Raw genomic sequence first — 72,089 nt, 5'->3', positions numbered from 1 at the left:
TGTTTTATGATTTTGTCTTGTATGTTTTATGAAAATCTGAATAAAAATTATTGAAAAAAAAAAAAAAAAGAATGCTATTGTAATCCAGATCTTTAAATGTCCTGAAACACAAATAGAAATAGGTTTGCTTTAAAACTATGCCAAACATGTGTACTGAGACTACAGATTATGGGAAAAAAACTCACAGAAGATTTTCAGGGATATTAATGCACCCAGTCTCCTTTTATTTCCCTATTGAGCTCAAAGGGAAAAGACCACATACAGGCTGAATCCCTCCATCTGCAAGGCCTGACACTTTTATTCATTGTTTGGCTTGCATAACTTGCAAAGGGGTTTTAGCACCCAGATGTTTAACATCATACAATCAAAGGGAATCATTTCATTATATAAAAACAACATTGAAAGCATAACACCCCAGCATTAGAAGTCGTCAGAGTGTATGGCCTGATCAAACTTTGGTTGCTACCATACCCATCTCACCATTTCATGGGAACACATTAACATGTATCAAGGTTAATGTGTCTTTAATGGGACATATCCTTTGAAATATTTGCCATGCAGGTGTCTTTGAACTCAAATGTTTATATTCAGGTAGAGTGTAAAGTATCCAAATAGAAATCATGTGACATTGCTAATTCAGTTTATGAAATTTGCATGGTTTACTTTTTTAAAGTGATTAGACATTGTAACATGTACCAGAATCAACTATGGTGTCATTTTCCTACACATACACTAAAATGAATGGGATGGAACCACATCCAGCTGGCCCCAACCTGACAGTGCCATCCCATAATTGGCTTCACCCTACATGCATTGAGCAGAATGTTTGAGACCTCCAACTGCATGGAGTGCATGCACATGCACACCTGTACATGGTATGTGGTGCCCTTTCCATTCAGTGTGTGGACTTTGAAGACATGGCCAGTGTATCATAATGATGTCAGGGATGGAGCCAAGAGGACATGATCTAGTCCCCTCCATGTCTGTTGTACTTGTGGTGAAATGTCCAAAGAAGGCTAGCATGTACTGTAAAATCAAAGTTTGAATTTGGTGCTATGTAAACTGTAGTTGGTCAGTGATGTGGTATAGACTCGATGGCCATATGTAGGCCCCTTCCAACTCTACTATTCTATGATTCTATAATGTTATTTGATTAAGTGGTCCTGCATTTTAAGGAATACTGGCATTGTTTGCTAACACATTTGGAAAGGTGTTACACTCCCAAGCCTGCTTTATGTGAGAGAGGGCTGTTTTTGCCATCATTTTTTAGAGCAGGGGTGGGGAACCTTTGGACCTCCAGATGTTGCTGAACTACAACTCCCACAAGCTCCAGCAAGGATGGTCAATGGCCAGGGATGATGGGACTTGTAGTTCAGCAACATCTGGAGGGCCAAAGGCTCCCCACACCTGTCTTAGAGCAAGAGTGGGGAAACGTTTTCTGCCTGAGGGCCACATGCCTTTCTCAGCAACCTTGCAGGGGCCACATGCCAATGATGAATGGGGCCAGAAGCAAGAGTGAGCAGAAGAATGAATGTGAATTTAACTTTGTACAGTGGATTAGTGTCTACACACTCTCACACATCTCTCTCCTTCATCCAGGCAAGCAAGACCCGTTGTCTGTGTTCGACACATTCCAGCAAGGCAAAAACAGTCAAGGAAGGTGTGACTCTAGGCTGTTGAGGGGTATAGCCTGGGGAGAGCAGGTGAATGACATGGGGAAGAGCCCCAAGGGTCTGATAGAGAAGCCTGGAGGGTTCTCCACCCCATCTTAGAGGGATGCAGTACAAGGAACAGGTTAATCTAGATGCATTGGCTCATGCAGCATGCTCACTCATGTACCTAGTTTCTGAGAATGCAGTATTAGCTGGTTGCCAGTGGAACAGTCTAAGAATTATTTGAGCTCCATTCCTAAACTGGCCATGGAAGGACATTTTTTGCCTACTCCACCGGGTTCATAATAATTGGTTTTATTTGACATTAAGCCACAACTGGCCGGTTTAGTGTAGATTTGAGGGAAAGAGAGACAATCGAGTGAGCATGAGGCATTGAAATGATAAAGGGAGGATTACCCAAACCAACCACTTGTGGATTATCACAATACCTCAGTTAACAAAGTAGATGTGTTCCTGGACATTACTTCTTTAACAGAACCTTTGGCACCAGAGATAAGAATAACATAAAATGAGTAGAGAGAGGTTCTTACACCACAAAAAAGAAGAGCAGTTCACGTTTCAGCCAATTTTTTATTCAAAACTAACAATACACATGTCTGAAATAAAATAAGCAAGTCAAGTAAGCCTTGCATAAGTAAACCAAAACTTTTGAATCTTCTAGAGGCTCCTTGAATGTTTCTTTGAAAATGCATCCAGGGATGCCCGCCTTGCCTTTTTTCTTTTATCGTGTGGCATCTCACTGTAGCAGTCTAAAGCTCCGAGCACAGTTAAATCAATCTATTTACTCTTATCTCTTCTGGGGAAGTGAAAGGGGAGGATTGTAGCAAATCAAAGTAATGGCATTATGGACAAGAATGGTAGAATCTAGGGACATAAAAACAAGGAACTGGAATTTGCCAATCAGAAATGCCCCATTTATGTGCCAGAATGGTGATGTAATTCTTTTTTTATACAATCAAAGGATGTATTTAAATATCTAGAATGGTAATACCTTGAACAGGGGTGACTAACCAGCACCCCCCTTCCAGATATTGTTGGAGTATTACTCATTCTGAATATTGGCCATGCTGATGGGGCTGATAGCAGGAGGACCAAACGTTAGTCTCCCCTGATCTAGAAATGGAGAGAGAGCTTGAATTGCTATCCAAATTGCAGTATTTCAGAAATGGATTGTTCTCTTTATATGTGGTTTATGGATAACAGGATGATAAGGAATTAGCAAACTGGTTGGCTGGGATTGAGGAGGAAGGACAAAGGGGGGCTGAGATTTTAATCTTGTTGGGGTATGGGGAGTATTGCTCCTACCTGTTAATTTTACTGCTTTCTCAGTAACCTATGAAGTTGACTTACAGGAAACAGACGATTCAGGTGAACCTGACCCGTAACTGATATTGGATCATCATGATCTGCCATACACAGTTGCCATAGATCAGCTCTGCACGTGACTGATAATGAAATAGGGGGTTGGGCTATTTTGCTTCTAGTGCTATCGAAAACCAACCCCCTTTTTTCTGCATATATTTATATTTTCCAGCATGCTGGCTTTGCATATTCAGGGCATATTGACAAAAATGGATCAAGAGTTTCACTATGCAGATAAAAAAAAATGGTTGCCCATCGAATGCAGTTTATTATTCACAGTTGTGCATCATGCCTTATTTGTGCATCTTGTTCCCCTTTTGAAAAAATGCACATTGAAATCACTAGTGCACATCACATGCTGTATTGCCATAACTACACATCAACTTGGGCATTCAGCCTCTGCTCCCCCTCCATCTGCTGCCTATCCGTGACATCCATTAGCAACAGCAAATATTCACACTGTAGAAAGGCAACCTCAGATATAAACATCATTAGCTTTTAAAATGATACAGCACAGAAAAAAATTAGCACAGATAATGTTAGTACTTAAAGGACATGATTTGATTAATCTGGTACATGGGTTTCTTTCTTCTTTTTTTTGCCAACCCTTCCATTACAGGTTTAGAGGACATGTGAGGTCCCCCTCCCAAGTCTTTAAGGTGTCGGATCCAGCCCAGGGATTTTGGCATCTGAACCCAAATGTAGACCGATGGCTGTGATCTTCAGGATCTCTGAGGTCAGTGGCTGGACCTGAAAGAAAAGGCAGTTGTCATCCAGTTAATCCAGGCCTGGTTAAACCAGAGATTTCATGGTGCCTTTTAATCACAGAGGCAGATGTTGCAATACTCTGATCCCTTTCTGTCTCTGAAGACAAATAGGAGGGCTCTGATGGCTTGAGCATCCCATGGTAGATAAAAGGTTAGGTGCCAGCCTCAAACCTTGGCTCAAGCCCTAGAGTCCTTGCCATGAACGTGGAACTCTGCATCACTCCAACCTGATCACACAGGTTTAGATCTCCTGATTTCTCTATTTCGGGTGCCTTCTGTCCTGTACCTCAGCCAGGCTTATAGTCTTGTAGGAAAGGTAGACAGCTTCAGTTTTTTCTTCTACTTGGTTTCCACCTCTTGATCCTCCCCTTCTGCCTCTGCTTGCAGCATTCAAGCACCCATCTGTTGAAAAACCTAACCCAGTATGATGTTTTGCATGGCACAGGTGTTTTATGAAAGGTGTGGGCTGGATGGCTGTGGGCAGGTTCAATAGCCAGCATGCTCCTTCTGTACTTCGGAGATTATTAAAATGCAGTCAACAAGTTGATGACTAGGAAAAAAAGTGAATTGACACACAAGCACCTTTTTGGTTTCATCCCTTTGATGAAACTCGGTTGCATAATGTAGCCAATTATGAATGCAATTTACAACCCAGTTTCATAAGCACTATCATATTTAGTAGTTCCTCATTTCCTTGACAAGCTAATTCTCCTTGAATGTACGCAGTACTTTTATTTCCCCCCCCCCCTACTGGCTTCAATTAGACACCTGCCCTGTGTATTAAACTCAACATGCACCTGTCTGTGCTATTAATCACCTGCCTATCTGTCAGAAGTGTCATCTCAGTAAAAACACCTGTAGAAACAGAAGCCACATATCTTCTCTTAGCTGACACCAAGCACTCAAATTTCACAGTAGCTCAATGAATAAAATCAGTGGGCCTTTGAAAGCTCAGACTTTGGTTCGTTGCAATAGAGACTTCATTGCCATCACATGGCTCCTTCACACATTATTTTTAAGCACATCATCTGGCCTGTTCTCATACTTGCCATCCAACAGCCTTTGCGTTTAATAGGACATGGATCTCTACATAAACCTTTTACTCAGAATACAACATAACATTTCTTTGGGGGCATGTGCTTAAGTTGGTATATGTGTACAATCAAATCCTACAATTTTCAACCTCCAAAAATGGGGTGAAAGGATTGTAGAAGCCAGGAGGATATACGTTTACTTCAATATGTTTGTACTGTTCATCCAGGAATGACATTACACATCATAATGATAGCAAATGTGTTCAAAGGTGCACATCCCACCTGAAATATAATAGTTTGGGATTAGTGAGTGCATGGAGTGGCCTTTAAGGTTGCTGGATAAAATGTTTAAAAAACAGGACAATAACATTTTTATTTTAAAGGAAACTTTGGAGCCAGGACATTTATTCTATGGAATGCAGTTATAAAGTTTTATATAAGTAAAAAATGAGGCTACTGTAAGGACAGAATATGGAGAAACCAATTTGTTCCCCATCAGAAAGGGTGTGAGACAGGAGTGTATTTTATCACCCTGTTTGTTTAATCTATATGCAGAACATACCATATGGAAAGCAGAACTGGACCAAGATGAAGGAGGTGTGAAAACTGGAGGGAGAAATATCAACAATTTAAGATATGCAGACAATACCATACTACTAGCAGAAACCAGTAATGATTTGAAATGAATGCTGATGAAAGTTAAAGAGGAAAGCACAAAAGCAGATCTGCAGCTGAATGTCAGGAAGACTAAAGTAATGACAACAGAAGATTTATGTAACTTTAAAGTTGACAATGACGTTGAACTTGTCAAGGATTATTAATACCTTGGCACAGTTATTAACCAAAATGGAGACAATAGTCAAGAAATTAGAAGGCTAGGATGGGAGGGAAGCTGTGAGAGAGCTGGAAAATGTCCTCAAATGCAAAGATGTATCACTGAACACTAAAGTCAGGATCATTCAGATGATGGTATTTCCGATCTCTATGCACGGATGTGAAAGTTGGACAGTGAAAAAAGCGGATAAGAGAAAAATAAACTCATTTGAAATGTGGTGTTGAAGGAAAGCTTTGTGCATACCATGGACTGTGAAAAAAACAGATAATTGGGTGTTAGAACAAATTAAACCAGAACTATCACTAGAAGTTAAAATGATGAAACTGAGGTTATCATACTTCGGACACATAATGAGAAGATATGATTCACTAGAGCAAAATGCGTTCTATGTTTTTAATTGACCGTGCCCACCTTGCCTTAAAATGAAGTGGTTTAAACATAGGAGGCTGAAAACATGCATCCTCTTTTTTCCAACAGCTAGAGTCATTGCTGAGGTAGCAACATATTGGAATCAGTCTGATTTTACATCAAACTGCAGTTTCAGATTCCACTGTTAATGCACCCAAAATAGAAATAGAACATAACCTCCAATTTGAAACACAAAAGGCTGTCTTCACCATCATATGACACTGACCTATAAGAAGACTTTGAAATTAATAAAAATAAATTTGACACATTTCTAGGATGACTAATGAGGGAAATAAACTTTTCTAGTTTAGATTCTCTGTAGAAACATTAGTAAGACAGGAAAGAAGCAAAATAAGAACACCAACAAACATACAAAAATATAATTCTCTATCTTTGGAGATGGCAGGTGTTGCCACCACTCCCCATATGCTCAGAGGTACATGTTACCAAATTCTTCCAAGCTACGCAGCAAGTGGATTGGACTGTGAAAGACCAACCCAAATGGTGTTTGCATTTTGACCAATTTGTAGGGAAGTCCAATATCTCAGAGAGGAGTTTATGTCTCCTGCTCCCCTGGTGCATTCACTATAGCTGCCCAATTTCCCTGCTTTTTAAAGTTGGATAGAAATAGATGTGAGCTATAGGTACGTTCTTAATCTGCAAGTTTTTTTGCCTATTAGTGAATTATACTTACGTTTAGGGCAGTCATGGTTGAAGCAGAAGTGGGACCATGCTACTGGCTTTGCTCCTGCCATGTGCCTGGCCTAGTCCCACCTTCTGATATCCACACATTGAGCACAGACATCTCAGAACCCCTAGATATGAATAGCTGCTTGTATATAGGGGCTTTACAACAGGAGTGTGGAACATTTTTCAGCCCAAGGGCCACATTCCTTTCTGAGCAACCTTCCAGGAATCACATGCCAGTGCTATGCAGGGCCAAAGCTAAAAGTGGGTGGAGGAACAAATGTAATTTGTACCTTTGTACAGTAGGCTAGTTTCTGTACATCACAGGAGGGAGGGCACCTTGGCCCTCCAGATGTTGATGCACTATGTCTCCTGTCAGCCTTGACTGTTGGCCATGCTGTCTGGGGCTGATCAGAGATGTAGTTCAGCATCATCTGGAAGGCGAAAGGTTTTCCATCCCTGCTATACACACTCCTCTCCTTCCTCCATCCAGGCAAACAAGAAGCTTTGAAGGACACATTCCAGCCAGGCAAAAACAGTCAAGGAGGGTTCAAAGCAGGGCAAGTAAGTAGTGTGGCCTGGGGAGAGGGGAGGGGGCTCAGGAGGGTGTGTGGCATTTGGCCTTAAGACCTAAGTCTCCCCAACGCTGGCATAGGGGAACTCATTTCTTATGATGCCAAGAGGTCCACATATGCCCCATAGCACCTCAAGGTTCGGAACAAGCTGCATCTTGGTCTTTCCTACTGTGCCTTTCACAGCAGCCAACTTTGCAGTAGTAATGGTGAAGCATTTCAGAAACCAAATTTTGCCCCCTATTTGTGATGCGGATATGGTTAACCTATTAACCAAACAATAGCCATGTCAGTTCTTAATAGCCATATGAATAAATTGTAGTCAAAGTAAAACTTAATACATGTTGATCATTTGGACACTTGGCATTCACCATAATTTTTCACCCTGATCCATCAAAGGGAGATCAGTATACAGAAACAGGCTTCCATGCAGTTAGTCAATGCTTAGCATGGATAGACAGCCAGATGCATGTGCAAATCAGGATGTGAATCCAGACATCACTGAACTAGCTGAATGTAGCTTTTGATGTGGATAAAGGAATTCTTTTCCATCTGGGTTACTAGGTATATTATTATTATTATTATTATTGTTATTGTTGTTGTTATTATTATTGATGGCATTTATATACCGCCACATAGCCAAAGCTCTCTGGGCGGTTTACAACAATTAAAAACAAATATACAGATTTGTGGCTTCACAAAAAGCTTAGAGATGACCTGAAAACAAAAAAGGACACAGACAGGAAGTGGAAAGAAGGCCAGGCCACAAAGGAAGAGTACAGGCAGGTATCACAGAATTGCAGGGATGGTGTCAGGAAGGCTAAAGCTGAGAATGAGCTGAGGTTAGCGAGGGATGCTAAAAGCAACAAAAAAGCTTTCTTCAGGTACATCCATAGTAAAAGACAAAGAAATGAAATGGTGGCACAGCTACTCAGTGAGGATGGCAAAATGATAACAGATGACAAAGAAAAGGCAGAAGTCCTCAATTCCTACTTTTGCTCAGTGTTCTCCCAAAAAAGGATCTGTGACCCTCCCGGGAAACATGAAGTAGAAGGGGCAGAATTGGAGCTTGAAATTGATAGACAAATGGTCAAGAAATACCTAATCACTTTGAACAAGTTCAAATCGGTAGGGCCCGATAAACTGCATCCTAGGTATTGAAGGAACTGGCTGAAGAACTCTCAGAACCGCTGTCTATCATATTTGCGAAATTGTGGAGGACTGGTGAAGTGCCAGATGACTGAAGGAGAGCTAATGTTGTCCCTATCTTCAAAAAGGGCAAGAAGGAGGAACCAGGGAACTACAGCCCAGTCAGCCTAACATCAATCCCTGGAAAAATTCTGGAGCAGATGATAAAGCAGTCAATCTGTAAGCACCTTGAAAGCAATGCAGTGATTACTAGGACCCAACATGGATTTATGAAGAACAAATCCTGCCAACTAATCTCATCTCATTTTTTGATCGGGTAACCTCCCTTGTAGACTGTGGGAATGCTGTGGACATAATATATCTCAACTTCAGCAAAGCTTCACCAAAGTGCCCCATGATATTCTAATTAGCAAGCTAGCTAAATGGCTGGATGGAACAACTATCAGGTGGATTCACAGTTGGTTCCAGAAGTGTACTCAAAGAGCGCATATCAACGGTTCCTTCTCAAACTTGGCCGCAGTAATAAGTGGGGTACCACAGGGCTTGGTCCTGGGCTCCGTGCTCTTCAACATTTTTATTAATGACTTGGATGAGGAGGTATCAAATTGGCAGATGATACAAAATTGGGGGGCATAGCTAATATCGTGGAAGACAGAAAGAAAATTCAAAGGGACCTTGATAGGCTGGAGCATTGGGCTGAAAAGAACAGAATGAAATTCAACAGGGATAAATGCAAAGTTCTACACTTAGGAAAGAGAAACCAAATGCACAGTTGTAAGATGGGGGATACTTGGCTCAGCAGTATGACATGTGAGAAGGATCTTGGAATTGTCATTGATCACAAGCTGAATATGAGCCAACAGTGTGATGTAGCTGCAAAAAAGGCAAATACTATATTAGGCTGCATTAACAGAAGTATAGTTTCCAAATCACGTGAAATATTAGTTCTCCTCTATTCAGCAGTGGTTAGGCCTCATCTTGAATACTGCATCCAGTTCTGGTCTCCGCATTTCAAGAAGGATGCAGACAAACTGGAACAGGTTCAGAGGAAGGCAACAAGGATGATCAGGGAACTGGAAACAAAGCCCTATGAGGAGAGACTGAAAGAACTGGGCATGTTTAGCCTGGGGAAGAGAAGACTGAGGGGAGATATGATAGCACTCTCCAAGTACATGAAAGGTTGTCACATATAGGAGTGCCGGGATCTCTTCTCAGTCGTCCCAGAGTGCAGGACATGGAATAATGGGCTCAAGTTGCAGAAAGCCAGATTTCTACTGGAGATCAGAAAAACTACCTAAATGTTAGAGCCATGCAACAATGGAATCAATTACCTAGAGAGGTGGTGGGCTTTCCGACTCTGGACAGCCATCTGTCAGGAATGCTTTGATTTGGATTCCTGCATTGCTCAGGGGGTTGGACTCGATGGCCTTATAGCCCCTTTCCAACTCTACTATTCTATGATTCTATGAAAAAAACACTTTTCAACAGCAATTTAAAACACATGCTAATATGCCTGGGATCTGGCACCGAAAAGATAACAGTGTTGGCGCCAGGCGCACCTCGTCAAGAGGATCATTCCATAATTTGGGGGCCACCACCGAGAAGGCCCTCTCCCTTGTTGCCACCCTCCCAGCTTCCCTCCAAATAGGCACCTGGAGGAGGGCCTTGGATGTTGAGCTGAGTGTACAGGTGGATTCGTGTTGGTAGAGGTGTTCCATTAGGTATTGTGGTCCTAAGCTGTTTAAGGCTTTATAGGTTAAAACCAGCACCTTGAATCGAGCTCGGAAACATACAGGCAGCCAATGCAAGCAGGCCAGAATTGGTTTTATATGTTCAAACCATCTGGTCCCTGTTACCAATCTGGCCGCTGCATTTTGCACAAGTTGCAGTTTCCGAACAATCTTCAAAGGCAGCCCCACATAGAGCACATTGCAGTAATCTAACTTGGAGGTTACCAGAGCATGGACAACTGAAGCCAGGTTATCCCTGTCCAGATAGGGGTATAGCTGGGCCACCAACCGAAGTTAGTAGAAGGCACTCTGTGCCACCAAGGCTACCTGAGCCTCAAGTGACAGAGATGGTTCTAGGAGAACCCCCAAGCTATGAACCTTCCCCTTCAGGGGGAATGCAACCCCATCCAGGACAGGTTGCATGCAATTAGAGGTGGAGCAGGGCCCTCTGTATTCATGCACCCAAGACATGAGAAGGCATAGGGCAGTCAATTAAAATAGCCATACCTTTTGTTAAAACTAAACACCTTAAAGATAGGATCTAACCTGTCTTAACTCTTTAGCCCAAATATATATATATATAAAATCAACATTCACCCTTACCTACACCTTCAGTCCTGCCCATTAAAAACAATTCTAAAACCACAGTCTCAACTCAGACAGAGCACCCTACCCAGCCCTAAGGACTGGGGCCACCTTAGATGAGTCAGGAATTCAATTTAATGTAAGCAGGAAGCAAAAGGTGTTCTTATAATTGTTTTTTTTTAAAAAAAACACAGAGAACAGCTAACAGAACAAAGAAATTAATTATAGCGGCATACGAGACTGTGAAATCACCTACTGCACTCTCCCTCGGGGCTTTATAGCTGAGAAGCCATTATCAACAATATGCCATAGGCCCAGTGGTGTGCTGGTAAATGTTTAACAATCGGCTCTCACCTACCTTGGCATAGATGCATGCTGGAAGTGTGAGGAAGTGTTCTCCGCTTGATAACCCCTGTCTCCATACCAAGAACAGAAAATCTCTCATGAAGTCTTAAGGGTGATCCCCTCCCCTTCTCTTTGAGTCAGACAGAGATTGTGAATATTTGAGTGCAAGAAAGAGACTGCATGAGTGAAGAGTGTGTGTGGTATATGCTGCGCAATTGCAGTGCGTGCACATGAGAGCAAATGCTCAGTGGAAACTTTGGCCATGACCACCACAGGCAGGCAGCCCTCAGAAGGCTGGCCAACCTAGAACACTGCCCTCAGACTGAAAATGTTAGGCCACTATTGCTTTAAATGAGCATAAGAAAAGACCTGTTGGATGTCACCACAGGCAAATTTAGTCCAGCAATCTAGTCCAGTAGGGCAACCAGGCGCCCTGGGAAGCCCACAAACAGAACATGAGCACATGTATCAGAATATGCATATGCATACAACACCACACACAACTTCAGTTCCACCACATCTTTCATTTGTATTTCAGATTCGATTACATAAGTGCTGCTCTTTAACTCAGTACATGCACACCCAATTTGACGTTATGGCCTTTCTATCTGTTTTAGTCTGCTTAAGTAAAAACAGCAAAGAGCCTTGTGGCACCTTGAAGATGGACAAATATATCATGGCATAAGCTTTCATAAACTGCAGCCCATTTGATGACATGCATCAGAGGAAGTGGACTGTAGTCCACAAACGCTTGCTCAACATGGCGCATATGGTTCCCCCCCCCTTTCCATTTTATCTTGACACCAACCTTGTGAGAAAGGTCAGGCTGGGAGACTATGTCTGGTCCAAGGTCACCCAGTGGGCTTCATGGCTGGGTGGGGATTTGAACCTGGATCTTAGCCCAACACTGTCACCCACTGGTGTTGGGAGACAGGACTGTACATCTTCAGACTGTGGGGGGGATGATACCAATTTTATGACCCTTTGCATTGAGAAAAGAAAGCAACACCTCCCTGTCTGCAGGGAGCTTTTTATGGAAAGGTTTATTTGGAGATGTGATTTTGCCATGCACCATTTTTTCAATTAAGAGAGACTAAAATTGCAATTAGCATTTGGGGGGGGTCACAAATTTTTTTGAGCTTACAAAGGGGGTCCTGTAATCATAAAGGTTGAGAACTACTGGTTTACATGATGCAGAGGTTAAAGCAAAAGTCTTAACTAAATTTCCATGACTTTCAGTGCACAAGTAAATTTGCAAGGGCCTTAAATTTTCTGTTAAACTGGTGGGGGTTTTTTAATCTGAGAATTTCCTAGAAGAAAATATACTGAATCTTATGTCCTGTAGCAGTGCCATCTTTCATACATTTCTAAATACTAAATAAGATCATTTTGTCGTATATAGCTAGTGATTCGGACAGCTGTACTTGTTGAATTTTTGCCTGGCCATTTATTATTGCACTCTGACCCACTCAAGCAGTTCCATAGTCATCCACAGTCATGGTTATTTGCAGACAATCATCATACAGTTTTATTTATTTATTTAATTAATTTATTGTATTTGTATACTGCCCCATAGCCGAAGCTCTCTGGGCGGTTTACAGTAACTAAAAACATTAAAAACAAATATACAGATTTAAAACACATCTTTTAAAAACAATTTAAAACACAATTAAATTTTTTTTAAAACAATTTAAAAACACATGCTAAAATGCATGGGAGAAGAGGAAAGTCTTGACCTGGCACTGAAAAGATAACAGTGATGGCGCCAGGAGCACCTCGTCAGGGAGTTCATTCCATAATTTGGGGGCCACCACTGAGAAGGCCCTCTCCCTTGTTGCCACCCTCCCAGCTTCCCTCCAAGTAGGCACCCAGAGGAGGGCCTTAGATGTTGAGCGTAGTGTACGGGTGGGTTCGTATCGGGAGAGGCATTCCATCAGGTATTATGGTCCCAAGCCGTGTAAGGCTTTATAGGTTAAAACCAGCACCTTGAATCAAGCTCAGAAACATACAGGCAGCCAATGCAAGCGAGCCAGAATTGGTTTTATATGTTTGGACCGTCTGGTCCCTGTTACCAATCTGTCTGCTGCATTTTGCACAAGCTGCAGTTTCCTAACCATCTTCAAAGGCAGCCCCACGTAGAGTGCAGTGCAGTAATCTAACTTGGAGGTTACCAGAGCATGGACAACTGAAGCCAGGTTATCCCTGTCCAGATAGGGGCGCAGCTGGGCCACAAACCGAAGTTGGTAGAAGGCACTCCGTGACACTGGGGCTACCTGAGCCTCAAGTGACAGAGATGGTTCTAGGAGAACCCCCAAGCTACGAACCTGCTCCTTCAGAGGGAGTGCAACCCCATCCAGGAATGGTTGGACATCCACCATCTGGTCAGGAGAACCATCCACTAGCAGCATCTCAGTCTATTAGCCCTCATCCAGTCCATTGTCGCAGCCAGGCACCGGTTCAGCACATTGACAACCTCACCTGAAGAAGATGAAAAGGAGAAATAGAGCTGCGTGTCATCAGCATACTGATGGCAACGCACTCCAAAGCTCCGGATGACCGCACCCAACGGTTTCATGTAGATGTTGAACAGCGTGGGGGACAGAACTAATCCCTGTGGAACCCCATACTGGAGAATCCAGGGTGCCGAGTAATGTTCCCCAAGCACCACCTTCTGGAGCCGACCTGCCAAGTAAGAGCAGAACCACCGCCATGCAGTCCCTCCCACTCCCAACTCAGCCAGTCTCCCCAGAAGGATACCATGGTCGATGGTATCGAAAGCTGCTGAGAGATCAAGGAGAATCAATAGAGTCACACTCCCCCTGTCTCTCTCCCGACAAAGGTCATCATACAGGGTGACCAAGGCTGCTTCTGTGCCAAAACCAGGCCTGAAACCCGACTGAAATGGATCCAGATAATCGGTCTCATCCAAGAGTGTCTGGAGCTGGCCCGCAACCACTCTTTCAAGGACCTTGCCCAGGAATGGAACATTTGCTACCAGCCTATAGTTATTAAGATTTTCTGGGTCCAAGGAGGGTCTCTTCAGGAGTGGTCTTACTACTGCCTCTTTCAGGCAGCCAGGGACCACCCCCTCTCACAGAGAGGCATTAATCACTTCCCTGGCCCAGCTGGCCGTTCCATCCCTGCTAGCTTTTATTAGCCAAGAAGGGCAAGGATCCAGCACAGAAGTGGTTGCACAAACCTGTCCAAGCACCTTGTCAACATCCTCAAGCTGTACCAACTGAAACTCATCCAAGAAATTGGGACAAGGCTGTGCTCTGGATACCTCACTTGTTTCACCTGCTATAACACTGGAGTCTAAGTCCTGTGGATGCTAAAGATTTTATCCTGGAAGTGCCTAGCAAATTCATTACAGCGGGCCTCAGATGGTTCTACCATGTCCCTGGGGCCAGACTGTAATAGCCCCCAGACAATTCTGAAGAGCTCCGCTGGGCAGCAGAGTGATGGTTTGATAGTGGCAGCAAAATATTGTTTTTTTGCTGCCCTCACTGCCCCTAAATGCAGCTTACCATAGGCACTTACCAGTGTATGATTGCATCCACTAGGAGTTCATATGAATTTTGGGAAGCTTTTTACTTTACTGGATACTCCAAGACCTTCAGGAAAAGCGAAAAAGAAAAAGAAGAGAAAACTTAAACAGTTAAAAACACAAAATATGAGCGACAATCTTTCAGCGGATACGACCATCATCTCCCCTATTAATGATGTATGCTGCGAAACTCTCCTGAAGCCTATACGAGAGGAAATTCCAGATCAATTGGATTCCTCCCAATATACTCAACAATCTGTTAGTGGAGATATAAAATCGTCAGTAGAGGCAACCCATGATCAATTTGACTTCGCCCAATATCTACAACACCCTGTTAATGGAGACACAACAATAAAATCAAATATAGACCAATGGAAACTTGTTTTAAATAAAGAAAAACTGGTTATATTGAACCTTTCAAAACCTACTAATTGGCTTAACCATAGAGGGCGAAGGCAACATCTTTGGGAATTCTTTGAATCTTTACTGCCGGGCATGATTGAATTTAATATAATTAAATCGGTAAACTATCTTTCTTCTAGCTATACGGCGATTAAAGCATTAGTAACTTTTCATACTCCCACTGCAGTAAACCTTTTATATGAAGAAAGACTCTTTTTAGCATTTCATCATATTGAATTAATAAGAGTCTTTGAAAATCAGGCACCACCTCAAAGCCTTTGTCTACTTCATTCAAAGACATCTATTCGACAAATTTTGACAAAGGAAGTTGGAAAACTAGAGAACACCCCTCAAACAAACTTACAGAAAATAAAGACGTGCTCTCGTTTGTCAGAGAATTTAATTTATATACCAACTAACAATGCTGCCAACCAAAGGAAATATGACAATTTACCTGAGGAACAAACAAATGTACAGAAAGTAAAGACTTATTCGCTTTTGCCGGAGAATTTAGTTCACACACCAATCAACAACATCGTTAATCAAAGGAAATATGATAATTTACCTGAGGAGCTCTTTCTCCTCGATTCCTACAAAGATTTTACTGTAGAGGAGCAGACTGAACTAATCACCAGATTAAAGCAACTATTGATCGCTCTGGGAAAGATTTCAGAACCTTGACTAGAAACAGCCCCTGAGAATGATGGAAGCCGATTGTTTATATGTGTGAATGAGGGAATAGTGGAAGAGACCCATGGGACGGCCATCGAAGTTTTGAAGGATTGAGGGAGATATGCTCTTGGGAGACACTTATCTAATCGAACTAGGGAAGAATCCAACAGAATGTTGGTAACCTCCAAGTTGCTCTCTCATTTAGATACCCTGGATAGCCGTGGTGAGTATTCCCCCGGGTTGAAAATGCTGCTCGTGAACGCCAGGTCAGTGAATGGTAAATCTAGTGCTATCCAGGAGCTGATTCTGGATGAGCGCGCTGACCTGGCGTGTATTACAGAGACCTGGTTGGATGAGGCTGGGGGAGTTAATCTCTCTCAGCTTTGTCCCCCTGGTTTCTCTGTACACCAGCAGGCTAGACCTGGGGGACGGGGAGGTGGAGTCGCAGTGATCTTTCGAAATACCATCTACCTGACCAGGTACCCTCTTCCACAGTCCTCAGGGTTCGAATGCATTTTTTTGAAGCTGGGTGCTCGGGACAAAATAGGGATTCTGTTGGTGTACCGCCCACCCCGCTGCCCAACTGTCTCCCTTCCTGAGCTAACTGAGGTAATCTCGGGGTTGATACTGGAGTCTACCAGGCTTGTGGTACTGGGTGACTTCAATGTTCACGCCGATGTTGCCCTTTCTGGAGTGGCTCAGGAGTTCATGGCCTCCATGACAACCATGGGTTTGTCCCAAATAATATCTGGCCCCACTCACGCTGCTGGTCATACTTTGGACCTTGTCTTCTGTGCTAGACGAGATGTTTGTGATCTTGGTGTGGAGGAACTTTTATTAGTTCCGTTGTCATGGACAGATCACTACCTGGTTAGTTTTCGACTCACTGCGACTCAGAACCTCCGCAGGGGTGGGGGACCAATTAGAATGGTCCACCCCAGGAGACTGATGGATCCAGATGGTTTTCTGATGGCTCTTGGGGATTTTCCGGTCACCTCGGCAGGTGATTCTGTCGAAGCCTTGGTCGACCTTTGGAATGAGGAAATGACCAGGGCGGTGGACACAATCGCCCCTAAGCGCCTCCTTTCGCGGATTGGAACCAAATCTGCTCCCTGGTTTACTGGAGAATTGGCGATGATGAAATGCGAAAGATGGAGACTAGAGCGATGTTGGCGGAAAACTCTGAACGAACCTGATCGAACACGGGCTAGAACCTATCTAAAAACCTATTCCATAGCAGTGAGGACCCAGAAGAAATTCTTCTTCTCCGCCTCTATTGCATCCGCTGAATCTCGTCCGGCAGAATTGTTTCGAGTTGTTAAGGGTCTTTTAAATTCTGACCCTCATGAATATGTTGACCACTCTATAGCCCGCTGTCATGAGTTTGCATTTTTTTTGCAAACAAAGTTGCCCAGATTCGTTCTGACTTAGACGCCAAGATTAACACAGTCTCTATGGATGTAACTTTGGCTCCTGCTTGTTTAATTAGAATGGATTCTTTTCAGCTTGTTCAACCCAAGGATGTGGACAGAATCCTTGGAGAAGTACGTCCTGCCACGTGCATGTTAGATCCTTGCCCTTCCTGGCTTATAAAAACTGCTAGAGAGGGACTGGTTAAGTGGGTCATGGAAGTGATTAATGCCTCTTTGGGACAGGACAGAATACCGTCCTGTCTAAAGGAGGCAGTAATAAGACCTTTACTGAAAAAACCTTCCTTGGACCCCCTATTATTAGGTAATTACCGCCCAGTATCTAATATTCCTTTTCTTGTCAAGATAATAGAGCGGGTGGTGACTGTTCAGCTCCAGGGATTTTTGGATGAGATGGACTATCTAGATCCAGCTCAATCTGGTTTCAGGCCAGGTTGTGGAACTGAGATGGCCTTGGTCGCCTTGGTGGATGACCTTCGCAGAAAGCTGGACAGGGGGAGTGTGTCCCTGTTGGTTTTACTGGATCTCTCAGCTGCTTTCGATACCATCGACCATGGTATCCTTCTGGGCCGCCTCGCTGGGATGGGACTTGGAGGCATGGTAATACAGTGGCTCCAGTCCTTCCTGGAGGAACAAACCCAGAAGGTGGTTATGGGGGACTCCTGTTCGACCACCCGGCCATTGACCTATGGGGTCCCACAGGGTTCAGTTTTGTCCCCCATGTTATTTAATATCTACATGAAACCACTGGGAGACGTTATCCAGAGTTTTGGGGTTCGGTGCCACCAATATGCCGATGACACCCAACTCTATCTCTCCTTTCCACCTGATGAAACCAAGGAAGCCATCCAGGTTCTCAACCAATGCCTGGTATCAGTGATGGACTGGATGGGAGTGAACAAGCTGAAATTAAATCCTGACAAGACAGAGGTGCTCCTCGTCAGTCGGAAGGCGGAGCAGGGAATAGGGATTCAACTTGTGCTGGATGGGGTTACACTCCCCCTGAAATCACAGGTTCGCAGTTTGGGAGTGCTCCTGGACTCGGCTCTGACCTTGGAGGCACAGGTCTCAGCTGTGGCTAAGAGTGCTTTCGCTCAATTAAGATTGGTGTGCCAACTGCGTCCGTTCCTTGACCAGTCAGACTTGACCATGGTGACACATGCCTTAGTTACATCCCGATTAGACTACTGTAACATGCTCTACATGGGGCTGCCCCTGAAGACTGCTCGGAAACTGAAATTGGTACAAAGAGCTGCAGCCAGGATGCTAACTGGGGCGGGATATAGAGAACATACAACCCCTCTGTTGTATCAGCTCCACTGGTTGCCCATTTGTTTCCGGGCACAATTCAAGGTGCTGGTTTTGACCTGTAAAGCCTTATACAGCTTAGGTCCAGGCTATCTGTCAGAGCGCCTCTCCCTCTATGAACCTGCTCGGACTCTAAGATCCTTCAGCGAGACCCTACTCATTACCCCTTCCTTCCTGCAAGTTCATCTTGCAGAGACACAGAATAGGGCTTTTTCGGTGGCCGCCCCTAGACTGTGGAATTCTCTCCCTATTGAGGTCCAGTTGGCTTCCTCATTATCGAATTTTCGTGCACAGGTGAAGACTGTTCTATTTAGACGGGCTTTTAACCAATGTAGCTAGTTTTAACCTATGTTTATTTAATTTCATTTTAAATTGTTTAAACTGAATATCATGTTTATTAATTATTTCTGTTTTAATGTAAGCCGCCCTGAGTTCCTTGGAAAAAGGGCGGGGTATAAATATTTTAAATAAATAAATAAATAAATCTCCATCTGCACTCAAGCCGTCTCCTATATTGTTTCATCGCTCTCAGCTCTGGGGTATACCATGGAGCCGTACGACCTCTACACAGGAGAGGGCGCTCAGGAGCAATCATGTCAACTGCCTGGATCATTTCTGTATTCCACATTTCAAACAGGGTTTCAATGGGAGCATCAGCCCTATCAGCCAGAAAACTCCCCAGAGCCCTTTGGAAACCATCCGGATCCATTAGTCTCTGGGGGCAGACCAACTTAATAGGTCCCCCACCCTTGCAGAGGGGAAAAGCCGCTGTAAGTCTAAACTTCAGCAAGCAGTGATCTGTCCATGACAGAGGGACTGATGCAAGGCCCCCCACATTCAGATCACCAACTCCATGTCCAGTTGCAAAAGTCAAATCTAGAGTATGCCCTGCTACCTGTGTTGGGCCAATGACATACTGGGACAGTCCCATGGTTGTCATGGAGACCCTGAAACCTGTGGGTGTGGGGAGGACCAGAACAAGGCACAGTTGTTAAGTGCTTGGCCCGCGTTCCCCTTACCTGGAAAGTCCTCCTCACAATGCCATATCTCCCTCGACCTGTCACTACACTAATTGGGCCCACCTCAGGTCTCCCCAATTGGCTCTGAGTCCTCTCTCCCAGGCACATGACTCAAGACCCACAAAAAGGCAGGCAAAGCAGGAGGCACCTCAGCCAGCCAGCTTATGTATCCCCTCCAGAGAAGGGACAGGTGGAAGAAATCAGCAACAGCTGGCTGAGTACCTGGGGCCTGGTCCTGCAAGGTGTGACACCTGCCGAGCAGAAGTCCAACAAGGACAGGGTGGTGGTGGTGGTAGCTGAGCAGCAGGAGCAGCAGGAGCAGCAGGAGCAGCAGCAAACGGCTCTCCTTCCCTGGACAGCAATGGTCCCCTTCCTCCTGCAGGCTCTGGGTCTCCCCCAGCTCTCTTCATATGTTGTAATGTTCAAATGGAAACTAGAATAAATTAGGGATGTAATTCCTCCCTCTCCTCCATCTTGTAACTCTATAGTATGTGAAAGAAAACGTATCCAATTTTCAAATTTTATATCTCAGGCATTTCTTCATGTCACCTGGGAGATTCTCCACGTAGGGGGAAACTCTACATAAGTCACCTATAGTACCACAATTGTGGTGAAGATAACTTTACCATGTCTGTTGATTCCCAGTAAAAAAAGAAAAAATTCTGTGGAGGCAATTGTTATAGATTACCAACTCCCTGAATGGTAGTATGATCCCTGGAGTAAAGTTACCCTTTGATAAATAGTAATCTGTAACAAGCTTCTCTAATCTTCCCCCCCCCCAGGAAATACAGTAGGAAGGACGAGATTGAGAGAGAAAGTGCAACTGGGAGGGGTAACAAAGCACAGGGGCATCAGTACTGGGGTGCGGAGGGTGCAGACCGCACCCGGGTGACACCCTGAGGGGGGTGACACCCAGAGCCACCCCGCCCCACGCCGTTGCCTGGCAAAGGAGCCAAGAAGCGCTCCGGATCGGCGCAGCCAACTCCTCCTCAGAGGCGGGTGGGCGAGACTGAAAGCAGGCGCCTGCTCGCTGGCGGTGAAGCCTGGTCGGGCCTTCCACCGCCAGCCTGGAGTGCGTGGTGAGTGCGTGCATGTGCACACGCATGCGTACACACAAAAACAGCCGCCCCCATCCATGTACCTGGGAGGGCGCGCACTGGAGGTCCACACACACCCCGCACTCCCGCTAGTGATGCCGCTGTCAAAGCATCCCACAATGAACCAGGTTTTGATCAGAAACAGCTGTTGTCATTCTTTAATACAGGAATTATTTCCTTGCTTTAGGGAGGATCACAAAGCAAGTTAGAGAATGCCTGCATTTAGAGTTAATTTCTAAAAGTACTTAGGTTCAACGGAAAGACTATTGTAATGAAGAGAAGATCTGTTGACTTCACAGGGCTTTCACTGAAGCACTAAGTAGCATTTTCAAATCCCTTTGGATGATTTAAAATAAATTCAACAGCAGTAAATAGTTTTATTTTTTTTTGAAACTTTGTTTCATGTGCTGTCATTTTTCTGGATGATAGGGTGGAGTGCGGGAGTTTTATCATGTCGGAAGAGGAGAAGATCAGCTGTAGTGGGCTACAGCTGATCTTCCCCTCCTCCGGCATGAACAGGTGTAATTTAATTTTTAATAATGGCTGTGTTTAACAACCGGCTCGCAAAATTCCTGAAAATTTAACAATCGGCTCGCTCAAGCCAGTGCAAGCCGGCTCCAGCACACCACCGTATAGGCCTATACATCTGCTGTTGTCACATTCCTAGAGTTGATTACTTATACTTGAAGGGCTACTTGGGAACATCTTTTGGAATCATGCACTATTACCAGTAATATGGCATTTCCTCAAGGTGATCCATAGTTCCAACTAGAGATTGGCAAATATGTCAGTTTCCATTTCTTTCAGTTTCTCATTTTTCCACAACATTTGGTGATTTATTTATTTAAAAGTCCTCATGAAAATTCATCACCATTTTCGTGCAAATTTCTCCTAATATACCCATTTTGTATGCGGTTTTTCCTAATATAATGCATTTTTGTATGTTATTTTCATGAATATATGGATATATATGAATATATGCACAGTTACCCTAGCGTAGGCATTTTTGTACATGTTACTTAGCTGGAGAACTATACTGCAAAATTCAGGGAAGTGCAAATCTCAAAATATGGCTCTGCTTTGGTTCGCATGTGGTTTGAGAAAGTGTGAATTAGGTAAGTTCACCTTTAAATGCAAACTGAATTGAAATCCTTCCTCATCCCTAGTCCCAACTACATGTTACATGCCAACTTGTATCTCCCCAGTAATTTTGCTTGCTTGCTTGTTTGTTTTTAAAGTAATGTGATGTCACTATGGTAGTGTTTCCTCGGCTCAAGAGATGCTGCTTGGGGAGCTGAGGAAAGAGCAGGGAAATCCTAACACAAGGGAGGAGAACCTCAGGCCCGGGGACCAAATGTGGCTTTTCAGCCCTCTGTAACTGGCCCTTGGGTCTCTCCCCACATTACATCCCCCTACTTTGCACCCTCCTGGGGTGGCCCCCAGAAGTTTGCCCAGAAGTGAATGTGGCCCTTGGTCTGAAAAAGAAATTCAATAGGCAGTTTCTAAATAACAGGGTTCAGGCCTTCTCTACCAACCTCTCCAATCTAGAATGGATGTCTTGACATAGCAATTCCACTTCCCATCGTGCCAGAAGGCCTGGAGGTTCTTGAAGTTCAGTCACCAGTCAGTCATAACACTTTACTGCATATAGCCAAAGGCCATTACAATGTATTAAAAGAAGAATTCAATACAGTAAAATTATTTGAAACATAAAATTGTACAGCTCAACAAGTCGGCTTTTAGGCATTCTATCTTAGGCCAACCTCTAGGAAAATCAAATCCTAGGAAAAAATCAAGAATTATGATTTTTAATGCTGTGGGAACGCAGCTTCTTGGCTGCCTGTGTGAATTGGGCTACCATATGCATAATATATAATTGGTTGTCAGCTAGTAGTCCTACTGCAACCTCCTGTGCCATTTGATCTGAGTACACCTGAAGAATGAATGACAAAAGAAATTATCTGGGATCCATATACAAAACATAGAACAGCAAACAGTGAATAATATCTTCAGTCTGGTTACTGAAGTTCCATTCTGTAACTGGAATTCCAAGAGATCTCCCTTCAAGGTATGTGGAGGGCATCTGCTGAAATATAAGTTCCGTGAAAGCCCTACGAAGCTGCAATAGAGTCAGTGACTCGAGGTAACGTGCTTGAGTGATAAACCTTGAGCCGAGGATACCAAATGGAGAAACGTGCCAGCCGAGACTGCTGTATCTTCACTGACATTGTGATCGAAGATCCAATTCCTGAGAGTGTGAGGACTAAGACGCAGATATTTTTCCATGGTAAGGTTGTAGCCCTTTAGCTTGTCTTGGCATTGCTGTGCCCATCCTCCAAACCTTAATTGCTCCAGCCAATGTAACTTGGTAAAAGAATGGTCCTCCAAGCCATTTAATCTACACCAGTATCTGAGTTATGACAAGTCAGTTCTGGCTACAATGGATAGGAGCCCCAGTTCAGCCCTAAGATGGACAGATGAAGATCCTGAGGAGAGCCAATGTCTGCCTCATGAATTTATTTTCCAGAACCTCCATCAGAGACTTGGTTCCATCCCCCAAATTTCTGCCCCATATATCATTTGGGCTATAATTTTAGCATTAAAAAGAGCAGGGTTTACCAGCTGACCCTGTCTGGTATGTTCATTGAGGATCTAGTTATAATTTGGTGCCCTTTTCCCAAACAGACTTCAATAGGCTTGGTGATCTGTAGGGGGAGAGTTGGAGGCTTGGTGACCTGTAGAAGGGGGAGGCTTGGCCAGGTCTAAGGGGAGACCTTGAGGCAGTGGGGGGTTTGGCAAAGGCAGTAGTGGTAGGTGGTGGTTGGATGAACTCTGCGTGGAATGTGTGGTTTGGATTAGGTGGTGGGGTGGGTGAATGAAATAAGCAGTGGCGGGAGCCCCTAATATATAACAATATGCTAAAGTGCCATGGCTGACTGGCATGCAGAAGTTTTTGGAGTGGAATGATACACTATCATTGTCCATGAAATATTTGGGGGACTGTGCATGGTAAATTGATCATGGCAATTTCACAGTGTATCCATACTCATCCCACATTCTGTGAATTTACATTTTGACATCAGTGTCATTTGAAATGGCTCTGAATTTGGAACAGGCATCCCTTTTAACATGCTTTGTGGCCATATGATTACCAGAAAGATAATTCCCAGAATTGCTACTCAATGTATTTTTGTTACTGCTCTTGAACATGTTCATTGTGGAGGGCAAGAAATATGTGGACACCAGTCTCAGAGTATAATACACCCACTACAACTTTTATCCAAGATTTACAATCAAGTAATTCATCTAAGTAATTCATCTGAGTATAACACATCCACAACTGGATGTGGACACCAGCCTTGGAGTATAACACACCCACTACAACTGTTATTCAAGATGGATAATAAATAAGTAATTCATCTGTGTTCAGGGAGTATCAAGGGACAGAAGCCCCCTTTCTCTTGATACCATTCTTTGCCCAAGGAACTGGTCTGGTTCCATGCTGCTATTGTCCTTTGGGTGGCCTTCTCCATATGGTGGAGCCCTGTTACCTGGTTAGGCTATGAGCAGATCCCTTCTTCAACAGTTACCCAACCTCTCACAAGTGGTCCCTGCCCTTCCCACTGTATCAATGGTCACTGGTGCTTCTACAGTCCCAGGGGAAACACTCTGGCTCAGTGCTGAAACAGTTGTGATAGGTGCGTAATTTCACTTTCTATGGGCCTTACTCCCCATCTTTACTGCTTGGCTTGCCATGGTAATTAATTCATATCAAACATAGTTACAATCAAACTCCTAAGGTGATACCCCAGAGAATGTGAAAAGCATGTCTGTTCCTGGCTAATTAGGACAGCATGAAAAAAATCCTTCCTGGCCCCCAATAGTAACCCTGGTAAAGAGTGAGTTATGTTGCCTGGCCAAAAAGATACTGTCACATGTGATGTAGCCTTATATAGGCATCAATACACCACATCATGTTCTTCAAATCTTGTGAAACTGGGAGATCCCTTGTCTTGTGAAATTTCCCTTGCACATCTCGTGAAGGCTGGAAACTTACAGCCATCACAAAATTGCCTTCAAGGTCTGCAACATCCAGGAAGCTTCCCAGCTACTGTATGTCCTGCTTGTCTTCAATAGAAGGTGGGTGGATGGGAGACAGTAACACCTTCTCTGATGCCGCATCTTTCCTCCCCCCTTTATTTTTTTGAAGAAAGTACATAAAATTTTATTTTGATCACAGACCAGTACATACACATCATAAATAAATCAAAATAATATAAAATAATAAAATCAGGACTGAATAATAGATTACAATCAGTATGCAGGCTTCCTATATAAAATAATGTGTCATCGATTTACGACATACAATGGCAGAAGCACAGAAATTAGCCACTTTTGCTGTAATCTGTGGATTCATATCTGCCGATAAATGTGTTAATTAAAACTCATTGGATTTACCCGGAATGCACTGTAAAATTGGAGTAATTTTTGAATAAAGTGGATTTCTCGCTTTGGCGTGCATTATGAGGATGACATGGACCTTTGTTACCTTTGTCAGTGGATAAGATCAATGTAATCAGAAGACCATCCCTAAATGGCTTCCCCCTGAGTCCTAAGACACAGAGTAGGCCCAGTGAGTTGTTCATATTCATGCAAGGGCATGCAATGATGTCATTGCCATTGATGAACTCCATTTACCTCTCAGATTGATCAAGACATAGTTTCATCTATGTCAGTAATATTCAAATTATATTTGAATTAGTTATGAGCTCAGAAAGCAAAGGAGATTGAGAAACATTGGCTTATGATTAATGGATTGTGATTAATCTACTAACTAGGAACCATTTCTCTTTTAGAACTATTTCCATTGGAACTGACCTTTTTGGTGCTTCTTGTACAAAATGGTATTTTAGTAGCTAGATTTTAGGATTAAAATAAGAGTCTTAAAATATTTTCAATTTTATTGAAGTTCAGCACCAGAGATACAGAAGTAGCTTTCATGCCATTTCATTAGTGCTTATATAGTTGATTGAGTCATTTAAAACTGATGTCATCTATTTAAATTGGAAAATCAGAATTTAATCAGGGAGATAACAAGTTTGCAATCTGAAACCGAGAGTTCCTGTAATCAGGGAATGATAAGTTGCTATAGTTTCTCCTAACTGGCATGCTTTTTAGCAAGGAACAGTGCCAATTTTAATTTCAAAGGGTGAAATTGTAACTGCAAACCACAGAGCTCTATGTTGCATGAAATTTTTCTTCAAGGTAGGCAGATTTTAGCGGCTTAAAGGCAGATTCTATTTTACAGTGCTACATAGCTAGGGAATTAGAACATTTCCTAAAAGATGTGAGATGGATTTTTATGTTTTATATTCAGAATAACTAAGTATTAACAGCTCTTTCCTAGGTACCAGGGTTATTTGTTCCTTGGAGCACAAAAGCAAAACAAAGCATCAAAACTCTTCCAAGTTTTCATAAGAAAAACTGTACAAGTTTAAGCATTCTGTATTGTATGAATGGTTCAACAGCCATTCATCCATTCTCTTAGCACAGCATATTTTGAATCCTACCAGGCCATCAATAGAATCATGCCATTCTTCTATCACAGTGGTTCCTACCATGCTATTATTGCTATTGATTAGGGATGTATGCCCTAATAATAGGGATATATGCAAGATATATCAATGAGATTAAACGGAAAACCTATTAACATAACCATCATCCAAGTCTACGCTCCAACAGCAAACACAGAAGAAAAGGAATTGGAGAGATTTTACACAGAAGTACAGGAAGAAATTGATCACACAGCAAAACAAGATGTGCTGATAATCATGGGGGACTGGAATGCAAAGGTAGGGAACAGAGAAGAACTAGGAATTGTGGAAAAATGGGGCTTAGGAGATAGGAATGAAGCAGGAGACTTATTGAATTATGAGAATTATATTCTCTCCTTACAGTAGCCTCTTGTGCAGAGTATAGGTTGTGCATCAGGACAATCAGATGCTGTGGCACCTCCATTTCTTTTAAAGCATTCCTTAGTTTTTCGTGATCTACACAATCAAAGGCTTTGCAGTAATCTATAAAGCACAGGGTAATTTTCTTCTGAAATTCTTTGGTCCGTCTCATTCAGTTCGAGGACGTGGACAAGGTGCTTGGACAGGTACGTGCAACCACTTCGGTACTAGATCCTTGCCCCTCTTGGCTAATAAAAACTGGCAAGGAGGGAACAGTTGGCTGGGCCAGGGAAGTGATAAATGCCTCCTTGCGAGAGGGAGTGATCCCTGGCTGTCTGAAGGAGGCAGCAGTGAGACCACTCCTGAAAAAGCCTTCCCTGGACCCAGAGGATTTCAGCAGCTACAGACCAGTGGCAAATGTTCCATATCTCGGCAAGATCTTGGAACGAGTGGTTGCTGACCAGCTCCAGGCGCTATTGGATGAAACCGATTATCTAGATCCATTTCAATCGGGTTTCAGGCCCGGTTTTGGCACTGAGACGCCCTTGGTCGCCCTGTTTGATGATCTATGTCGGGAGAGAGACAGAGGGAGTGTAACTCTGTTGATTCTCCTTGATCTCTCAGCGGCTTTTGATACCATCGGCCATGGTATCCTTCTGGAGAGGCTTGCGGAGTTGGGAGTTGGAGGCACTGCGTGGCAGTGGTTCCGCTCCTACTTGGCAGGCCGTCTCCAGAAGATAGTGCTTGGGGAACATTGCTCGACACCGTGGGTACTCCAATGTGGGGTCCCGCAGGGTTCGGTTTTGTCTCCCATGCTTTTTAACATCTATATGAAGCCGTTGGGTGCGGTCATCAGGAGTTTTGGAGTGCGTTGTCACCAGTACGCTGATGACACGCAGCTCTACTTCTCCTTTTCATCTTCCTCAGGTGAGGCGGTCAATGTGCTGAACCGTTGCCTGGACGTGACAATGGACTGGATGAGAACTAACAAACTGAGACTCAATCCTGATAAGACTGAGATGCTGTTGGTGGATGGTTTTTCCAATCAGATGGTGGATACATATCCTGTCCTGGATGGGGTTACACTCCCCCTAAAGGAACAGGTTCATAGTCTGGAAGTCGTTCGAGACTCTTCCCTGTCACTTGAGGCTCATGTAGCCTCGGTGGCACGGAATGCGTTCTACCAACTTCGATTGGTAGCCCAGCTACGTCCCTACCTGAGTAAGGAGGATCTTACATCAGTAGTACATGCTCTGGTAACCTCACGTTTGGATTACTGTAATGCGCTCTACGTAGGGCTACCTCTGAAGACGGTTCGGAAGCTACAGCTGGTGCAAAATGCGGCGGCCAGACTGCTAACAAGAACGAAGCGGTCTGACCATATAACACCTGTTTTGGCCCGCTTGCACTGGCTTCCAATACGCTTCCGGGCCAAATTCAAAGTGTTGGTATTAACCTATAAAGCCTTATACGGTGCGGGACCTCAATATCTGTCGGAACGCCTCTCCCGCTATGAACCAGCTCGTACACTACGGTCTGCTACGAAGGCCCTCCTCTGGGTCCCGACTCATAGGGAGGCCTGGAGGGCAGTGACAAGATCAAGGGCCTTCTCAGTGGTGGCCCCCGAACTATGGAATAGTCTCCCCGAGGAGGTTCGCCTGGCGCCGACACTATCATCCTTTCGGCGCCAGGTTAAAACCTTTCTCTATTCCGAGGCATTTTAATTTTTTGTAATGATTGTAATGTTTGTAATTTGATTTTAGCCTTTGCTGTTTTTAGATTGTGAAATTTGATTTTAGACTGATGTTTTTGTATTATATTGTATTTTATTGTATCTATGTTCACCGCCCGGAGAGCTATTGCTAGTCGGGTGGTATATAAGTCTTAAAAATAAATAAATAAATAAATTATCCAATGTATATGATCTCTGGTGCCTCTTCCCTTTCTAAATCCTGCTTGGACATTTGGCATTTCACAGTAGGAAACAAGTTAAGGCTGCAACCCTAACCCTTTTTACCTGGGTGTTAGACCCATTGAATTCAGTGGGACTTACTTCTGAGTAGACATGATTAGGATTCCAGCCTTAGTGCGCATCGACTGCCTCTAGCAACAGAATAGCTTACACAAAGTTAGCAAACCAGAGAAAAAAGAAAAACAATGAGGCATCTGTTGGGATACCTGCAATTATACATACACAGGGCTGGCTCCAGGAATGTGGGGGCCCTTGGGCATTAGCCTGCCCCGGGCCCCTCTGCTTCCCTTCCGCGATTCCACGGATCGCAAGACGAGCTTCCGAACCACCCACCATCCCCAGCCATCCCCAGCCATCCCCAGTGTTTCACCTACCTTTCTCTGCTGTTCACGCAGGGTTGCCATCAATAAAGATGGCGGCCGAGGTTTCCGTAAGGGACTGAAGCCTTTGCCACCATCTTGGTTGATGGCATGCAGCGCGTGCATTGCTGCCATCAACCAAGATGGCGGCAGAGGCTTCAGTCCCTTACGGAAACCTCGGCCACCATCTTTATTGATGGCAACCCTGCGCGAACAGCAGAGAAAGGTAGGTGAAGCGCAGGGGATGGTGAGCGGCTCGGAAGGTCGTCTTGCGATCCGCGGGATTGCAGAAGGGGAGCGGAGGGCCAGTGCCCAACCTGGCCGCCCTTTGGAACCGGCCCTGTACATACATCACTATGTAAATAATGTTCATTGCAAATCAATTTATGTACCTATTTACGTATAACATGTTTTAAAATCCTTTTTGTTATAAAGAACTAAGGAAAACAGCATTCATAACAAGAATCCATGCTGCAGTGGGGGTTGAATATCTCCTTGATATTTCCAACGGATTCCTCCAACATCCCCACTTCAGACCAGAGTCAAATCAAATCGAATAAAATCATCCTGGATGGAATTGTCAAGTATAAAGCGGATGCATTCACTGGAAACCCTGTATTGAAATGGCAACATTTGAAAATTGAAAATGTATTTCTACTGGTATGATGTGATGAAATGGTTAGGGTGTTGGACTAGGGCTGCCTTTCCCAACCAGTGTGCCTCCAGATGTTGTTGGACCACAACTCCCATCAGCCTCCGCCAGCATTGCCAATGGTCAGGAAAGATGGGAATTGTGGTCCAACAACATCTGGAGGCACACTGGTTGGGAAAGGCTGGACTAGGGCATGGAAGACCCAAGTTCAAATTCCCATTCAGCCATGAAGCTCACAGGGTGTTCTCACAGCCTATCCAACCTATCAGAATTGTGGTGAGGATAGGATGGCAGGGGGAAGTAACATGTACCATGCCCTGGGCTGATAAACTACATATTTAAATATATATTTTATGCAGATCTTGTTCATTCACAGATTAATATGGAAGCAGGATGGAATAGATTTATTACTGAACACATGCAAAATTGATGTGGACTCCAAACGACTGCTCCATCCATCCCAATATATGCCTAAAAGCCCCATCTGAAGCTCATTGGGTGAGCAGCTGGATAGTGGGTTGAAACCAATGCAGTAATAAATTCTCTAGCACAAGTCTTTTAAGGATGTTTTTAAGGATGTTTTAATACATTTTAAAGTCTGCTTTTATGTTTGTAAGTGTTTTTAGGGCTTTTGTTTGCCTCCCTGGGCTCCTACTGGGAGGAAGGGTGGGATATAAATCTAATAAATAATAAGTCCCGCTGAAATGAATTGGGGCAGTGCAAGATGGTTATTCAGGAGAATTTCATAATGTATTGGGAAGTTCCTAAATTAGGGCACAATCCAAGTGCTTTTTACACCAGGCTGAGGGGAGCTGGATAGCGGCCCTCTGGCTAGGTTCCAGATCAGCTGGGCTATGCTGGTGTAAGTCCCTCATCACGGCTCAGTCAGAGGTGTGGATGTGGCAGCCCCTTCTGCCAGCTCCAGCTCCGCCAGCTTTGTTCCTACTGGCCTCCAACCAACTGGATTGCTTTAGCCATTATCTAATTTGACTTGAGCCTTTAAAATGGGGTAGATTAGGAATTCACACACATTTTTCTGTGTATAGATAATTGGGACGGAATAATGATCAACCTCAACTTTTCCATTTAGGCATACTGATGATTGCATTGAGAGCATGTGATGGAATCTATGACTAAATAAATTTGTGACTTGAAGGAAAACCTGAGGTCAGAGAAGCACTATGTCCCAAAATGACCAAATGCTACAGCTTTTTAAACATTGTAGCAGAATACACTGCAGAAACCTTTTATAAGGTGTGGTCCCTTCTTTTGATTTGTAAAGATGTGCTTGAGAATCCATCTTTCTTAGCTGGAGTGTAAGCTGGAAGTTTGGGAGAATGAAACTACAAGGAATAAATACCACAGGAGGCAACATATTTGAGGGAATGGAATGTCCCCTTCTGTTAAACTACTAATTCTGTAGTTTAACACTCACCTGTGCTGCCTCCTTCCCCTCCCTTTCCACACAGAGTGTGCAGAGCTTGCGTGCAAGGCGCTGAGGAGTAAACAGATGTTGGCAACGTCACTTGCAAGGGTTTCCCTTACTCGGCTATTTGTCTCCATAGTAACTGCCAATCACAACCTGCAAACAGTTACCTAAACTCTATGATGCATTCCAGCAGAACTCCCACAGAGGGAATCCTTGTTTATATTTCTGTTGCTAGGCAATCCCATTGGGTTGTAATCTGGAGGGCTGTGCGTGTGTATGTGTGTTTTATGCTCAGAAAGAGCAAAGGCATGTTCTGAATAATCAAGGATTTAACAAACTTTTCATTTTATGTTACATTTTGTATTAACAGAAGAAAATTATTCCACAAATAACCTATAGTTGCAAAGTAGATATAAAAAGGGGGAAAGTGCAATAGATTCTCTTGTTAAAGTGATTCACTTGAATGACGGAGGAAATAGTTTTCATAACACTTCTGTTTTATCTTGTTCAAATAAAGAATAAATAGATTGACGTGCATGAATATAATACATGCATTCAAAGTTTTTAGTACCTTTAGCACCAGGAACCCATTCACACATGCAATCATGCATGGAAGTCATCACATGTACTGACTGCTAATGGCCTCATATGTGGATGCACACTGCTATTTATTCATATCCAAAAAATGTATAAAGCCAATTCAACTGGGCTTCATTTGCATTGCAATGCAGAAGGAGCAATGTATCAATTGTCAATAAGAGTGGAAGACTGTGTGTGAATTTGTTTTGCTGGTTGGGGGCTTGATTCTCTTCCAGAGACACTTTGTAGAATGAAGGGGTGAAAGCAGAGCTTGGAAAAGTTACTTTTTTGAACTACAACTCCCATCACCCCAATCCAGTGGCCATGCTGGCTGGGACTGATGGGAGTTGTAGTTTAAAAAAGTAACTTTTCCAAGCTCTGGGTGAAAGTATGTATTTTGAGCTATTACTATTTTTGCTGCTAACCATAAGGGTATTTAAAAAGTGTAAAATGTTTCTTCATGGCCTTTGCTGCTCATATTCCTGTTGTTGTTGTTTAAATTTATATCTTGCCCTTCTTCCCAAAGGAGCCCAAGGCAGCAAACAAGTGATAAAACAATAAAAATCTTTAAAACAAAACATCTTAAAAAAACAATACCAGTACAGATGCAGACTGGGATAAAGGTCTCCTACAGTACACATAGATCATTCTGAATCAGTAAAGATGTAGGTCATTCTATAGTGTTTTAATCCTCCTTTGTGTATTTTTTTAAATGCAGGTTTTATTAAACTTGCATTGAGGTAACTTAGACCCTAGTTAAAATGAATGGTGGGTGGGGGAATGAAATGCTGCATGTAAATACTTTAATTATGGCATTCTTCTAATTGATCCCGATATGTGGAAAATTCTCATGTAACAAAACTGTTAAGAGATTGGGAGTTGGACAGAAATGGGTCAATGATCTTGAGATTTTGTGGAACATATCTGGTTCAGTACAGCCTTTTTAGGAAAAATATTGGTGATTTGTTGCCATGGAAACTATGATTAGCCAGGTAGAGGTGACAAGAAGTCATGGGAGATAATATGGTCCCCAAAGTCTAAGTGATAGTTAGATGGGATTAATTATCTGGATTCTCCCTTCCTTTTGGCCAGTGGAAGATTTCTATGTGTGAAATGAACAGCATTGTGAGTCACACTGAAAAAACCAAGAGACACATGGATTTGAGTTTTGGACTTGGTAATATTTTTGCAGTGCTAGGTGTCTCTCTGGAGATCTGATGTGGAAGCAGTGGGCTTTGGCTGTGTGATGGAGTGTTTATGCAGTGTGCTTCCACCTATTCTCAACCTGTAAATGAACTCAAATATTACAAAACACTTATCAGCTTTCATCCAAATGGAACAAAATTTGAGTAAGGACAACATCCTTGGAAGTTCTCGTTACTTGTAACCTCACAAGAGCTACATTATATTGATACAACAATTAAGATGAGATGCTAAACTTGCAGGTTATTTATTTATTTCAGTTCATGCCACTAGGAGATTTTGAGCTGAAGAATAAAGTGCATATCAGGGATATGTTAGACCCTCATAGGAGTTAATAGCAGTGGTTTAGGACAGCCGTTTCCAAACTGGTGCTCTCCAGATGTTTTGGACTATAACTCTCAGCACCATCCAGAAAAGGCTGCCTTAGACACTGTTCCTCTTTATATGTGCTGCCAGGTTATAAACAGTAATCATTAAATATATTCATATGTTTTACATTAGATTGGAGTCATTGTCAAATACATCTCATTGATCTTAAAATTACCCCTTCCCAAAAAGACATTGTGCCAGTTGTGACAAAATTATTTGTACTTCCTCTGACATTCATATGTTTTGTAACATATCCTCCAACATTTCACAGATGAAAATGTGGATATTTTTAGGTCTGTGGCTCAGGGACAAGGGCTGTGGCTCAATAGTAGTGCACATGCTTTGCATGCAGTAGGTTCAATCTCCAGCATTTCCAGGTGCAGCTGGGAAGCACCACTGTCTGAAACCCTGGAGAGAGAGCTATTGCCAGTTGGTGTAGACGATAGTGAGCTAGATGGACCAATGGTCAGTATAAGGCAGCTTCTTGTGTTCCTAACTGAAAACAGAATAGTTATTGACCAGATTTTCTGATATAGCCCCAGGAAAGATAAATCAATACAATTTTTCCCATTTTTGTCAGTAATACATTGTATGGTTTTTCTTCACATTAATATTCCTGGTCAAAGCAATGACGTTTAATTTGGAAAGATGAATTTTATTCCCACAGTGCCCAGCTCTGACATAACTTAAGAAGTCATATGATCTCTCCTGTGTGCTGTGCTGAAATCTATCAAGTTACCCTTGTGTTGCATGTGATCTTCTGAGTGTATCCTTCGCGAAGTGCAGCCTCTGCTATTATTATTATTTATAGGTATATATTTCCATCATGTTCCCATACTGCATTATCTCAGCACATTCTGAGGAGAGATGGATTGACCCTCAAATGCTTGGCTCAATATGATGGGCTTTCATTTGCAGTGATATATGGCCTTGAACACTTCATTTTGTTCTAGGGTCTTTGGTTCTCTGTAAATCAGGAATCAAAATAGTTACCAGTGATTATGATATTATAACATTAAGGCTGCAGTTCTACACCCACTTTCCTGGAAGCATACCCCACTAAACTCGGTGACACTTACTAGATTATATAGGCTTGTGCTATAATACTCAAACTACTGTTAACAGGGAGATGAAGATGGCTCAGCGTTTCTCAGAGCTTCTCAGAGCTCCTCCAGATGACCTGTTTATTGAACATTCATCCTGATTTATTTGCTCAAAGCTTATGTGGAGGTAGAGTATATGTGGCCTTTATTGAGCATTTGTTCTGACTTGTTTGCGGGATGGTTATTCTGTTTTGCTTCATGGATGAAAACATGTATCCTCCTCACCAAGGTTAGAGCACATACCTCATCACTGACCAGGAGTCCTGTCAGGATGCAGGATTGGGGCCCTGAAGTTTCAGACGATGAGGAGAGGGAGGGGGTCATTTGGACAGAGTCGTGTGAAGGAGAAGCAGAAGAGGGGGAGGGAATCTCAGAGATAGAACTGTTTGGGAGCGAGGACCTTGAATGTCCAACAGACATAGATTCTTACCGTGAGTTTCCCATGCCTCCTCCCCCTCCGAGCTTGGAGGAGTTGGAGAAGGAGGGAGGGCAAGGAGGAATCCAACCCCCTTCTGATCCAGGAAAAAGCAAGGAGAAACAGCCAGATGGTTTAAGCATTGCCCCCCCTGCTTTCCCTCATACCTGAGTCAGATTTCTCAGGAGGGGAGGGGCGGTGGCACCCCCTTCACCATGTACAAGGTGACAGCAAAAGAGGCAGCAAAAGAAGGGGGAGAGGCGGGGTGTGGATGAGGGCACTTTGAGGCAGAGTGAGAGAATTCACGCTCGTTTGCCCCCTTCTTAAGGGACAGGGGGAGTAGTGGTTCCTTGTTCTGTCAACTCTCTTCTGTGTCGCAGGTTATGTTTAGTAGTTAAAGTTCATGAGACGACGTAGTCTTTGTCTGGATATCACTTTAATAAAAACTGATTTGCTTTCACCAACTGGTCTGGTTCCTGAGCCTCAACCGGGACACGACAAGTCCTTTTATGTATGTAATAAATTAATTCACAGTGTAAGGATTTGCTACAGAATGTGTTGTCATTTCGAGAAATACATTGTGAAGCCAAAAGAAATGCCATCCATTCATAACTGACATTTGAGGAAGGAATGTTTCTGCATTAATACCGAACAACCTAATTTCTGCAGCTCAGTTTTGTGGAGATACATGTTGTAGCAAATATCCTTGAACTGCAGCAACTAATTGTCATCAGCAGCCTTCTACATTCCACTCTATAATATGAGGAAGGATGTAAAAAAAATACATTAGTAGGCACTGATGTCAAACCAGGAATATGAAATGAACAAGTAAATGACATCAGCTAAAAAAAAAATCTATTAGATTGGATGTACATGCCAAGGAGTTCAAGAATCATGCAAGACATAGCTTGTATTTGTTGAGTCTGATGTGGTTTATTCAGAAGAATAGAGAACTCAAGTGGCAACATGAATCCAAACAAAGATGTACCTGAAAGAACTGGAGAGAACAAGTTGTTGTAAGCTGCATTAACTGTGTGTGCATTATTCACTAGTACATGCTCATCATTGTGATGGGAATGCTTGTATATTATAAAAACCAGTGAAGTATGCAGTGCATCTACATGTGCTGTATACATACATTATGCACACATTCTCTTGTAGGACCACTGATAGTGAGGATCAAACCACCCAGTGTCAGAGAATTGTAGACAAGTTTGGTTCTCCCTATCATAGCATCCCCAAGATGACCAGTTTACTTCTCTTCCTAGGATTCAGAAGCAGTCATGCAAACTACCCCTATTTCCCAGGCACAAACCCTACTTTATTGAAAAAAAATCCCTTGTAATGCTTTTTGAAGACACCTTGTTATGTTTAGTTAGTGTGACTTGCTTGCTATCGCCATCCTTTGGGATGAATCACATGCCAGATCTCTAGAAGATACACTTCTGAGTGAGGGGTGAATAGATATTACATTAATTAGATTGGAATGGGTGTTCGATTAGTTAGTTGCACTGAGTTCCCATTGAAACCAACAGGACAACTTAGTTAAGGCGAACGTTTCACATTCATTTCAGTTAGACCTCTGATTAACTTAGACTGCAACCCTATCTATATATTTGCCTGAGAATAAGGCCCATTAAACTCAGTGAGGCTTACGTCTAAGTAGGTGTGCACAATATCACACTGTTAGTCTGGATCCAAACCATTGTCCCCAGTGCACACAAGGTGCAGTATGTGATCACTCACATGGCAGCTGCTGAGGTACATTTTGAACCATTGATAACATATCAGAGAGCAATTATGGTGTCTAATCAAGAGAACACCCACCCTCCTTCAGAATACATAATAGTGTTTATTGGATAAGTGGAGAGGAGTAGACTCAGGTAGTCATCCATGTTTATAAGAAAAGGAATAGAAATACAGGAACATAGAAAGCTACCTTATACAGAGTCAGATTGTTGGTCACCCAGCTCTAGTGACTGACTGTTAGCAGCTCTCCAGGGTTTCAGACAGGGGTTTCTTCCAGCCCTGTCTGGAGATGCAATGCCTGGATTGAACCCCATGCCTGTTGCATACAAAGCATATGCTCTGTCACTAAGCCGCGGCCCTTTCCCTGAGCCACAGCCCCAAATATATCCATATTTTCATATGTGAAATAGTGGAGGATATGTTATATGGGAGGAAGTACAGTGATGCACTTGGAGAAAGCATTAGGATAGGGGCTAAATATATTTCCTGATCCTGATGATCTCGGCCAATGAGAATTGAGCCTGATTCTACTGCATATTTCATCATGCCAGAGTGTAATGGAGTTTATGAAAATGGATAGTCATAATTTATTTTAAAATCCACATTTTCCATAAATATATCTGTGTTCAAAGTGATTCACACAAAATACAACAATAGTACAATGGCCATAATATACTGCAAACATTTTGATATCACTATACCATAGGATTGGGTGGATTTGTCAGTTTTAGGCTATGGGTTCACTAGTTACTTGAAAAGCAGCAAAAATTATTTTTCTGGCCGTGTTTTGAGGTGACTCTGTCCTCTGCTGGCCACACCTCCCTTCTCCACAGCTGACTTCAGACCTTTAAGGAACATCCAAAGCATGGGGCTGGTCACTCTTTTTGCCTGAGCCTGCAGCAAAGTGTTTCCAATGACGGCACCTAGAAGACACATGGATTGATCTACCAATCAGTTGCAAAATCTGCCTGAAGTGGATTTTTTTAAAAAAATGCACTCAAGCTGATCCAACCAGAATTTTAGAGTAGAAAGGGATGGAATTTGACTAGCATTGTGTGCCCCTATTTTCAGAAAAGAGAGATGGAGATGCACTGGAACCGGCAGAACAGTAGGTGTGTCTCTATCCTCAGTTTCTCTCAGTTTTTCATTTTTCTAATTTAAGTTCAGTTCTTCACATTCCACAGCAATTTGTATTTTAAAAAATTGTCTTGAAAATTCATCAGCATTTTAGCGGGAATTTCTCCTAAAACACATTTTGGGATGCTGTTTTGATTAATATACACATCTTTACAAGCAGTTTTCACTAATATAATGCATTTTTGTATGCTGTTTTCACTGATGTGCATTGTCATGAGAGGTTTCCCATAATATGGAGATTTTTGTAGATTTTGTTTGGAGAACTTCATCACAACATTCAGAGAAGTCAAATGTCAAAGGATAAGAACATAAGAACATAAGAAGAGCCTGCTGGATCAGGCCAGTGACCCATCTAGTCCAGCATCCTGTTCTCACAGTGGCCAACCAGGTGCCTGGGGGAAGCCCACAAGCAGGACCCGAGTGCAAGAACACTCTCCCCTCCTGAGGCTTCCAGCAACTGGTTTTCAGAAGCATGCTGCCTCTGACTAGGGTGGCAGAGCACAGCCATCATGGCTAGTAGCCATTGATAGCCCTGTCCTCCATGAATTTGTCTAATCTTCTTTTAAAGCCATCCAAGCTGGTGGCCATTACTGCATCTTGTGGGAGCAAATTCCATAGTTTAACTATGCGCTGAGTAAAGAAGTACTTCCTTTTGTCTGTCCTGAATCTTCCAACATTCAGCTTCTTTGAATGTCCACGAGTTCTAGTATTATGAGAGAGGGAGAAGAACTTTTCTCTATCCACTTTCTCAATGCCATGCATAATTTTATACACTTCTATCATGTCTCCTCTGACCCGCCTTTTCTCTAAACTAAAAAGCCCCAAATGCTGCAACCTTTCCTCGTAAGGGAGTCGCTCCATCCCCTTGATCATTCTGGTTGCCCTCTTCTGAACCTTTTCCAACTCTATAATATCCTTTTTGAGATGAGGCGACCAGAACTGTACACAGTATTCCAAATGCGGCCGCACCATAGATTTATACAACGGCATGATGATATCGGCTGTTTTATTTTCAATACCTTTCCTAATTATCGCTAGCATGGAATTTGCCTTTTTCACAGCTGCCGCACACTGGGTCGACATTTTCATCGTGCTGTCCACTACAACCCCGAGGTCTCTTTCCTGGTCGGTCACCGCCAGTTCAGACCCCATGAGCGTATATGTGAAATTAAGATTTTTTGCTCCAATATGCATAATTTTACACTTGTTTATATTGAATTGCATTTGCCATTTTTCTGCCCATTCACTCAGTTTGGAGAGGTCTTTTTGGAGCTCTTCGCAATCCCTTTTTGTTTTAACAACCCTGAACAATTTAGTGTCGTCAGCAAACTTGGCCACTTCACTGCTCACTCCTAATTCTAGGTCATTAATGAACAAGTTGAAAAGTACAGGTCCCAATACCGATCCTTGAGGAACTCCACTTTCTACATCCCTCCATTGGGAGAACTGTCCGTTTATTCCTATTCTCTGCTTTCTGCTTCTTAACCAATTCCTTATCCACAAGAGGACCTCTCCTCTTATTCCATGACTGCTAAGCTTCCTCAGAAGCCTTTGGTGAGGTACCTTGTCAAACGCTTTTTGAAAGTCTAAGTACACTATGTCCACTGGATCACCTCTATCTATATGCTCGTTGACACTCTCAAAGAATTCTAATAGGTTACTGAGACAGGACTTTCCTTTGCAGAAGCCATGCTGGCTCTGCTTCAGCAAGGCTTGTTCTTCTATGTGCTTAGTTAATCTAGCTTTAATAATACTTTCTACCAGTTTTCCAGGGACAGAAGTTAAGCTAACTGGCCTGTAATTTCCGGGATCCCCTCTGGATCCCTTTTTGAAGATTGAAGATGGCCTCCTGCTTTGAATGTATTTATAGAATTTTTTGTTGTTGGTTTTTATGTTCTTAGCAATGAGCTCCTCAAATTCTTTTTTAGCATCCCTTATTGTCTTCTTGCATTTCTTTTGCCAGAGTTTGTGTTCTTTTTTATTTTCTTCATTTGGACAAGACTTCCATATTTGATAATTGTGTTTCTGTTTGCATATTGGTTTGAGAAGTTCAAACTATGAGAAGTTCTCATTAAAAAGCAAACAAAATTGAATTTCCCCCCATCCCTGCTATAGCATAACATTAATAATTAAGGCTTAAGACTGAACCCCACTTACTTGGGAGTAAGCCCCACTGAATTCATTGGGACTTATTTCTCAGTAGATGTGGTTACGATTGCACCCTAGCAGTGCATTTAAAAAGTGAGCATAAAAAAGGTAAAGGTGTCCCCGCACTTGTAGTGTGAGTCATTTCCGACTCTTAGGGTGACAAAATGTAATTATCTTCGCATCCAAAAGTAACCCTAAAGCTGTTGAAATTAGTACAGAGCAACCCTTTCACCCCCAAAAAGTTCCAAAATCAGAATGGTGTTTCATTGTTTTTTTGACAGCACCTCAATTACTAGGGCTGGAAGGTGGGGCAAGACAGATGGAAGCAGACATCCCCTGATGGCAAACACAGAGTCTTGATGGATGGATGGGCAGATCAATATTACAGCCCCCGGTTCTCACAAAGAGCAGATGAGGCATCAGGTATCTGAATTATATGACTTTAGACTACAGAATGAGGCTCAAATGATTGGATGTGAAATGATGATAATGATGAAGATGATACTACTAATAAAATCCCTGCACACTGAAATCCAGATGTCAAGGAGAAGGTATCAAGGCTAGCTTTCTTTCTGTGCAACTTTCCCCCATGGAGGAAGTGTAGATGCAGGCTTACCAACTCACCTGAAGTCTCAGTTGGATCACTTACATCATCAGCCATTATATTTGGACATTGATCTTTGTAATCATAAATCAGTAAGGAGTAGAATAGAGTAAGAGAGAGAGAAAGATATTACAAAGGGTAAATATGAAAGATCTCTATTATGATCCATGAAAACCCCTTGTTTTTACCTTTTCCTGCACTCTTCGCGGCCATTTTCCCAGGATCCTGCTGCTTTGTTGTCATTTTTAGGTTGCTTCTTCCTGGGATCATCCCAACCAATCAGGGAACATGTTGTAATATCAGTTGTAACTGAGTAGTTGTTACTTTGTTTATAAAACATGTGAAATTGTTAGACACTATACTAAAAGTAAACATACAGGACCTGCTTGCAGACCCACAATCCAAAGATAAAGGCACATTAGGGAGAAAGGGAAGTAAGGTAAAATGGAAGGAGGGTCAAAACTAAATTATTAATGTAGTTGTGAATCCTGGATGCTGGAAGGGATCTGTGGTTTCAATGGCATCATCAAACTGATGCCTTGTAGTACTTGTAATACTTCACAATAGAATGATTTAATATGATGAAAGCCCAACCTCAAAAGACCAGCAGTAAAACAGTTGAATGAGGCACCTTCTATTGAACACCACTGACGTACAGTGCTTTGGGTGAGGTTTGGATTAGATGGAAATGATATTGTCTTGACTAGAAGTGCAGGCAACTGAATGGTTAGCCACCTGATTTGAATATTTTTCTATGTTCCGAAGCCAAATAGAATGATTAAAGGGCACAGTTATCTACCAATTTCCTCCCAAGTTAATATTTTATTGCTACCTATAAAGTTTTTACTTGAGAACTGTTGACGAGGCCCTGTTTCATTCTAGAAGGCTTTTTAAATTAATGTCATGTTTATAAAAAATAAAAAAGAACTGCAGTCATTCCCCACCCATTGTGAATGCCTTTAATTTCACAACTGTGCAAGAGTTCCTAAGTGTTATTATCTTTGCACCTGGCCCCGCCCTTGATATTGCATCGCTGGGCTAGTCCTGCACTCCATTTGCAGAGGAATGCCTATGCATAGAAGAGCTCATAAGTAGAGAAGCTCCATGCAATGGGGATGCCTGTGCAACTGTGTTCTGATACTCACATGTAGGGGTTCCTTTGCAAACAGTCACACACAATGTGTGGACATTTTGGGGGCAGGGCCAGCAATACAGCCCCACTTCTGCCCTACCTCACAAGATAGGGCTACAGTGAGCCATGATAACCCTCAAGGGACCATATGTCAAAGTGGGCATGACCACAGTGTAAAAGTGGGTGTGGCTGAAGTGTATATGGGCATGGCTGAGTGTTGTTGTTTTTAACAGGATGCATTTTGGGATCTTGAGAAGGCACAAAAACCTTTGGGCATCACAGAATCACACCAGATCCATGGGAGTGATCAGTAAAATAATATTATTTTTTAAAAGTATGGACAAAAGACTTTTGGCATCCTAATAATATAGTGGGGTACCTATGGAAGCAGTCACTACACACACAATTTTAAATTATATGTTAATTTTTTTAATTGGACAAATTTGTGGGGCCTTGGGCTCACAAAAATGCTTATTTATTAAATTTATATCCCATCCTCTCAGAATGTTAATGTTCTTAATGATATGTTCTTACTTTTATCTGGAAGCCGCCTTGAGTTCCAGTTTGGAAAAAGGGTGGGGTATAAATAAAGATAATAATAATAATAATAATCAGAAGGAGCCCACAGCGGCATCAAAATATGACAGTAGGGTGCCTATGGGAACATGTATGTATGTATGTGTATATATATATATATATCACAATGACAAAAATGACAATTGGGGGAAGGAAGTCTTGGAGAGCCATGAAAACTTGTGGGGGGCATGTGTGGGCTACTGACACCTTTCCCTTCTTCATGTGTTAATATTTCACCCCTGCACTGGTGTCCTACTGAGGCTCAGTGCCAAGAAGGATGTGGTAGATCTGCCTACGATATGAAGCATCAGCAGCTACTTTGTTTTCTGTGTGGTCTTTTATGCCTGTTTTAAAACTGTATTTACCAAGCCATGCACCTGTGCAGGCTAATCTTGAGTCTTGTTATCTAATAATAGATGACAACATGCAAAAATAAATTATCTCTGTATTCAGACTGATAGCTTCATCAGCTCCACAATTCAGTGAGTACCTCACTCTCATTTCCTTTGTGCCTGCAAGCTGATATCTATCAGATAAATATTAAATATTCATTGCACCATGAAGTGGGACAAAAAGTTTTTATTGCCTAAACCTGTTTAATGCAGTGTGGTTTGAGGAAGTGAACCAGCCTTAGGAAACGAGGCCGTTCACAGCCAGATTAGAACAATGAATGGAAAGAGCTGACAAGCCTTGTCCTTTACTATTCCCAGGTATGGTATATAGAAAACAAAAAAGAGATCTCCAGTGAAAGAAGCTATAGTTTGTCTTGCCCAGCCCTCTTTATATCATGTTTCAAAAGGAAACTGTACATTCATATTAAATTGTGACTTAATTGTAATGTGACTCTGAGAGCTATTGTATCATGTATTGTGGATAAGTGGAATTGTAGCAAGCTAATACCGGCAGTGCACTTAGTTGCCAGAGAGACTGATGAATCATACACAAAGAATGCCATTTTAACTGTATCAGATTTAATGAATTATTATTAAGTTATCCCACCTTCCTTTAAGTATGTACACGCAAGAAGTCTTACAAAGTTTTAAAAACGGTACTGCCAGCTAAAAATAGAGTAAAAACCCAGACAGAAAAGCAATAGTATCAATAAAAAGCACAACAATTTAAAAGATTATGTCTAAAAAAATACATACTGAAGTAAGGCACTCTTTAGTGCATGCTTAAAGTGGGCAATGAAGGAGCCAGGCAAACCTTGCTTAGGAGGCCATTTCATAATCTGGGCACCACAACCATAAAGTCCCTGTATCTTTCATTCCTTCCAAGAGCATCTCCGTTCATCGTGAGGGAAAGCAAGAAGAGCCTCAGAAGCTGAATGAAGTTCTTAACTAGCTTCATATTGTCATAGGGCAGCCTTTCCCAACCACTGTGCCTCCAGGTGTTGTTGGACCACAACTCCCAGCAGCCTCAGCCAGCATTGCCAATGGTCAGGAAAGATGAGAGTTGTGGTCCAACAACATCTGGAGGCACACTGGTTGGGAAAGGCTGTCCTAGGGCATGATCTGATGACATAGAATTCAGCCACCTTGCTGAAGCTAAGCGGAACTGAGACTGATCCGTGCCTGGATAAGAGACCACCTGAAAAGCCAGGAAGTGTCACCAGAAGAAAGATGGGATGTAAGTAAAATATGGGAAGAGGCACTTCCAAAGATACCTTGGTCCCAGACCACTTAGGGCTTTAAAGAACCACACTTTGAACTTAGCTTGGGAACAATTTGGAAGGCAATGTTTTGGCTATATAGGGTTTGGGAAAGTATGCAGTTGTGATCTGGGGTTGTGAGATCACTGAGCAAACTAGAAAGCTGTCCAAGATTCGACAAAGCTGCACCCTAAAGAGAGAAGGCCCTCAAAGCAAAGCCTGACCCAAACTATCAAGACTGCTATAAAAGGTTCGTGGGTTCATGGATATTTAAATAGCTAGCATTGTTTCCAACTTTCTTTTTATCACTAAGGCTTACATTGTTTTATATATGGCAGTTCAGATTTGTTACTTTTTCTTTCTTGTATCTTGCCTGTGGAGTCAGGGAGGAGACCAAGATATCTACCATCTGGATGACCAGGAGACGCCTTACCTGGTGAAGCTGCCCATCCCGGCCGAGCGGGTGATGCTGGGCGACTTCAAGGTGCTCCTCAATCAGTCCAACTACAAGTTCTACTTCAAGTCTATGGACGATGATTTCGGGGAAGAATCTGATGAAGTTGGTGAGTGAATCCGTTGCAACAGCTGCTCAATGTTTCAGGACTAAAATTCTTGAAGTGGCAGTACCACATTTTGGGACAGATTATCTTTAGGCCTTTAAAGAACCTTTTTTAAAAAAACAATGTTAATATTTTGTTATTTAAATTTTTGTGGACTGTATTCTTTTTTGATGTGTGTTTTGTATTTGTGTTTATTTTTTTTGTGAGCCGCCTTGAGGGCCTTTTCACCAAAAGGTGGTATAGAAATAGAATAAATAAAGAAATATTTTTCTAATGCCTGCCAACCTCTTAGCATGATTTCTAACCCAAGGATTCATGTCATGGCTGCCAGTCTTCTATGCTTGAGCAGCCATAAAAGGTCCCCACTAAAGAAAAAGCAGAAACTCACTGCAGGAGACCTGAGCTTTACTATACCAACATGATTTTGTTGTTAGGTCCAAACCCAACCACGAGCTGTCCACAACCTTACTCACCTCTTGTTCACCCCGGGAACAGTGCGGAGTTGAGTGACTTTTCTCCCCACTGCCAGAGACCAGGAAAACATGACCACAAAGTACCTTTGCAAAGGGGACCCAATCCGTCCGGCAAGATGCCTTCCAGAGATGGGAACCCCGTTTATTGAAAGAGTCCAGATTATATACCCTCACAGAGAGGTTACAGGGTAGGGGAGTAAATTATGAACAGTATAATTCTTTTTCAGTGTTTCTCCCATCTTTTTATTCTACAGCAGGCACATATAGGCTCCCACCCAAATTTAAACCAAAGCTGTCCCTGGTCACATCCACACCAGCCTGTTATTTCACTTTAGGAAGTCATGGCTTCTCTCAAAGAATCCTGGGAAGTGTAGTTAGTGAAGGGTGCTGAGAGTTGCTAGGAGACACCTTGTTCCCCTCACAGACCTTCAATCAGAGTGGCTGACTGTTAAACCAGTCTGGCCCTGGAGCTCTGCCAGGGGAATAGGAGTCTCCTCTCAGCACCCTTCACAAACTACACTTCCCAAGATTCTTTGGGGGTGGTGTGGGTTTGGCCCCTTGATTAGTCAAGCCAAGCAGCTGTGAGTCTGGCTTTTGGAACACTGACAGCTGGTTCTTACTGAGCATGCCCGACATTATCATTGAGTTCAAGCCAAAATTTCTTAAATTAATTAAAAATCAGCCAGACATTTTTTTAAAACTTTTAAACTGCAGAAGATGAATGTCAAAGTATGGGGGCAAGGTCAGTAACAGGAGTGCAGGTCCTCTGTGAACATGGCTGTTTTTTAATTAATTTCAACAGTTTATGAAAACTCTGACAGAAAAAAGTCCAAGAGTGATCTGGTTTTTCTCTCTCTGTTTTTACACTTTGAACTCTCTATTCTCTCTGACTGTTTTGTGTATCGCCATGAAAATTTAGAGGGCTGTTAAGCAAGTGTTTCTGAGTCAGGGCTATAAGTTTTGTAAGGTTTTGTTTTGGAATGAGCTCATGGGAAGGATCAGAATGGCATGGGGGTATTTTCAATTTAACATTGCTGAATGCAAAAAGTTCATACTGTATAATAATTTCATGATTTTATGGTCTAAATCTTAGTGTAAGAGTTATCATGGGATTTCACATTGAAGAATAATGAGGCTGAGACTATGCATAAACACCCAGTGAATTATGTAAGGAAAAGGAGAGATTGGAGTTTGGGCATTGGTAGAACAAAAAAGGGGTTTTGTCAGGGGTGGTTTGGGCCCAAATGAACATTCAGAAGTCACAGGCATGGGCAGGACAGGGGAATAATATTTTTATGACTGAAAATCTGTACTTTTAATTCTGGTATTTCTAGAGAAAGAAGGGAGAACCCGTGGTCTTCCATATGCAAAACTCACCTGGCTCCTTCTAGGAGGAAGGGTGGGATATAAATTTAATTAATAAATAAAATAAATAAAGCATGCCTGTTCACTAGCCATGTTGCCTGGAACTGTTGGGAGATGGAACACAGCAACATCTGGAGGATCATAGTTTCCCCATCCCCCATTCTAGAGAGAAATCACCATGTTACTGGGCTAAAATGTCAAGCATGCTATACTGTTTTAAAAAACTAAACATCTGGCAATGTACGATTGGATTGGCATGTGTCACAGCATTTCAATGTACAGTCTGCTGCTCCCTGTGCATTTCACCGCTGCTACAGGGGATAATTAAAAGCAGCCGGTTACCATGGTGTGGTGTTGAATTGACTGCTGCTTAACAATATGTGCTATTGTATTTTTGAGCTATACTGTTGAGAAGGGCAAACCCTTTGAGGTGGAAGACAAAGTGTCCAACAGTGAGATCTTTCACACATCACATTATATTGCAGAATAGTCAAGAGGGCCAGGAAGCTACAGTTATTTTGAAACAGCTGGATTTGGGGATGCTAGTAACTACACCGATCACAACTTGTTATCATTTAATTGGCAGTAAATATGAATGTAAATGCCTGTCTAAGGATAAAATCATTTTAGAAAAGTGTAGAAATAAAATACGTAACTTAATACATATGAGTAACGGCTGGTTGTTGTATCCTAGAGAAGGGAATCTCCCAGTATTCTTCCTGAAGTGCAACCTGATACTTGCATAGCACCTACAAAACCTCATTTGAATGTCTGCTACATCCTCCCACACTTCATCTTAAGAATCTTACTACATGCAGATATAGGTGGAGTTAATACCAGCCAAAAATTGTCCTCCCTCCCTTGGTTTTTTTTTAAACCCATATAACCTGATAAAGAGTTCTAGAGAACTCAAAAGGTTGCACATTATTTTTTGACATTTTGGTTGGCCTAACAAAGGTATTTTCCTAATGTGGATTTTGAAATACTAAAAGATTTATTTCATGATTATATATTTATATACATTAATATGTGATTTTCATGCAGGTTTTTTTCTCAATCACAGATCAATGTGGAAAGGGGAATGTGGAACAGATTTATGAATAAATATATCTGAAACTTACATGGATCAGAGACTGATCTAGCCATTCTAAGCTGAAACTAATTATGAAAAAGAACCCTAAACTGGTCCAATGACATGGTTGTTGACCTAGGCTGCTTTCACACATGGGGCTAATAGCGCTAGTTTAACGGATTAAAAAGGTAGCGCTTCATTCCGGATTTCAAAAATCCCTTTCACACTGCAGGACCTCTTGCGATAAGGAACAGTACTTTTTCAGCCGATATAACGGCATTTCGCGCAACTGTCTTTCACAGGCAACAATGAACAGGGCCTCGTTTCAAACCCGCTCCCGTTATTCACATGCGCACTGCAGGTCAAGTATCTCATCCCGTCGCCATGAAACCACTCTCTCTTTACCTTCTGCCATATAGTTGAAATGCTGCTATCTGCTATTTGTGTGACAGGGCTGCACGGCAGAAGGGCGGGAACGCACTGCATGCTGGGATGGCTGTTGGTAAGGGCGGGAATGCACTGCATGCTGGGATGCCTGTTATGTGAGCAGCGACAGCTAGCGCAAAAATCCCATGATCTTCCGTTTTCCCAGCCTTGCTATCGGAATTTTTCTGGTATCATTTATTGCGGAAATTAGCGCTAAACTTCTACTACATTCCACCAGAATTCCGGAGCTACCCGTTATGTCCTGTGAAAGCTCAAATTTTATGTGCAAATTAACAGAAATAAATTGTCAGAATAACGGAATAAAGTGCAGTGTGAAAGCACCCTAGTCTATCTGACTCTACCAACCATCCTTTTGTGCCATTTCTTCTTCCTAATCAGCCCCTCCCTCATAGCAACTTTATTTTATGTATAAAGTTTTATGATCAGCAAGACAGGAATCTATTGTTCAAAAGGTCAGTAAGGAGTTGATTTAAAGAGAGGGATTTAATAAAAAAAAACCCAAGAGAATGTGTTTGTTGTGTTAAATAATACTTTACCCTACAAGAACATTCTGATTATCCTTAGCTGTAGAGATCTGATGTTAATTTTGTTTGAAGTTAAGTTCAAGCAAGAGCTACACTTTTTCAGGATTCATGGTAAAATCTTCCTGAGATGCTACTTCAGAATGCAAGAAGGAATTATACGACTGAATACCCCCCCCATCTTTGCATAAGCCCTAGAGCTCATCTCGCTAATATAGTAGTTTTCCAGGGGCAATGAATTTTTGACATGGGGAAACATTCAGTCATGCAAATTCCAACTGCATTCTGAAGTCATATAGTCTTAATCAAAATAAGCATTAGTGTTAAATATAGGACTTATAATTAGTTGAAGTATGGTGTGTAGGACTGATCTATGAACTACCAATTCCCAATGGTGAGTACAGATTTTGCTTCTGTTCTGAAGACACTCTCTTTAAGTGTTAGCCTCCGATCTGAAGTATGTGGATAATAATATAGACCAGCTATACAGGGCTGTTGTACAGATTACTGAGCTAACATATGTGAGATACTTTGAACGGTACTGTATTAATGTCATTAAAATGGACCAGTTTAATGCTACATGTATAGCATGCTTTCTACAATAAAACTGTTTCCCTGTGGCTAGCTCCCATGTCATGTGGGCTTCTGGCAAAAGCATTAATCTTCGACTGTGTGAATATTTCCATGCCAGTATTCAGCCTCCACTGGGTCTGCTGATACTAACAGGGGAAGTACCTGTAGAATGTATTGTCACTTTTATTTTATTGTCAATCACCAAATTTTATTGTCAATCACCAAATGATTGTCACTTTTACACATTAGCAATGTGACATAAGGATCAGTGTTGCAGTGGCAACTATGTGGCAAAGATAGGCTGAAAATATGGTTGGATGAATCAAGAAGAGCCAGCAAGGATAGATGGAGGCTGTGACTATGAAGGAAGAACAAAAAATTACAGCATGGAGGCTTTGCAAAGAATGCAGAGGATATATTGATGCATGATGGATAAGACTGAGCTATGAGCCAGCAGTTCCCAGTGGTGAGTTCAAAATATGTTAGTCAGTACATATTTTTTTTTAAAAAAAGGGTTTTATTTATATACACAAGTAAAAACAAATTTTTGAAATATTGACATAAAAAGAAAAGTGGAAATACTACAACCAGCCACTTAATTCATGGTTCTTGGGCTTCATACAAATATGTATATTCTTTAAATTGAGTAATTTTATTTACAAAGTTTATAGTAAGATCATATTGTTATGAGCATGGGGGTTGGGATGGATGATTCATGTGGGTCCCCTTTCCAGCCTCCGATTTGGAATCCTGTGCCTTGGAATGAGGAACTCTTTGCTGGTCAAATTAGTCTTTTGTTAACCAAATAGATTGGCCAGGTAAGATGGGCCGATCAGTTGCCTAGCAAAGGTGAATGGGCCAGGGAGACCCTTTTGTCATTGAAACACTTCAGGAGAGCGTCCCCCCCACCCCACTCCTGGCAGCTAGCAGAAGTTGTGCTTGTAGTTTTTGGTGTGTCTAGACTCTAGAGAATTGCTGGGAGCTAGAAGGCAGGCAGAGAGAGACTGGCTTTCTGCCCCATGGCCTTTGGGGCGCCTCCTGCAACCCAGATGGAAAGACTGGATATTGGACTGCTGCTGCATTTAACTCCTCCATTCTGAAGCTCAGGTTGGAATGTGTGTAAACAAACAAACCATATTTCATAAAGACACTGCAGTCTCCGCTGACCTTCTTCCTCAAAGGAAACCAAACCCTGGAGGAGCGCAGGGACCCCCAAAATCTCACCACTCGGAGATTGGGGGAGGCGCACAACAATATTCTTCCTCCTCTTTTTCTGTTAGCCAGTATCATGAGGCAAAGTGGAACGACAGTGTCAGAAATAGTGTCAGAACAGTGTCAGAACGACAGTGTCAGAAATAGGCAAACATTAGATCTGGTTACTGACCTGATTCTAATTGATATAAACTCATTACAGCAGATTCTAAATTTTCCTAAATGTCCCAGTAATGTGAGAAGAAACCTGATAAAATCTTTCTGTTGTTGTTCCCCTTTCATTTCATTTCCACCCTTTGTCATCAAATTGCTTTGTGATTATTACCCAAATCTCCCTGCCGCTCCCTAATCTCGTGTTCCATTAGTTTTGTCTAATCAGATAATCATTTAGAGGGAGAAACTTGTTCTTAAATCCTTTGTTGTATCTGCATGAGACGGTCTACAAATTTGCAAGAATGAATGCCCAGCATCACCAAAAAGTGGTAGAACGAGTTGACATAATTAAGATTGCTTTTCTATGGTTAATTATATTTTAACTCCTAGCTGTGTGAAATATCTCAGTCACATTGATGCTAGCTGAAAGAGTGTAAGTAACCTGGTGAAGGGTGGGCAATAATTTTAAACAACAACAAAGTTACCATCTGCTGGTGATGGGAGAAGATCTCGTTGGTTTTGGTACCTTGGTTTTGGTACCCTTGCAATTTCCTTGCTTGATTCAGTTATGCTTGGGTATATTGTTGTTGTTGTTGTTTGTTGTTGTTGAAATCAACACTGGTCACAGTTTTTGATCAGAAATGCCAATAAGTGAACTAATAAAGGTGGAACTTACATATTATATCCCAGAAAGGCATTCTGCTGAGTCCCATATGTAATTAGGTGTCCTACAGATAGATATTATTCATGATTAAAAAAAATGTTACCTTAAAAATAAAGGCTATCAGCTTGTCTCAGGAAGCTCTCCAACTGGCTAAGTAAGCATGGAATGTTTACAAAGTACACATGGCTGTTAGCAGAAAGATACATGATAAATATTTTAAATAAGCTAACATTTGAACAGTTAAGTAAACATGCTATATTATCTAAAAGGAAGCACTTACTTTGAGGTGGACAATGTGGTACCTTTTAGATGTTGCTGAACTATAACTCCAGAAGCTCCAGCTAGTGGTTAGGGTCAATGAGCATTGTAGTCTAACTATAACAACATATGGAAAGCACCATGTTGGCTATCACTGACTTTCATAGTCATTCCATTCTCTTCCCCTTATTCACTAGATACATGGAGGGTGTTGTGCATAATTCAAATGATAGGTGGTTCAGAGTCCCAGATGCCTAAGATGGAGAGCCTAGGGTTAGTATTGAGCCCTGCTGGGATGTCAGGGCCCTAGCAGCTACCCAAGGATGCTGGGTGCTAATGCCGCCCTGAATGGAATCCATTGCAACAGGATGTGGTGACAAATACCATTTTTTAAAGAAGATTCAGCAAATTCATGGAGAATGGGTCTAACATTTATTAGTCAAGATAGCTAATTTGAACCTCAAGGTTTAGTTGCAGTATATCTCTGAATACCACTTTCTAGGAGGCAAGAAGTAGAGAAGGCTATGGCTTTCATCCCTCACTTATTACATAGATTTTCTGTCTGACTACTGTTGGCAGGATGCTACTTTCTATGGACTTTTGGGCTGATCCAGCAGAGTTCCGCTTATGTTGATGACCACCCGCCTCATCTCTCCAGTGTAAGGGATACTGGCTCACTGCAACTCTGCCTGAAGAACTGGTGGTGGCTTAAATGTCAGGCTGGGCTCATTTCAGCAATGGATCTACTTAAGTATGCTAGCCTGCCATCTGTGGCCTCTTGTTCTTCAAAATGGCTGAACTGTGAAATGTGATAGGAGTGCCTCAGGCCACATGGCAGATCCCAAAACAGAGGTGCCAATCCTCATATTTAGCACCTCCACTTGACCAGCCATACTCCCATGCAATCTCATAACTTGCCCTGGGGAAGCTGTAAATATGACGTAGGGGTGTGCATTGGCTCAGTGGGGGGAGGGCTTATAACAAAGTGAATCAGAGTGATTTGGTATCTCCCCTCCCCCCTGAATTGCAGTGTGATGCCCCTTGAGTCAGATTGTGACCTCTATAAAGTCTCGTGTCGCTTTGTTTCTCTGTTTCTGTGTTTTTCTGTGCCATATGTATTTTCCCATATAATATCTCCATGCTTCTCAAGGTTCATGGGTTTTGCGAGTGGTGTCACTGTTGTTGGACAATAGCTCCCACAATCTCTGACCGCTGGCAATAGTGGCTGGGGCTGATTGAATAACATCTGGAGCAGCACAGGTTCCCCATCCCAACTACAGTGGTACACATTATATGTGAGGGACCACACCATGTGGATTAGTTATTCCTTAACACATTTTAACTAAAGTACTTGGTTGGCCCATTGACATGGTTACCTAAGCATTGGGTTTCATATTACAGCATCATATGGAAATAGCTGAAGAAGCTTCTGCATGGTGGCAGTTCCCCAAGGTGGCTGTAACATCAGAGAACTGCTCCTTGTGATGTTCCTGCTTATATTGTAAATATGGTAAGTGCTGGTTATATAGAAGATATATGGTAAGTGGAGTGAAAGAGGAGGGGGAGTACATGAGCAGTAGAATGCTGGATGATTGGCTGAGCATTTGAATGGCTGGGAGTATAAATGGAAGAATGACAGTTGAATCAGGGTGGTGGATGTTGGAGGTTGAGAGAGGTGAAAGAGGTTTTGGTGGTGTTTGGAGGTTGGCAGTGTTGTTGAGAGTGAGTCGGAGTTCTGAGGCAATTAATGAGAAGTAAAGTACATGTCAGAACATATATGAAACCATAAGTTTGTTAACAAAGTAATTAAGTAATCTTGTTATTTTTAGTGTTCAATAAATATTTCTTGGTTTACAAAAAGCCTGATTCTTCAGCTGGGATACACAATCCAGGGGGGATGGCAGAGTAACCAAGGCTGAACAGTAATTGTATCGAATGGTGGCGGCGGCGGAGGAAAAGATATTGAATCCAGTACCACAGAGAAACCCAGGGCTGTAAGCTTCAGTGCAAGAGGCTGCAGGGGGATTTGGGAATTACCTATACCCATAGACACAAGGTATCGAGATAGCCTGGCAGAGAGTAAGGCACAGTCTAAAGGTTATAAGAGATACAGAGTGTTGGGTAGTAAGGCCTAGCAGGGGGTCTTCTGAGAACCGTGTTAGAGCTGTAAAGGGTAAGAAGAAAACCTGACGTTCCTATCTGCTGGTAGCCGCAAGTGAGAGCTTCACAGGTGGTGCTGGGGAAGGACGTCACACTCCTCACATGGATTCATTCCACTCCTATCATCATGTGAAAAGTATGCACACTAGTGCCAGAACAATTCACAGGACATGTGCAGTACCGAGTGATAGGATGGTGCCTTCTACTACTCTTGAGGGCAGCAGGCTAGCTGAAGGGGTGGAAGGCATGTTGTGTGGCACTCGCAGCACTGTTCCTCCCAACACCTTGTCACCACTTCCTAACATAGAGTTCAACAGAGTTGTGGAGAGAATAACATTTTGCTGTACCACTGTTTCAAGCTGATTTTTTTTTTTTTTGGATTTTAAGAACGAGGTGTTTTTAAATTTAAAGAACATGTAAGATTTTCAAACTTCTGAAAAGGTGTTTTACTCTGAAACACCTTCAGCTACAATAAATATTTTTGTATCAGTAAGCACCAGAGTCATTCTCCTTATTGTTTTCTGCCAAGCTGAATGCTAATCAACATTGTCAGATACGTATGTCAAGATTAGGGATGTGCTAGAATTCCACCCAGTTTGGATTTGGTATCAAATTTTCCATTTATTCACTTATTCTTTATCATTGCAGATCAGATTTTTATGTAGAGATTTTCCATGGCTATTTTCAAAAACAGATTTTTTTTAAAAAAAATGTTCTACCTCTAAAATCTAAAATCTCAATACTAAGTATGATAATTTTATCAATATTTCCTTTCATTTATCCATATTTTCAAAATATTGATAGTTCCTTTAAAATTATTGGTTTCCTTTAAAAAAAATTGATATTAATAATTGTTTTTTGCAAGGGCAAAAAATGGATTGGCAAAAGAAGCAGCTAGTGAACAAACAACAAAACCAAATTGATGCTGGCCTTTTAGGTTGACAGAATGTTTTTGATCAGGCACCGGTCAACAGATCCTTAAGGACTGCCTTATTCCACATGTTTCTTCCTCCCCACATGCTACATTTCACTATCTGAAGCCTTGGCCTTCTGATGCCTGGCAGGTATGAACAAGGAGCAGGGTCTTCTTGGTGGTGGCACCCATGTGAAGTGCCCTCTCAACTGAGAGTTGTGAAGCATCATCACTTTGTGGTTTTAGGCATTTCACCTGATTGTTTAGGAAGGCCTTTAGCTGGGGAAAAAGTATCTCCCTGTTATTAATATGTTGTATTACTTTCCCTGTGCTTTCACTTTGGTGTTTTTGGAATATTGAGATGGTGTTTATGTTGATTTTGGGTTTTTGTTTTTATAATGTTGGCATTTTCTGATGGGTGTTTAACGTATTTTATGGATTTGGTTTTACTGTATGTATACTTTATTGTTGTATGCCATTCTGAGTTTCTTGCTTTTCTTTTTTTAAAGTAGGATATGAGCTTTTAAATCAATAAGTAAGTGGTAAAATCCAATTGTGTCCGTGTGCAAATGAAACAGACTTCCACTTGTGGAATGGGACTTCCTCTTCCTCTCCTACTTGCCCCCCCGCACAGCTGCCCTCCCTGTAGTCAGATCTCTTCTATAGAGTGAGTGACCCATGCATGGATGTGATTCACAGATGTGATTCTTCCGCTTACCTAGATGGGATTCATTGGAAGTTCTCATCCAACCTGCGCCAGAATGTACAATTAGGTATGGGTGAGAAAATCATTTTGGTTCATATTTTAATGCAAACCTACCTAATTCACACTTTCCAAACTAAAATTTAATTGTTGTAAACTGCCCATTAATTGTTGTAAACCACCCAGAGAGCTTCAGCTATGAAGCGGTATATAAATGCAATAAATAAATAAATAAATAAAAGACACAACTATCTTTCAAACTCCGCACTTTTGCAGTGCAATTCTCCAATTTAAAAAAATGGGTTCAGAAATGTGTATATTATGGTCATGTTCATAAAAATCCATGTTAGTAAACAAAGCATTAAAAAATGGGAAGAGATGAGGCATTTGTAGTAAACAGAGGTCTTATCCGCATGGGAGCCTTATTTCGTACTAAAGATGCTGCTTTTACCAGCATAATAGATTTTTAAGGTCCAGACTTCTTGCTCAATGGTAGCTTCCAATCTACTGCTTTCCATTCACACAAGTAGGATGCAGTTGTTCCGGCTTGAGGCTGAAGCCGGGAGAGCTCCTTAGTGTGCAATTGACAAGAAACAATGAAATTGATTAGACCCCCTCCCCTTCTCGGTATAATGAAAGCATCCCGGGAAAACACTGGGGGAGAAAGAGGGATTAGATACTCTGGAAACGGAGCCCATCGCTTGATCAAAATAATAACATGGAGACAGGGATGGAGGTTGTTGTTGTTTTTTAAAGTGGCTCCCACTGTGAGTGATTTAGACATTATTTTCCCCCCAGACGTTCTCTCTCCACCATCACCCCTTTCTTGTCTGGAGCTTACTTTGAAAATGGGAGAGAGTGGCGGAAGTTACTCTTCAGCCCAGAGGATATGTAATGAATGAAGGGAGGAGGAGGGAGTGGGTGTGGAGAGGGGAGCGAGTGACACATCCACCTAAGAGCATTGGAGCAAAGCATCTGCAAGCCCTAGAGATATGAAGTGGAGACTTTTTTCCTTCCCTTTTTGGTTTATATCAGGATTGGGTTAATACCGATTTAAAGGGGACAACTGCATGATAGCTTCTGCTTGCCTGCAACATCATGTGAACCATGCAAATTAAAAGAGGATGCAAGTAGCACCAGATACACAGTAGATCGTCGTGTGGATAAGCCCAGAGTCTCCATGCCTTATCTGATTGGATCTCACCAGAGTACATATTATCACAGAATTCCATCAGAATGCATCCTATCACATAATGCATATCCAGTTGTTTGCCCATCATCTTTCAAAATACTTCACAGATATTATTTTGAAGGATGATGGCCCAACCTCCAGCTGCTTGTAGCCAAACTTTCCTCCCGCACTCACTTCAGAAAGCTTCCTCCACATAAATACCAGTTACAGCTGCATACCCGTGTCCCGTATCTTATGTGTTTTACTCTGTTAGGCTGTTCCCCCTGCACTTGTGCCAACATCTTCAGTTCCTAGAATGACAATCCATTCTGTCTGTTAAAGGTGCTATAGTAATTATCAGGGGGAAAGAGAGACTAATGGTCTCACTTTAATGTGGGGATGGGTTTGTCCTCGTCTCTCCTTTTGGCAAGGAAGACTTAGGAGGGTGCCTCCCAAAGGGAGGGGAGGGAGGGGAGGGACACATGGGCTCCATTAGCCAATGTTAAAAGCCTGCTCTGTTTCCGCCCCCTATATCCTCCTCCTTTGTATTTTTCAGTGCCTGCCCTCCCTCCCTCCCTACATGCAGCATGTCCGTCAAAGGGCCAAGTAGGAATTTTTTGGTAGGGATCTTTAATTTTAGGACCCATCCTTTTTTGCCTACTTCATACTGTTGGCTTTAATTCATTTGGCTTCAGGGGTAGGCATGGTGGTGTGCCTGCAAGGCACCAAGTCTGGCAGGTGAGGCACTTGGGGGAAACTATTGAGGTATACTAAGGCATTATTGGGTAAGGGTACCCTTCACAGATCTGCCAGTTCTTCTGGTCTGGTGGGAACTGGGTGTGCCCCTTGTTGCCTGCTGCATTGGGGTGAATGCAAGTACAGTGGAGCTAGTCTGCGCAGGAGGGAACCACACCCAAGGCTCACCTAGCAAGACAGGAGTCAGTTTTTCCCTATCCTTGGCTGGGGAGCCACATCTACTGGCTGGAATACATGCCTGGGGGTCTGGAGGGAGTGGAAATCCTCACCTTCCTAATTTGCTTTACTGGCAAACTTTTGTTGCAGCTCCTCATATTTATCAAAATATAACAACATTTAATCCAACCCAATGTCTCATTGGTCTTCTTTGCGGGTATGGGGCCAATGTGACCATCTCTGACATTTGAATTTGAATCAGGGCCTCGTAGTAATAATGAAAGGATATTTCTTTTTCTTTCTTCTTTAAGATGCATTTTCTGTATGCATTATAACTAGCAACTGGTTCATTTGGGAATTCAGATTGCTTGAAAACATGTTTTATGTGTGCTAAGATCACCCTCTGGTGGTGTAAGACTATATTGATAGCATTTGCTAATTAGAAGCCTGCACCCACATACTTCTTGTGCTCAGTCCTTATTGTTGTTTAATTGCATTGACATTTTGAAATCAAGAAGTCATTCTCTTTTCTAGACCACAGGGAAGTCTCAAATGTGACTGTGAGAAGTTCATCCAAGGTTACTTGTTTCTAGGTATCTTCAGACCTGCAACGTCAAGGGATTTTTGCCAGTGCGCCAGCCCATGCATTAAATTATAGAAAAGACAGGCAAGCAAGATCTGACATTTATACTTATTCATTCTATGGGGTAGTGTTTGTGCAAAGGGCAGTATCATTTTTCTCTGTATCCCAGAGATAGTAGCCTAAGACCTGGGGGGAGAGGCAAATGTGACCCTCCAAGGCTCTCCATCTCCATGCCAGACCCTCTCCCCAGCCACATCTCTTCTCCCCACGCTACCCCCTCTCTTCATGCCACACTCCTCTCCAGCCCTGCTTCACACCCTCCTTGCATGTTTTTGCCTGGCTGGAATGTGCCCTTAAATGCTGATCATGCCTTCCTTGCCTGGATGGAGGTCAGCGTGCTGCACAAAGGTATGGCACTGTACCAAGGTGATTTCCACATTCATTGCTTGGTCTGCTTTTGCTTCTGGCCCCGCCCACCACTGGCATGGGGTTCCCAGAAGGTCACCCTCAAGGAATGCATCCCTTGGGCTGTAATAGGTTCCCTGTGCTTCCTGCACCACTTTTATTTTTTTTGTGAGAGTCCAATCTTGCTGGAGTTGTAGGAGGATGTCTGGTGATATGTGATATTACCCTTCACATGTATCCCTACAGAGTCTTAGCAGCTGCATTCTGGGTGCAGAGGCAAACTATCCTAGTGGGAAATCATGCCCGCAGAGCCCTCCTAGGACTGTACCTCTTTAGAAGGCAGGCATCATGAGTGAATGCATGAATGACATTTTCTTATCTTTCTGCCAAGGAGCTCAAGGTGACACGCATGGCGCAGCCTTACAGACAGAAAGGGCCCAAGGTCACCCAATAAGCTTCATGCCTGAGTGAGGAATTGGATCCAGACCTCCCTGATACAAGTCTGACATTCTAACCATTATATCATACTGACTCTCATTTGAATGTGTTATGTCTCCATTTCAAAAACAAAAAAGCCTTGCCCGTGGAATGCTAGCTTCTCAGAGAGAAGCTTTCCATCTTACCTTTCTCTCTGAAGTCTAGTTCTCTACATATAAGGCATTTTGTTGCAAGGAAACATTCCAACATGCACCTTGTTATATTCTGAAGTGATGCAGTCCAGAACTCTTTACAGACATTCATTCAGATAGGACAGCATTATAGTGACAGGCGGTGCCCCCAATAACAATGGTAAGTACCACCCAAGTCCTTGTAGGAAAGCACAGATCAATTAGCCTGTTTCCATTTTTTCGATCTGGAGTCTCACATGTGTTTACCTATTCATCTGAGATGTACGTACAAATGCATTTCTCATCTTATTTTTTATTTTATTTTTTAAGCTGAGAAGTGCACCAGAATGTTCAGGAAATGGAAAGGTCAATGAATAACTACATTCTCATTTGCATATTGGGCTGAGAGGTGGGGATCAAGTTAGTTAGTATCAGAATTCATAAATATTCAATTCCTTGAGCAACCTTACTTACAGCTCTGAGCTGTATCTCCAAGATATTCCCCCCTACACGTTGCTTGTTTCCTATGAAAGGTTTACAATCTTTCATCTGTTCTGTTGCAGTCTGCATTGGAATGAACAGGATTACAGAGCATGTGTGGATTTGTTGTTGTTGTTGCTGCAGCTGCTGCTTTAAAAAGAATATTTTTAGGCTTTGGGGTAAAATGTATTCTCCTCAGAGCAGCATTGCTTAGAATATGTTCCAGATTTTGGAGGAACACAACGGTATCTAGGGACAGGGAATGGAGTGCAGATTTGACTGAAATGATAGCATATCCAAAAGTAATTTTGCTTGGTTTGGTTTAATGCAATTGGCAAAAACTTGCAAGTATTTCCTTAACACTGCTGGCCGCTCAGTTTCCCTATATATGTTTCTTTTAAAAAATAAATAAATCTCTTCTGTAGTTTTTGATGTTGAATGTCCAGAACATTGATTACAGTTGAAGCTCATGCTAAAGTCTCCCATTGAAATGGGTCAAAAATAAAAAGCACAATTTGGCTGTATTGCTGCTGCTGCTGTAACAGGACAAATAGCAGCTTTTCGAAAGCTTAGTGGAGCCAATGGAACATTTCTATTGATGTCAGTGGGAATAAGTAGGGCAGAGTCAGCAACATTCAGTTTTCTATTTGTTTGTAACTTACTATCCTAAGGCCTTGGTTGGCTTCTTTGTGGTAAGTGCCTGCATCACTCTCTCTTTAGAGCTAGCATCAGCGGGGAGGGGGGATGCTATTTGTGCTTTTGTGCCTCCATGAAACATGGAGATGGGAGCCATCTGCCAAAAGCGTTATGTTCTGGAACAGCATATTCCCAAAGGAGGAGCTGTTTTGGGCCAATGGTCTGTTCTGCCCCTGCTGGATGGCATAGTGTTCTTGTTTTAGTCATTTTAAAATAGATCAAATCCTCAGGTCTAGACAGAGCAAAGGCTTTGGTATGATGCACAAGCAGTGGGATGGCGAAGTCACACACATTTTGTTTTTAGTAATTAAAACTCGGTTAGTTGAGGCAGAGAGCATGTGCACCAAGTATGCCTTTTTAAAGGCATTGAATGCAGCGTCATTTAAGTAAACCTTCAGTTTAGCACTGTTGCTGTCAGGCACTGCTATGACAGAACCACCAGGAGGATCAAGGTACATGAAAACTGCACAGAGACCCAAAGGGTCAGGTATCCTAGATGATAGGATTCTTAATGACTGTTACTTTGCCAGTGCTTTTCACTAAGGGTGTTTCCAGACTGTCACTCTTTTGGGATGAGATGCAATCACATATCAGCAAATGCAGCTTGTGCAATTAGTTGATTTGGAGGGTATACAACAAATTCACTTCCTCCAAAAACCAGACTTTTTGCAGTAAGGAAAATGACAGGGAAATGCACTGGAAAATGTGGGACAACATTAACTTGATGCAATATCGTTTAACCTCTCTGCAAACAAACCAGAATTGATGCTCAACAAATAGCCAACGTCATCTAACCTTCTTGCAAACAAATCAGGATAAACTGCTCAATAATCAGGATATCTGGAAGGGGTCCTCAAGAACAGATAGATCTGCATGCAACCATCACCCTTATTTCCTTCAAATCCTTCCTCAAAAATCATCTTTCCAGGAAGCCTTTGGATCATTCCTCCAGCCCGAGTGTCTTATTGTAACTAACCCAAGATATGTGTAATTAAAATAAAAACATGTTCTTTCCATGCCTCAATTTCCTCCTTTTTCTCTGTTTCTTCCCTTCTACTTTAGGATTTTAAGACCCTTTGGGTAGGGGACTGTAATACTTGTAAAGCACTATGTACTTAAATTGCTAGCAGTCAGTACTGATTCATGACTTGCTTGGAGAATTTTGTTTATATAAATTTAGGGTTGGCATTTATTGACAAACTTCACAACATGCGGTTTGACTGGGCAGTTTTTAATTCTGTATGTATAATGATAGTTGTGTCTCCCCCAGTCATTCACTAATGGAATTCAAAACTGTAATGTGTTTCTATGGAAGGGATTTAAAATTGCTCTTGGAAGAACAGCCTGCTTTTCCAGGGACAACATTGGGATGATGTCCTATCCTGACTCGGTGCATGCCCAAACATGACTGTTGAAATACAGTGTCTAGGTACAGTGTCTGGAAATTTTGTTGCCACAACCTTGTGAATTGTCACGCAGAAATGACAGCTGCATCCAGAGATGATTACTTGCTCCATGCTAGTTGGCCAGAACCACAGGATCCAATTTGTAAATGTCTGAATCAACCCATAATTCCAGGAGCAACTGGGGCTGTTCTGGCTGGGGCTGATGGGAGTTGTAGTACAAAACATCTGGAGGGCACCCAGTTGGAGAAAGCTATGCTAGGCAGAAAGTTCAATATACAGTATACAAGAAAACTGTGTTGCACTCTTTAAACAAAAGCAAACCACAACCCCCACACACTCCATAATCCACAGGGACCAAGGGTTGCTCATATCTGCTGCCCTCATGCTGCCAGAGAACATTGGCAGCAGGAAGCAATGTGCAGGCATGAGCCCAGACTCATGAGATTGGCAGTTAGGCTGAAGAGAAGTAAGCAGCCAACAGATTGTTTTCCTTCAGCCTTTTTCCAAAGCAGGGGGAGAAACTGGCCACACGCACAGTCAATCAAGTTAGGGGGTTGCCCTAACCACATGATGCAGTTCAGACCCTGATTTGGCGGTTCAGAAAACAGCCTGATTTGGTCCAAAGTGCTTGGAGACTGTCCAGTTTGGCTCAGGATCTGAAGTTGAATTCCACTTTGGAAAAATGAAGCCATTTACTATTGTGGCTATTCATTTGTTTTTGTCAGAATTGGATGGAATTTGCAGGCATAGTAACCCCTTCTATGTGGATAAAGCCTAACAAATTACAGGCAAATTGGTCCAGGAGGGATTGTGTTGGGTACTTTTTAAGGTTTGATTTTTTTTCTTTCAAAAAGAAGCTATCTATAGCATCATAATGGGGGGGGGGTTAACATAACTGGATGAAATTTGTGGACATGGTAGCCCCTTCTGAGGGGATGGATCCTACTAAATTTCAGAAGGAAATCTGCAGAGGCTTTCCAAAACATTTACCATTTTGAAGTACTTAAAAATGATTCACTTACAATTAGGGTTGCCAGGTCCATGGCCTGAGACCGATCCTGTATTTTTAGGAGAAGGGAAGGTCAGCCAAGTGCAGGTGTTCTTGGAACTCTGTAATGGGAAAAACCACAAGATGGAATTCTCCCTCCCCCTCCCCAACTTTTAAAGATACAGAAGACCTCTTGGAGGCCGGGCCTGGCAACTAAGAGGTCTTCTGTATCTTTAAAAGTTGTTCAGGGGGAAGGGAAAATTCCACCTTGTGTTTTTTCCCATTACAGAGTTGCAAGAACACCTGCACTTGGCTGACTTTCTCTTCTCCTAAAGATACAGGATCAGTCTCAGGCCAAGAACCTGGCAACCCTACTTACAATGCCATCTTAACCTGCTGAGAAATAAGGCCTATTGAATTTAGCGGGCCTTAAATGAGTAAATGGGATTAGGTTTGCAGCCTTAATCTCCCTCCAGTGTTTTAAGGGGAATTTTTACAAAAACAGACTACACCCTCAAGGTTAGAAACTTGCCAAATTACAGACAAATAAATCCTGGGATTTTTTTTTTTTTTAGTGATTGGTGCCTTTAAAGTTGATTTTTGGGGAAAAAGCTAAAAGGGATTTGCTTCCCTCCCTGTGATTTTGTGGGCAGCAATTCTGTGGAACCACTTCAGGATTCATATGAATCTGCTCCACACCACTAATAAATTAGGACTGCCCCTGTTCAAATGCTTGCGAGCAGGGCCCTGTTCACCTCAATACTTCAAGCTCCATTGCCTCGCCCTTTCCCTGAACCAAGGGCCATGAACTTATTGGAGGGTACAGGAAGGAGGCAGGTGGCAGAGCATCTTTCCTGACAGGGATGGGATTACTAGTATCAGAATCCCAGTAAGCACATTTCCACTTCGGAGAAGATCCAACATTTGCCCACATTAACACTGTGGACACTTGATTAAGTGTCATGTAGCATGATGTGGGTAAATATTAACCATAATTATTAATGTTATAGGCTTAGCATCCTTAATGTTCAACAGGTTGTGCAACAAATTGCTCATCATCAGCATCATCTTGGATTATGCATGACAGCCATATGTGATATGCTATAACACAAAGATGAGATATATTGGATACACATAACTATTTTAGTTCTTGATAATCAGTTTTATGGATACAGATGTAATTTTAGGAGGGGTTTTTAATTTGTGATCTTTAGGTTTTTCAGGACATTGGTCTGGGATCACTTCCTGCCCACCCACCCCCGGCATATTCAGACTCAGGACTCTCGGCTCAGTTATTGCCAATGGCTTTAATCCACAGGACAGGGCAGGCATGACTACTTGCACGGGACTTTTCTTTCAGCTTGGAATGGGCAAGCAAGCAGGCACTCCTATGGGTAGGCTGGTTCATGGACTCTGTTCCTGCCTACAAAGGTGATGGTGCATCCATGGTGACAGAGGCGGAGGTGACTCTGCCAGGTGCTACTCTGGCCCTGCCTCAGGTATTCCCACTTGAGCTGAGGGCACCCCAGCCACAGGAGGCTGGCTCAGCAGCAGATCGGCAGCTGGGGGTGGCTCTGCCAGCTGGACTGATGGCTCAAACCCCTTGTCCACATCTGCTGACACTTTGAGGGAGGGGCTGTCAGTGAGCAGACCACCGGCCCCTCCCCTGGATCCCAGATCTTCTCCTCCTCAGACCAGTTTTGCCAAGAGTCCTCCACGGGGCTCACGGCGATCATCATCTTTTCTGTTTTCCCCATCTCCTGTGTACAGAGCTCAATGTACCCTTCCCCAACTTGGTGTGCTTCAGATGACTAAAGAGTGTGTGTGTGTGGGGGGGGACATGACAGACAGGTATGAGATTATGCATGGTATGGAGAAAGTGAACAGGGAGACGTTTTTCTCCCTCTCAATGGGCCATTCAATGAAGCTGAATAGATGGTTCTACCCTCTGTCTCCTGGGAGGAATGTCAGAAGAAGGAGAGACAAAAGAAAGGACTTCTTCACACAACACATAGTTAAACTATGGACTATGCTCCCAGGAGATGTAGTGATGGCAGCCAACTTGGATTCTTTAAAAGAGGATGAGACAAATATCAATGGCTATTAGCCACAAAGGCTAGATTCTACCTTTACTCTATACCTCTGTATGCCTCTGATTAGCAGTTGCTGGAAACCACAAGTGGGGAGAGTGCTGTTGTGTTCCGATCCTGTTCATGAACCTCCGATAGGCATCTGGTTGATCACAGTGAGAACAGGATGCTGGACTAGATGGACCGTTAGCCTGATCCAGCTGAGCTCTTCTTATGTCTACAACTCCTATCATCCATGACCACTGTCTGTGGTGACTGAGGATGATGGGACATGATGTCCAACAACATGTTGAGGGCACCAGGTTGGTGAAGGCTGGATTGAAAAGTGGAACCTGTTCATAACACACAGAGAGAGAGAGAGAGAGAGAGAGAGAGAGAGCACGGCATACTGCCAGGAGCTTAAAATACTTTTAGTGGCAAGTTATCTAGAAAACATCTAGTACATTTGAAAATATCTAGTTACCTAGTACCTTTAAAATAAATAAATGTGAACTTGCATCATAAATGCTATTTTAAGGTAAATATTATTGATATGTGAAAAGTAGTTAGAATGCAGCCATTACCAATGATATGACTGTAAGACAAGGAGAGACTTTGTGTGACAAGGAATCTTTTAAACACTTTCCCTCTTGTTGCCCAACTCTCTACAAATAATCCATCTCTATCTGTCATATTTCCTTAAAAAATACACATGTGGGGTTCATACAGTGTCTTGATTTTCCACCTGAGAACACAAATAGCACAAGCTTGCTTTTAATCATCTGTCAAATGGAAATGTCAAAACACGATATGAATGATCAGATTTATTTTTTTAAAAAAATATCTGGCCAGCCTCCAGGTATTGCACTCCATCAAACCTCCCAAGAAATTCTTCTAGTAAACCACATAAGTTAGGATCTGTTATATTCTTTCACACTTCTGATATTTAAAAGGACAGACTATAAAGATGTATCTAGCCCTTTGTAAAGCGGACTAGATTGCTCATACAACCTTTTGTGACTCAAGAATATTTTCCCAAGGTGCCATCAATTCATACCCATGAGCAGAGCTTGGAAAAGTTACTTTTCTGAACTACAACTCCAATCAGCCCAATCCAGTGGCCATGCTGGCTGGGGCTGATGGGAGTTGTAGTTCAAAAAAGTAACTTTTCCAAGCTCTGCATGAGGGCATGACCAGACTTAAATTTTGTTTCAGGGCTATTGTCACAAGGAAAAAAAATTCAACAGAGTTCAAAAAGGATGTGTTCTAACTAGGCCTGGACAAAAATGTTTTGATTACACTGTTTCAGCCTCCAATTGGTGCTATCTCAGGGGCCAAAATAGCTGTTTTCCTTTCATTTTTTTAGGGGTACTCTTTCAGGAGCAGAGGACTGTGCCGTGCCACTTTTCTTCTTCTACTACTACTACTACTTCCCTTCGGATGCCACTTGCCTTCTTCTTTGATGAACCTCAGACCCAGGGGCCAAATGTGATCCCGCAGGCCTCTCTGTCTGACTCTCCCGAGGCCATACCCCTCCCAAGGCCTTACTTCACATCCTACTTGAGAGTTTTTGGCTCGCTGGAATGTGTCCTTGAACTCTGATAAGAACATAAGAAGAGCCTGCTGGATCAGGCCAGTGGCCCATCTAGTCCAGCATCCTGTTCTCACAGTGGCCAACCAGGTGCCTGGGGGAAGCCCGCAAGCAGGACCCGAGTGCAAGAACACTCTCCCCTCCTGAGGCTTCCAGCAACTGGTTTTCAGAAGCATGCTGCCTCTGACTAGGGTGGCAGAGCACAGCCATCACGGCTAGTAGCCATTGATAGCCCTGTCCTCCATGAATTTGTCTAATCTTCTTTTAAAGCCATCCAAGCTGGTGGCCATTACTGCATCTTGTGGGAGCAAATTCCATAGTTTAACTATGCGCTGAGTAAAGAAGTACTTCCTTTTGTCTGTCCTGAATCTTCCAACATTCAGCTTCTTTGAATGTCCACGAGTTCTAGTATTATGAGAGAGGGAGAAGAACTTTTCTCTATCCACTTTCTCAATGCCATGCATAATTTTATACACTTCTATCATGTCTCCTCTGACCCGCCTTTTCTCTAAACTAAAAAGCCCCAAATGCTGCAACCTTTCCTCGTAAGGGAGTCGCTCCATCCCCTTGATCATTCTGGTTGCCCTCTTCTGAACCTTTTCCAACTCTATAATATCCTTTTTGAGATGAGGCGACCAGAACTGTACACAGTATTCCAAATGCGGCCGCACCATAGATTTATACAACGGCATGATGATATCGGCTGTTTTATTTTCAATACCTTTCCTAATTATCGCTAGCATGGAATTTGCCTTTTTCACAGCTGCTGCACACTGGGTCGACATTTTCATCGTGCTGTCCACTACAACCCCGAGGTCTCTCTCCTGGTCGGTCACCGCCAGTTCAGACCCCATGAGCGTATATGTGAAATTCAGATTTTTTGCTCCAATATGCATAATTTTACACTTGTTTATGTTGAATTGCATTTGCCATTTTTCTGCCCATTCACTCAGTTTGGAGAGGTCTTTTTGGAGCTCTTCGCAATCCCTTTTTGTTTTAACAACCCTGAACAATTTAGTGTCGTCAGCAAACTTGGCCACTTCACTGCTCACTCCTAATTCTAGGTCATTAATGAACAAGTTGAAATGTACAGGTCCCAATACCGATCCTTGAGGGACTCCACTTTCTACAGCCCTCCATTGGGAGAACTGTCCGTTTATTCCTACTCTCTGCTTTCTGCTTCTTAACCAATTCCTTATCCACAAGAGGACCTCTCCTCTTATTCCATGACTGCTAAGCTTCCTCAGAAGCCTTTGGTGAGGTACCTTGTCAAACGCTTTTTGAAAGTCTAAGTACAATATGTCCACTGGATCACCTCTATCTATATGCTCGTTGACACTCTCAAAGAATTCTAATAGGTTACTGAGACAGGACTTTCCCTTGCAGAAGCCATGCTGGCTCTGCTTCAGCAAGGCTTGTTCTTCTATGTGCTTAGTTAATCTAGCTTTAATAATACTTTCTACCAGTTTTCCAGGGACAGAAGTTAAGCTAACTGGCCTGTAATTTCCGGAATCCCCTCTGGATCCCTTTTTGAAGATTGGCGTTACATTTGCCACTTTCCAGTCCTCAGGCACGGAGGAGGACCCAAGGGACAAGTTACATATTTTAGTTAGCAGATCAGCAATTTCACATTTGAGTTCTTTGAGAACTCTTGGGTGGATGCCATCCGGGCCCGGTGATTTGTCAGTTTTTATATTGTCCATTAAGCTTAGAACTTCCTCTCTCGTTACCACTATTTGTCTCAGTTCCTCAGAATCCCTTCCTGCAAATGTTAGTTCAGGTTCAGGGATCTGCCCTATATCTTCCACTGTGAAGACAGATGCAAAGAATTCATTTAGCTTCTCTGCAATCTCCTTATCGTTCTTTAGTACACCTTTGACTCCCTTATCATCCAAGGGTCCAATCGTCTCCCTAGATGGTCTCCTGCTTTGAATGTATTTATAGAATTTTTTGTTGTTGGTTTTTATGTTCTTAGCAATGAGCTCCTCAAATTCTTTTTTAGCATCCCTTATTGTCTTCTTGCATTTCTTTTGCCAGAGTTTGTGTTCTTTTTTATTTTCTTCATTCGGACAAGACTTCCATTTTTTGAAGGAAGACTTTTTGCCTCTAAGAGCTTCCTTGACTTTGCTCATTAACCATGCTGGCATCTTTTTGGCCCTGGCGGTACCTTTTCTGATCTGCGGTATGCACTCCAGTTGAGCTTCTAATATAGTGTTTTTAAACAACTTCCAAGCATTTTCGAGTGATGTGACCCTCTGGACTTTGTTTTTCAGCTTTCTTTTTACCAATCCCCTCATTTTTGTGAAGTTTCCTCTTTTGAAGTCAAATGTGACCGTGTTGGATTTTCTTGGCAATTGGCCAGTTACATGTATGTTTAATTTAATAGCACTGTGGTCACTGCTCCCAATCGGTTCAACAACACTTACATCTCGCACCAGGTCCCGGTCCCCACTGAGGATTAAGTCCAGGGTTGCCATCCCTCTGGTCGGTTCCATGACCAACTGGTCTAGGGAATAGTCATTTAGAATATCTAGAAACTTTGCTTCTTTGTCATGACTGGAACACATATGCAGCCAGTCTATGTCCGGGTAGTTGAAGTCACCCATTACTACCACATTTCCTAGTTTGGATGCTTCCTCAATTTCATATCTCATCTCAAGGTCTCCCTGAGCATTTTGATCAGGGGGACGATAGATCGTTCCCAGTATTAAGTCCCTCCTGGGGCATGGTATCACCACCCACAACGATTCTGTGGAGGAGTCTGCCTCTTTTGGGGTTTCGAGCTTGCTGGATTCAATGCCTTCTTTCACGTATAGAGCGACTCCGCCACCAATACGTCCTTCCCTGTCCTTCCGATATAGTTTATATCCAGGGATAACCGTATCCCACTGGTTTTCTCCATTCCACCAGGTCTCGGTTATGCTCACTATATCAATGCTCTCCTCTAAGACCAAGCACTCCAGTTCTCCCATCTTGGTTCGCAGGCTCCTAGCATTAGCGTACAGGCACTTGTAAGCAGTGTCTCTCTTCAAGTGTCTTTGGCACTTGTGGTTAGGCCTGTGGTAATTTTGCTCTTCTGAATTTATATCCTGTGCCCCTGCTCTCACAATGCCTACTTCTAGGCCTACCCCTTTTAAAATTTCATCATTTCTTTGGTTTTTATCCCAGGGGGGAGGTTTATTCCGAACCGGACCTTTCTCAGCTCCTGTCGGGTTTCCCCCCTCAGTCAGTTTAAAAGCTGCTCTGCCACCTTTTTAATTTTAAGTGCCAGCAGTCTGGTTCCATTCTGGTTCAAGTGTCCCTTTTGTACAGGCCCGGCTTGTCCCAAAATGTTCCCCAGTGCCTAACAAATCCAAACCCTTCCACCCGACACCATCGTCTCATCCACGCATTGAGACTGCGAAGCTGGGCCTGTCTGGCTGGTCCTGCGCGTGGAACTGGTAGCATTTCAGAGAAAGCCACCTTGGAGGTCCTGGCTTTCAGCATCCTACCTAGCAACCTAAATTTTGCTTCCAGGACCTCACGGCTGCATTTCCCCATGTTGTTGGTGCCAACGTGCACCACGACCACTGACTCCTTCCCAGCACTGTCTACCAAACTATCTAAACGACGGGCGATATCCGCAACCTTCGCACCAGGCAGGCAAAACACCTTGCAGTCTACACGCCCATCACACACCCCACTGTCTATGTTCCTAATGATCGAATCACCCACTACAAGGATCCCTCCACCCCCTGGAGATATATCCTCGGCACGAGAGGATAGCTGCTCATCCCCCAAGGAATGGGTCCCTTCTAAGGGATCGTTTCCCTCTTCCTCAGCTGGATGCTCTCATTCCCCGAGACCATCGTTGTCCATGATAGCAGGAGAGCTATCATCGTTGGAGTGGGACACAGCTATAACGTCCCTAATGATAATGATACTTGCTTCCTTGGATGCAGTGTATGTGCAGTGGAGGCTGTTGGAACCTAAACCTGGTGGGGTGCCTATGAGGTCACAGAGGCAGAGCCTATGAGGTTCCCATTCTCCTTCCTTGCAAAGAACGAGTGGGCACTTAAGCAGAACAGTTCTACAAATGTTTAGCACTAAAAGTGTCTTAGCTTGGTTCATAACAGAAAGAGAGAGAGAGAGAGAGAGAGAGAGCCATTACTGCTTTTCCACACACACACCAACCCCAGACAACCTCATGTTTATCATAGGAAGTTAGCTATGTCTTGCTGGTCCTGATTGTTGGGAGTAAAGCACCAATGCATATTGCAAATGATCCGAACCAGTGAGAGGTGATAGACAGAAAGGCAATTATTCTTTCCTCTGCTGATTCCTCCTCTAAAATGTTTGTTGTTTTACAGGCTTTGCTCTTCCCCTTCCTTCCTTCTCTTCCTGTCTTTGTTCTAAGTTAGTAATGGCTCCCTGAGTGCAGGCTGCATGACTGCTTCAGCATGTATGGCTTTGCCTCTTTATAGTAATAACCCTTAAGTTTCTTTATTCTTTCACCTACCAGTCTTAACAGACCAGTTATTTCTCCACTCCACTACAGTATATATACAAAAAACCTTAACACTGATTGTGGAAATACAGATGTTAGAAGGCACAAGTACCCTCCCCCCAATGCTAATCCTATACCATATCGAAGAGATGCTTACTCCCTTTCATGTTTGTGGGTCTTCTTTATTCAGTAAGAGAATGTTTTCTTCAGGCATCAGGTGTGTATTTATGTTTCATTTTGGATTCCCACTCCCAAGAGGTTTCTGGTCCTGTCAAGACAGTTTGAGGGAGAAAATTGTTTGTTTTTAATTAATAAAGTATAGTCTTGATTATCTTAAACATTTGGGGTATCTCCCACCTACCCCCAGCAAAGGTTTGGAGGTTTGAGTATAGAAGTGGTTTATAGTTCCCACCTATATGAACAGGGTTAGACTTTGTCACTTTACACAGAAGTCAAACCTTAACATTTAAGAAGTGTGTGGAAAAGAGATGCTTGATTTTAACCCTTATGTTTTATTACTGATTATATCTGTCTAGTTGTATTACTGATCTTAGCAAACAACTCTGGAAACATTTGTAGGCTGAAGAGTGGGGTAAAAGGCTTTATTTTTCTGTCAAATTGTATATAAAATTAAAATGTTCATGCTTCAGGATAATGAGGTTTACTTAGGGCTTATCCAAATGGAGCGGGATAATCCACGGTTTCCATATTTGGTTTGTCATCTGATAGTCCTCACTTTGCCTTTTAGTTCGCTCTTTCCCAATTAAAAAAAAATGCTTTTTTGCACCCGCACCCGCAGCGGTAAGACCCCTACATTCTTTTTGCTTTTTCCAAGCTCCGCCTCTAAAACCTCCCACTATCAACCAATTGGTCAGCAAAAAAATTATGTATGCTTCTCTCCCCCTTTGCAACGAAGCACAATATGGCTGTAAAGGAGTTCTTGCCTCGGAAGGAAAGGCTGCTGGTCGGTTTCATGCCTGCCTTGTTTGTATTTGCGATATTATGCTTAAACGAATGTATGCTTTTCTGCCTTTACTGATATTTAAGGAGATACACACACTGGCAATTGCACTTATTTCTCCAAAAAAGCAAGAAATGTGTCACCCCCCCTTCTCCCTTTCTTTCCCACGGAGAATGAAATTGACAAAGCTTTCTGGAGCAGGCTTGAAACCGACCAGAAGCCCTTTTCTAAGTTTGTATTTGCGATATTACACTTAAATGAATGTATGCTTTTCTGATTTGAAGCAACCCCCCCAGCAAGTACAATGAAATTGACAAAGCTTTCGGAGGTGGGCTGAAACCGACCACCTGTGCTTTCTCGCTTGCTGTGCATTGCAGATCTCACCCAGAGTGGCTGCCCAGTTTGCAGGCTGGCAAAAAATAAAATGCATCTGCGCAGTAGTTTGCAGACCCCCCCCAAACACCACGCCATTGCAATGATTGGTTCAATTTTCCCAGGCTCATTCTCACACATGCGCAAAAGTGCAGATACGTGATTGGCTGGAATGAGGAGAAGGGGCAAGGGGAAACGCCCAAGAAACACCCATCAGCTGTAAAGTCCAAGGTATTGCATCCTAACTCCTGAAGGCACAACAGATGATTCCCAATTTTAAACAGCAAATCGCATTTTTTGCCGGTATTGCAAGGAGCGGATTTAACCTGCGAAAATGCATAACAGCACGAGACGTCATTTGGACGACTGAAAAATAATGAACACACATAGCAGGCATGTCACACATTTTGCAGTCGTCTGGATGAGCCCTTAGGTTCCTGAAGCAATGACTTGTGTTCATGGGTTAGCAAAAGTAATTAAACTGGAGTCAACAAACCAGAAAGAAGGAATATTTTATTTAAAAGAGGGGTTGGAATCCCTTTGAATATAATGCTAGATCAAGCCAAAGGTCAATCTAGTCTAGCATATTGCTTCTCACAATGGAAACTCTCCTCCCCACCCAGCAACACCAAG

The 72,089-nt window shown here is 42.6% G+C and overlaps 2 long non-coding RNA genes across 2 annotated transcripts; both read right to left on the bottom strand.

Annotated features, from left to right (window-relative positions):
• Positions 1-2,223: 2,223 nt before the first annotated feature.
• Positions 2,224-6,942, bottom strand: LOC133380893 (uncharacterized). The gene is made up of 2 exons (XR_009761579.1): positions 6,774-6,942; positions 2,224-3,785 (listed from the first exon to the last, which is right to left on the bottom strand). It is a non-coding gene; the product is annotated as an uncharacterized LOC133380893 (long non-coding RNA).
• Positions 6,943-37,076: 30,134 nt separating this feature from the next.
• LOC133380858 (uncharacterized) lies at positions 37,077-62,092 on the bottom strand. Its single transcript, XR_009761571.1, has 3 exons — positions 62,012-62,092; positions 40,484-40,555; positions 37,077-37,329 (listed from the first exon to the last, which is right to left on the bottom strand). It is a non-coding gene; the product is annotated as an uncharacterized LOC133380858 (long non-coding RNA).
• Positions 62,093-72,089: the final 9,997 nt, after the last annotated feature.

The sequence above is a fragment of the Rhineura floridana genome, chromosome 1 (assembly GCF_030035675.1).
Source record: "Rhineura floridana isolate rRhiFlo1 chromosome 1, rRhiFlo1.hap2, whole genome shotgun sequence".
In the NCBI taxonomy this organism is placed as follows: domain Eukaryota; kingdom Metazoa; phylum Chordata; class Lepidosauria; order Squamata; family Rhineuridae; genus Rhineura; species Rhineura floridana.
The sequence above is the reverse complement of the archived record's forward strand: the minus strand, read 5'-3'. Positions and strand labels throughout refer to the sequence as shown.